Genomic DNA, 72,089 nt, shown 5'->3' on the forward strand with positions numbered 1-72,089 from the left:
TTCATTTCGGGGGGGGGGGGGGGTTGAACCACAAGAACCCCCCCCCCCCTGGCTACGCCCATGAGTGGTGTAAACCATCAATAACAGAACAAAATCGCACCTCCTTTCATAAAAATTTGAAGTGTTCTCATCGAAAGTGTTGCAGAAGTGTTACAGAAGTGTTACAGAAGTGTTACAGAAGTGTTACAGAAGTGTTGCAGAAGTGTTACAGAAGTGTTACAGAAGTGTTGCAGAAGTGTTGCAGAAGTGTTACAGAAGTGTTACAGAAGTGTTACAGAAGTGTTACAGAAGTGTTACAGAAGTGTTGCAGAAGTGTTGCAGAAGTAACTGGTTTATTTGGCTGCTTGGGGCTACCATTACCATTACTTTTGTTAATATTCATAGTATTTAATGAAGAGATTGTTATAAGTATATGGTGATCATAATCTAACCAATATTATTATCACATAAGCCTCCCCTACAGGGCCGTCCCTAAAATTTGCGAGGCCCTATGCGAAATGGATTGCGCGGGGTCCAGTCAGGGTAGGGATAAGGATGTTATGTGAAAATTAAGATTTTGTATTAAAAAGTAAATTCGTCTTACATTCTATTAAATGAAAGCTTACGATGCGGTGTTTTTTTAATCGCGTGTAGTTTTGGCGTTAACTATATTGAATGACACCCCCAAAATGTCTTTTCTTTTTGGTCTATTTTTAAGATTTTTTTTAGTTTTCAGGATATTTTAATAATTTCAGGAGATTTCCATGAATTTTTCTTACATTTTGCAATTTCAGAAGACTTCCAAGATCTTCTGGAAAATTAGGAGCCCGCGGGAACCCTTATTATAAGTTATAATGGTTTAATTTAATAATTTACACATAGAATAAGCGCGGGTTCTATGGAAGTGCTTAGCCCACTGTGGCCGCATAGGTTGCAGTGGCATAAGAATTGCCCTGCTCTCCTGTTTTCTATTTTGTACTATCTGTAATAAATAATTGTAATTTTTTTTTTATGAAATAAAGGATTAATTTTTTAATTTTATAAAAAAAAAACTAAAACTGTTATTTATTTCAGAAGAGGAAAAATTGTCGTTGCATCCAAGCTATGTAAGTTTTATAAAATGTAATTGGAGTTTTAATACCTTTTCTAGTTTCTCGGATCTAAACGTGACGGACGAGTGGACAGAAAGACCTCATAGAACTAATTGTGGATTTTCCCCTTTCCTGGGCCGCTAATATTAATGTCTCTATTACTTTTCGAATTATGCCTTGTAAATCAATGCGAAGCCTAAATAGTTTCATTAAAATGTCATTAAAAAGTCAAGCTAATTAAACTACATCTGAGATAGTACTCTGTTTCAATTTTGGCCGTAGGGCTTTTCAGTAACACGGTAGACGTAGTGAGAAAACAAATAGCTTCAAACGACTTGTAGAATTTTTTTTTTAATTACAAGAACACTGGATCTGTGATCACAGACATTTCCACAGTCTGTCAATGATTGGACACCGTAATGATACCATCACCTTGTACTACTACATGGAAGTAAGAAAATAAAAGCACGGGTCAACGAGAGCAAGAGGAGGAAGGAACGAAATGAATGTTCACGTTAAGTGTAAAATAGTGCACCATTAAGATGATGATAAGTGTAAAATAGTGCACCATTAAGATGATGATAAGTGTAAAATAGTGCACCATTAAGATGATGATAAGTGTAAAATAGTGCACCATTAAGATGATGATAAGTGTAAAATAGTGCACCATTAAGATGGTGATAAGTGTAAAATAGTGAACCATTAAGATGGTGATAAGTGTAAAATAGTGCACCATTAAGATGATGATAAGTGTAAAATAGTGCACCATTAAGATGATAATACGTGTAAAATAGTGCACCATTAAGATGATGATAAGTGTAAAATAGTGAGCCATTAAGATCATGATAAGTGAAAAATAGTGAATCATTAAGATCATGATAAGTGTAAAATAGTGAGCCATTAAGATGATGATAAGTATAAAATAATGAACCACTAAGATTAGGTTAAGTGTAAAATAGTAAATTATTAATATAATGATAAGTGTAAAATAGTAAACCATTAATATAATGATAAGTGTAAAAGAAATTCCTTCGCGCTCCTAGGCCAGCAAGGGACCTGGAGGAGTTTCTAACGAATGTTTAATAAAGCTAATTCTCTTTTTGTCCCCCTAGATAATTGTTAAGTGTTTTGTATGTAAGAAAAACTTATTCCTGGAAATAATATTGGAGATGCAGCAGGCATCAATCAATCAGCAAATAGTTCTGAGGCAGAGATGTAAGCACTTCCAACGGTGAGTGGAGCAGAGCCCCTTTTTTTTATTTTCAGGACCTGGCACACTTTATCTCCCTTGAGAGGACGGCGCGCACCCCTATGAGGACGCGTACTACAGTTTGAGAAACGCATCTTTAAAGGCATCTATGAACCTGTAAATATTACGTTACTTTGATAGATACAAATGTTTCATTAATAGTTAGTGTGAACAACTCAACTCTTACAGAAAACCGTGTCTCTGTGAAATAGAAACTTGTTTGCTAATGTTTTTCTAAAAAAAAAAAGTTTTCTTTAATAGGAAGATTATTAATACTATAAATTATAGTAGCTATTAAATTTCAGAAATGCAATAAAAGTCACGAAACGTTACTTGATAGCTGACCCACTTGGACTGATGGTTCAGTTTCAATTTTTATGAAAATGTAGCTGGATTGAAATCATACTATGAAAGTATCTTTCTTTTTTTTAATCTTTGTATCTCTTGAAGGAAAATAGTCAAAATTAAATCAAAATCTTGAAGAATCATTTCGCCTTTTTCCGTGGCTACTTGTCAAATTTAGAATGGATCAATTCAAAAAGTTTGACACTGTAAAAAAACAAAACAAAAAAAAAATACATTTTGTTGCCCTTTTATTTTAGTTTTTATGTTGCAGTGAAAGCTTTTTTTTTAGCTCTTTTGGGTGTATATTGGAAATTTTGTAACATGTCATTGATAAGAAAGGGATAAGATATTTTTAGCATTAGTGCTTTGACATGAGTCGATAATTATATTTATTATAGCAACTAATTTCTACTTTAAATAAATGTTCGGGGTAATTGTTCTTTCTCTCTCTCACTCCATTCATCCATTCAAACATCTATCCATCCATCCATCCATCCGTCCATCCATCCATTCATTCATTCATGCATCATTTATTCATTAATCTAATTTTAAATTACATTTTTCACAATACAAAAAAAAAAATGGATTGAATAGGGGAAAAGATCAAATACAATAAAATCATTTCATCTCTATATCTTAAAATACTAAAAAAAATCATTTCCATCAAAATATTTCGGGTTAAGTAAACAAAGTTTCAAATGAACAATACTTAAAATGTACTTTTAGAAGAGTTCATTTTAAATTCCCAAGTAACAATATGTTCAAAACAGTCCGTACATTTTAAACAAAAAAGGTCTGGACTAGATCTATTTGAGAAAGGTTTACGTTCATCTTGACAGCATTGTTCGGACCTTGCCCGTTCATCTGTACACTTTGAATTGCTTATTAGTGGACCCACTGGAATGTTTGGTTGTTTATTGGAATTACTAAAGACATCCACGATGTGGTATCGCCCGACTTCGATACACATACAAAAATCAGTCATTAAAAAAAAACAATTTCTCTTAAAATGACCTCATATGTTACTATGTGTAATTCAGACATAGCGAAGCATTAGTATCATCTTGAGTATTAATAGCTGTAGTTCTACATCAGTGGTGCGCAACCTTTTTAACCTGAGGGCCGTTGAAATTTCGTTCTCGCGTGGTCTGGGCCATATCTCCTAAAAAAAAAACTGTCTAGAGCCAACTGTGCTACACCCGTTACATCAGTTTACGATATTTCATTTTCGCCTTATTTATTGAAAACTATTTGACAAGAGACTAACAGATGTCACTAAGGCTGAAGTTCAAGAAGATATCTGGTATTATCATACTAACGTCCAGGCTGTGTAATATAATGTAGAGCAGGGGATGTAACTCCACCCTTGTAATGGTGTATGGGTGTGTGTGTGTGTGTGTGTTTACAGTGACGGTGGGAAGAAGTTAGCGATTGGTTTCGAATGATGTGAGATAGGTGGCATTGTCGTCAGCGGTCTTAGGAGAGATGGCTCTAACTAGAACATGAGATTGAAAAGAAGTGTTTTTGTAGTGAGATTTCGTTCAAAATACTATTTTTATATTATTACTAAAGCCTACTATATTTATTTCATTTCATTATAAGTTGATTTTGATAAATTTCAAAGAGCACTAGTCTTTTAGATTTCAATAGAAGAAAATATTCTATCATAAAAAATAAAATATCCTATTGCATATTAACGATTGTTAAATTACAAAGAGCGCTGGGTCTTTCAGATTTCTGTAAAAGAAATTATTTTATCATGTCGTAGTTCTTATTTATTTTGGAGACACCTCCCGGCCCCCTTCTTCGTTATTTCGTGTTGTCGTACCACACAAGCGTGCCTCTTGTATTTATGACATAATAATCTAAATTATATTGAACTTTGACCCACGTCTATTTTATTGATGACTCGCGGCACGTCCCTGGGCAGAAGACATTTCTCTTCCTACTTCGGAAGTTGTGAAGCAGACAACTGGAACTAATTCCTGTCAAAGAAGTTCAGTCCCTGCTCTGAAAGCCGCCTTTTGTCTCATGGCATCGATCGAACATCAAACGTTTTGGGGCAGAACATGACGGGAAGTCGATCCGAGGGAAAAGTAGAATGTCGCTCGGTAGATATGTCACTCTTCGAGAAAATCTGGGTGGGGGCCGTGGGGGTGACTTTTAATAATCTCTGTACGTATGAAACACTGGAGTCTGAATGCACAATTTAACATCAAAGCCTACCTTTTTATGATCTAGTGCCATTGGAGCATGGAACGGGTTGCCTGATTCAGACAGAAAAAAAAACTAATGACTTAGCAGAGTCTTGATTCTTTAATTAACATTCACTTGTGGATACGAGTAGGGCAGAGTTACTTTCTCTTATGAAAGAACATATTTAATTTATGAGAAATGATAGGATCAAATAGTCTGTCTTGGGAGCATAATTTTTTTTTTTGCATCCATCTGCGAATTTCGCTATTTCGAACAAGATAATGTTAGTTTAATTGGTTTTTTTTATTATGAATTGTCCTTGCCTTTTAAAAAATCTTATCTTATCTTATATATTACAGACGTTACTTCAAAAAAGAAGATAACCACATCCTACTGCATTTCATGTGTCAATCTAGTCATATATGTTAATCAATGGCTTAAACTCAGCTAAGTCATTGTTGTTTTTTTTATCTGTTTTTTTTATCTATTAGAGACGTTACTTCAAAAAAGAAGATGATAACGTCCATTGATTCCTATATTACTAGAACTTAGTATGTTAAAGGTATACGATTCTTGAGAATTCTTGATAATTTTACACAATTGACTGTAAACGAAAGTGTCACGTGGCCAGCACAACGACCAGCCGCCTTTACTTTCCCTAACAAATGTCAGGTACCCATTAAAGCTGGGTGGTTTCACAGGCGCCCAAAGATACCGAAAATCACAGTCTTCTCCAGGATTCGAACCCGGGACCTCGGTTTGGAAGCCAACCTCTTAGACTCCGCAGTTTACTAGGACTTTAAATAAGAGTGTGTGTGTGTGTATTTGTGAGTTTCTGTGTTAGAGGTTATCGATTTAGTTCTGGATGATGCAAGATAGGTGACATTGTCGTCATTGGTCTTAGTTAGGGGAGACGACTCTAGAACATGAGACTGCAATGTTGTGTTATTGTAGTGAATTAGATTTTGTTAAAAAAATATTACTAAAGTCTAGTAATTTTATTTTATCTCATTACCAACTTGATATTGTCTACATTATAATAAAAGTTCTCTATAGTTTTGTTCACAAACGATGTTATTGAAGTTATTTCATGTTTTATTAGTTAAGATATAATACAACTACAGCAGTTTATTTGCCCACCAGCAGTCCGGTGCTTTAAGTCGACCACTGGTCATAACAATCGTATACATTGTAAACGACAAAATCAATTTGACATTGAATTAAATGACGAGATAGAGACAAAGAGAGAAAGAGAGAGAGAGAAAAAGAGAGAGAGAGATGAACAGAAAGAGACGAGAGATGGGTAAAGATTGTAAAGCAGTGGTGAAGCACATCCTCAGACACACACACTCACACACCCACAAAAGAGAGAGAGAAAGACGAAAAGAGAGACAGGAGAAAGTTTTTAAAAAACAAAATTATTCCCAGTGCTGCTCTAGCTGTCAAACTGATGTTGTGGTTTTCAAGTTATGTGGAATGATTGTGTCATGTCTATTGACATTTCCATTGAATCCAATGACACTATGACAGAGTGGCACTCACTGGTGGCATATAAATATAAAAGAAACATTGAGATTGACAGCTCTGACGGTCACTTTTATTTTCCTTCCTTTGTTTTTCGTACTAAGTTTGGGTTTTTTATTTAATAATGAGACGATTTAAGCATTGAAAAACTAGAACAAATACAAAATAGTGCAGTGAGATTTATAAAAAACGAATATTCAAATTCAATCATATTAACACCATTATTAAATCACTAAACCTAGAGACACTTATGGACAGTAGAATAATAAATAAAGTAAAAAAAAACAATATAGCTATAAGACATAAAAACATTGAACCATAATTTTCAAATAGAAAATAAAAAGTAATAAAAAAAATACTCAGACACAAAGATAGAGGCACATATCTTTTTCCATACGCTAGAAATAATTCCTACAAGTGCCCTTTCTCCAACAGTGCCATTAGAGAATGGAAGGGTTACCTAAATCAGCCAGTATAAAACCAAAGACTTAGCAGAGATTAAGTCATTGATCATAATGCATGCCAGATTGACACATGGAATGCGTAGGACATAATAATCTTCTTTTTGAAGTAACGTCTGTGATCTGTAAGATAAGATAAGATAATTATAAAACCTCGGACCTTGCTTACCTCTTAAGTCTTTATTTTGAACGGTTGAAAGAAACTTTCTAACGAATGAACTCACGATGGTATACCAAAGGACCGATGCCACTAAAGTATAACTCGAATGAAGACATGTAGACCAGACTCCTTTCCATGGGCTGTGTAATTAAAGTTTATTGAACTACAGAAATTTTGGAACAAAAGTGTATCTTCAATAGCTAATGGGAATTTAAACTTTTTACAATATTTCTAATCAAGTCGGAGGAAACAGTGTATTTCGGTGGAACCTGGGTGGACTCGGATATCAAAAACGGCTATAACGATTTTCCTATTAATTTTATAGTTGAAAAAAACTAAAACTAGCTCGCTGGCAGTAGCGGAAAAAACGTATTTTAAATTTTACAGTTATTCAAAGTATACAAAATAAATAAATTTCCATATGGCTTTTTGAAGTAGGAAGCTATTAATCTTTCGCAAAGATCTGTGGGAAGAGAGACTTGACTAGTCAGTCATTTTTAAGAGCAAGTGTTTAAGGAACTTTTTGAAATCATCATTCCAATTATCCAACTAGTATTCAACACTATCCAACTAGTATTCCACACTATTCAATAGATCGAGGTCACTAAAGGTTTAAGGCTTAAAGATGCCCCCCCCCCACCGTCATTTACACGCACGCTTAAAAAAAATGTTCCTTCTCTGTCTCTGTCTTCATCCACACACACTCCTTAATGTTCTCTCTCTCTCTCTAGGTGTCAATATTGTTATGAACCTGGCATTGCAGACTGCTACTATAGACGGAATAGTGCACCATAAGAAACAAGAGAGATTGAAGTGAGTGGGGGAAGTGAGACGCAAGGGATCTCGAGGATATAAACAAGGAGTCTTTAGCTGATATCAGCTTCGCTCTACTTACATATTTATTATTAAACTAGTGTTGTTAGTGGGTGTCACAGATTACATTATAGAATTGTTTGTACATTTCACTTTTAAAAGAAAATATAAGCCCTCGACATGAGCCTCGGGATTTAACCCTCAAATTTATACACGTCAGGATTTACCCAAGGGACGTGACTAGTATGTTTGAAATCTATTGGTTGTTTTGAAATTAAACAAAGACATTTTTTGAAAAGAGTTAGCGCCAGAGAATTGGCGGGGAGTAAGAAAGGGGCCAATCGAATAAATAATGTCCTTGTAGACAGTCACGTTTCTAAGAGCTCTGTTTGAAAAGCCTTTGTAATATGTTCCATGCTCATTGATTTGTAATTTGTACATAAACTGTACTTACGTTATATTTACATAAAGTTCCAGAGTTTTGTTTTATCAAAAGAATCGTCAATTGTAATTCTAGATCGTCATTTTTGTTAACTATTGAATTCAAGTAAAATCCCCGGCATCACAACACGTCATACCATCAGCACATGTTGTGATATATTTGGCACTCTCCGACTAATAAAAGTTTATGGACAACTTTTAACGAAATTTATTCAAGATCTAGATCTGGGACCAATTTCTAAACTCTTCAAAGGAACTTCATTCTTATTTAACGGAGGACAGAATTTCTGTGTTTAACAGGTCAGTTGGTTATCGATAATTCTTTTATAAAGATTTTCGTTAGAGTTACGTCTAACTCACGAAATCCATTATTATATGTAATTGGCAAAAGGAATAAGACCAATATACATAATAACTGGCAGTATATAAAAGACCAGTAAATCAAATAACTGGCATTATAAAAAAGACCAGTAAATCAAATAACTGGCATTATAAAAAAGACCAGTAAATCAAATAACTGGCATTATAAAGAAGACCAGTAAATAATCATTTGTGCAGCACAAAGTAAACAGAAGACCAGATTTAACCAACTGTTAAACCAGTAAAAAGTACTCGGCTCAATAGATCTAGACTCTATACATTCAATCATACGACTCCAGTAACTACAAGTCTACTGTCAAGAATTTATTAGCAAATTGAGGCTTCAAGAACTTTGTCACTAGATCTATATTATTATTATATCTGAGATAAAGCCAAAATCCAGATATCGAACATTTTGCTCCAATACAAGAAACTAACAAAAAAAAATAATTAAATATGGCTTCCAGTTCTAGAACACAACGATTCTTCGAATTGATAGAATTAGCCAAAGAAAAGAAAATCCCAAAGCCAGACCTGTGGCAGTGGGCAGAGAAACAAGAAGAAAAAGAATACCAAGAGCAAGAATCTGAAAAACGCATGCAATTAGAAGAAAAAAAATTGCAAGACGCCGAAAAACAAAGGCAAGACGCCGAAAAACAAAGGCAAGACGCCGAAAAGCAAAGACAAGAATCTGAAAAACAAAGACAACATGAAAAGGAAAAAATGGAATTCGAAAGGCAAAATAAAGAAAATAAAGAAAGCATTCCAATTCAAGGTCACTCAAGTATGTTTGACAAATACAGATTAATGAACAAAATATCGGCTTTCAACGAAAACATTGACAATATGGACTCGTATCTCATAAGATTTGAAGAAATAGCTACAACATCCGGTCTACCTGAAGCACATTGGTCGAGCTCACTCCTCACCCTTTTGACTGGCAAAGCTGTCAACATTTGCTCACAACTGTCCATCAATGAACGCAGCACTTACTCTGATATCAAGGAAGCTATACTGCGCCAATACGGAGCAACTTCAGCCAACTATAGAAAGAAATTCTATAATGAAAGGCCACAGCAAAATGATGATCCTCAAATTTTTGTAGCTAATAAGTCAATGTGGTTTGATAGATGGGTATCCATGGCAAAAATAGAAGAAAGTTACCAAGCTCTTCGTCAACATATTATTATCGACAACATCACCCATGCTCACTCAGAAGATATTCAATCCTACATTATAGAGAGAAATCCTACTGATATACAGACATTAACCAAGATCATCAGACAATATAGAGCAGCCTATCCAAACAAGTCAGTCAAACCATCTGTTGAAGAAAATTTTGTCTGCTTTGCTCAAGACAAAAATGCAAGATATAAGTCAGATGACAAAGTCAAATGCAACAAATGTCATAAACTAGGGCATTTCACATCTCAATGCCACAGCAGAACCACAGAATGTTCGTATTGCCATAAAAAGGGTCACCAAACTCATGAATGTTGGAAAAAACAGGCAGTCTCCAAAAATCAAAATTTTGATAGACCCACATCACCAACTCAAAGATACAGCAATAGAGAGCAATACAATCTCAACAAAGCACCTGGAAACAATAAACCAGATAACAACAAACCTCGCTACAGAAGTCATTCACAGGACTCCAGACCACAATATATGCCAAACAGAAGCTCATATAACAGAAGCTATTACAATGAGCACTCAACTATGACAGTCATTGCAAAGTCCAATGGTCTCAAATTTTATCCAGGCTTTGTAGGAGACAAGAAGGTGGAAGTTCTTCGTGGCACCGGAAGCACGTCCACATTAGTACATGAACGCTTCGTACACGCAAACCGTTTCACAGGCAACCACGTCCAAGCCACTGCATTCAACGGAACTGTCAGCAAGTTACCTGAAGCCATCATTTATGTTACCACACCATTCTTCAGTGGTCAAACAAAAGCATTAGTAACACCCAATCTACCAGTGGACCTAATCATTGGAAACATAGAAGGAGTTAAAGAATGCACTCCTCAAGAACTTACTAAATGGACAAATGCCATACAGCAAGGTCAAAAATGTTTGGCAGTAATGACAAGATCCATGTCCCAACAACAAGAACATTTGGCACCTGAACAAGTTAGCCAAAATAATTACATGGCTACCTCAGTTACTCAAGTTATGCAGAATGCAACAGAACCAGTTACTAGTCCAGTAGCCAGCAACAATCAAGAACATTCAACATGGACACCCCCAGTTACATCAAGCCCATCCCTACCGGTCATCAGTCCACCTCCAATTCCCGAATGTCCATTGTTGAACTTTGAAGAACTAGACGACATGCCCAGAGTCTCTAGCAATGATACAAGAACTCTAACTGGTCAAACTGAAGTCAATCAAAACAAGTCTCATGAACCAGAATCAGAAGCAGATAACAAAGAAATTTATATTCAATCAACTTTGGCTATACCAGACAAAAGAAAAACTATGCAACTTGACTCTAACACTCATACAAGTATTCCTCATTTGAAAGAATGTGAGTCAACTCAAGTAGCCATTACAACCATGAACATTGGAAGTCAAAGAATATTACAGGAACACATGAAATCAAGACATTTTGCTCAAGGAGATCAAGTCAATTTACTGTTACCAGATTTCAGTAACAAGCTGTTTTACAAATGGCAAGGTCCATTTACCATCACCAGAAAGATTTCCAACCTGCTTTATGAAATCAATGCCAACAAGTTTACCAGAGTATTTCATGTTCATATGTTTGAACATTACCATGAAACAGATAATGAAGACATCAAAGCAGAAGTTGAACATTTTACAAGCTTAGCAACTATTCCTGAGGAAGAAGAAACATCATCAACACCCATTCCTGAGATAGATGTTTCATTACCAACATCAAATAACATTGACATTCCCAAGGTCATCACTCTGAATGACATAGCACTACAAACAGTGAAGGACACTAAAGTGTTTCCAGACCATGCAGATTTCTTTACCAATGTTTCTGAAACATTTCCAGTACTGCAATTTGAAAGAAACTCAGAAAGCAATAACATTGACAACACCAAGTTTCATCCTCCTTCTACTCAAGGGGCAACTTTTCTTCAGAAAGGAACAAATGAACTTCTTCAACATTGCTGTATTGACCGATTGAACTCAGACATGTTCAGTCATTGCTCTATTGAACATTCTAATGCAAAGCATTCTGCTACCATTGTTCTACAGCGTCAAAGTTCATCAACCAGAAAATTGAGTTTTGGTTTCGGACAGTTCTTATTTTCACCAAACTCAAACGCGGTTCAATCAGACATTATCTGTGAGATCATTATGACATGGAGACAACAGCTTCATAAACTGAAAGACCTTTTCTTCAAGTTTAGAAAACGCACATACACATCCATGTCGGCAATTCAGAAAGGTTCCGAACTTTACATTTCTACTCTACATATGTACTATAGCATATTTAGTGCCACTTGATCCATTATCATTCATACTCGTCAAGGAAGAACAGTATTCAGTTGTACTTAATCAATTAATTTGTCTACACATTTTTTCCACAGGAATTCTATATCAGATGTTGTATTTATTTCAGCACCAAGCAACCCACTGAGGAAAGTCACTCATTCAAGATACTTTGTTTATTATGTTTCAGCATCTTTGCATATGACATGCATCAGACATTTTAATTTTTAAATCATGAGCATTTTATTTCAGGTATTTTATTTCAGGTCGAATATTATTGCATATATCCTATTATAATAGTACAGATACATGACATATAATTGGAATTTTTCATTGCTTCACACATATTGAGATTTATTTCACATTGAGTATTATTTTTTCAGAAGATTGTCATGTATACATCATTTTTTTTCTATGTCAATTTTTCATATGCAATATATTTTTCCATGTACACATTTTCACATTAGTACTAACCAAATGAGTTATAATGTCATATTTTAATATTATCATGAAGCACCATGAAGAGAAATAACTTATTCAATTCAAGATTTTATTTATCCAGGTATTATGCTTTGTACAACTTTTGATATTGTTCATGACAAGCATTGTCTCATTTTCATAAACAGTGAAACAGGTGTCCAAAGTCATCAATAATTTTATTCACTGCATTTACATTTTTTTTATCTCCAAGTTGACTTTATTTTGTCATATGTTACCTCAACCATTTTTCTATAATTTCATGTATGGTATTTTGTGTATATTTAAATAATTTTAATACATATGAGCATTTCCATTACCATACAAATGCTAAATGGAGGGGGGGGGTAATATATCACAGATTACATTATAGAATTGTTTGTACATTTCACTTTTAAAAGAAAATATATGCCCTCGACATGAGCCTCGGGATTTAACCCTCAAATTTAGACACGTCAGGATTTACCCAAGGGACGTGACTAGTATGTTTGAAATCTATTGGTTGTTTTGAAATTAAACAAAGACATTTTTTGAAAAGAGTTAGCGCCAGAGAATTGGCGGGGAGTAAGAAAGGGGCCAGTCGAATAAATAATGTCCTTGTAGACAGTCACGTTTCTAAGAGCTCTGTTTGAAAAGCCTTTGTAATATGTTCCATGCTCATTGATTTGTAATTTGTACATAAACTGTACTTACGTTATATTTAAATAAAGTTCCAGAGTTTTGTTTTATCAAAAGAATCGTCAATTGTAATTCTAGATCGTCATTTTTGTTAACTATTGAATTCAAGTAAAATCCCCGGCATCACAACACGTCATACCATCAGCACATGTTGTGATAGTGGGTAACTGACTTTAGTTGGGGAAATTAAAGGCGGTTGGTCGTTGTTCTGGCCACATGACGCCCTGCTTTTTAACCGTTGGCCAAGAAAAACAGATGACCTTAACATCATCTATCCTATAGATCGCAAGGTCCGAAAAAGGAAATTTACTCTTTTTTTCCAGTGTTTTTATACACTCTTTGCATTGAGGTTCTTTGGGTTCGCTGTTGGCTAAGTTAGATGTTATTGCAGCTGGATGCGTTGAGCTTGAGACATAAAATTACAAACAAACAAAAAAAAAAGAAATATGTAGTGCAACAATGACACGTCTACAAAGAAGCTGAATACACTCTAATTGCTGACAGTTATTCTCTGAGAGAATCCAAACTAGTCAATGTTCATATTTATCTTGTATGAAATAGCTTCAAATCTTTAGAAAACGTACTTTTTTTTTCTATTTCCAATTAAGCATGCTTATTGTATTTACATACATACAAACCATTTTTAAGACAAGGTATATATTTTTATAAGAAGATATTTATAAGCTTTTCGTAATGTTGAAATCGTAGTCACACAAAGTTCAAAAACTTTTACCGCACTGTTATTAAATAGAAAGTTACTATCAGTGGTAAGTTTTCGAACAAAACGATATGAGCCCGGAAAAAGAGTAACGAAGTCTAAAAGGAAGCGGAAATGACGTATGTCATATTAAAATTAAGTAGACTTAAGAAAGAAGAGTAAATAAAATGCTTTAAATATACAATACGGAACTTGTGCTATATTTTTTATGTTTTATATTTCAACTGCGCTTTGTGTGAAAATGAGATACAAAGTTTTGATAGAAAGCTTGCGGTTTTTCGTTTTTTGCAGTTTTTAGGTAGAGAATCTATCAAAACCCGTTATTAGCTAGCGTCTAGGAGGTAAAAGGACCTGTGTTCGAAATTTCATGCGGATCTGTAGGGGAGCTTAAAAGATCAATCAGTAAGCAGTATTTGGCAAATATATAGAAGATCTGTGTGTGTGTGTGTTTGTGAATTCAAGAATTTAATAAACAACAATATATGATTGTGGAAAAAAGACAAATATACAACAACAAACAACAACAAAAAAACAACAACTCAATAGCAATAATTTTTAGTTGTCAGTCGTAAAACCTGGAATCCTTGCAATTTCAAGGAACTATTAAAGGAATCTTTTAATTGACTTATGTGTACTAGATGCCATGGGAGTCATCTTTCAAAATTGAGAAAAGACTAAATGTGGCTCAACAAAAATGGCTGCGATGGATTTTGGGAGTCAGTTACACAGACCGGGTCTCAAACAAGGAAATCCTATGCCGAATTAGGAGTCGAACACTTAGTGAGGTTGTGACAGACCGTCGCATCAGGTTTGCAAGACATGTTCTACGACAAAATGAACTACGCACACCAAGAGTTGCAATGATATGGAGGCCAATACGAGGAAAACGCAAACAGGGACGTCCTCGTATAACTTGGCGCCACTTCTTAATGGAGGACCTCAGAACAGTGGACACTATGTGTGAGGAGGCTTCAGACATTGCCAATGACAGATCTTTATGGAGACAGCTTGCCGCCCAATGTTCCGAACGGCGCGGGAGAACCTAAGTCTAATTCTAAGTACTAGATGGTGAACCAAGCAAAAATCCACTAGTGAAACTTTATGTCACCATCGCTTTCGAGAGCTATTGATTCGAAATGCATTTACCGTTACTCAGTTTCAAATCATGCACATATTTGAGTTGGCAGCAAGTCTGATGTACGTTTTTATCTATCAAACAAACTTTCACAGGTACATTTATCTTACTTTCTTTTTTATCCGTTGATTAATCCAAAAGTAAAACTATTCACAGTCAGCATTACCACCCCCGACCTCAAATCTTAGCACTTCTTCACTAACTAACTCTAAATTCACTTAACTCATTTGAAATTCATTTAACTCATTCTAAATTCACTGAACTCATTCGAAATTCCTTTATCTAATTCAGAATCTATATGCACTATTAAAAATTAATATAACTCATGGAAAATTCACTACACTCATTCAAAGTTCAAATCGTACAGTATTAAGATATATACACATGTGTGTGTGTGTGAACAGTGTATATGTGTTTGTGGATGTGATGTGGGTGTCAATTTGGAGTTCTTCCCCTTTGAAAAAGTGTTTGTTTTTTTAAGTATTTTTTTTTATTTTTACGCACTACCCTAAACGTTATAATTCTGTGTGTCACGTGACCATTTCTACTGCTTCTAAGCGAAAATGGACATTTCTTTATTTAGACTAATTTACATTGTACTTTTTTTTTACTAATCTATATTGTACTTTATTTAGACTAATCTACATTGTACTTTTTTTAGACTAATCAACATTGTACTTTATTTAGACTAATCTACATTGTACTTTATTTAGACTAATCTATATTGTACTTTATTTAGACTAATCTACATTGTACTTTATTTAGACTAATCTAGATTGTACTTTATTTAGACTAATCTACATTGTACTTTATTTAAGACTAATCTACATTGTACTTTATTCAGGCTAATTTACATTGTACTTTATTTAGGCTAATCTACATTGTACTTTATTTAGGCTAATTTACATTGTACTTTATTTAGACTAATATACATTGTACTTTTTTTACTTTTTTTACATGGATTTTTTTTCCTGTACATATCGAGATATATAAATATTTAGACATTTGTATTTCGGTAATTTTCAATCGGGTTGTGTTTAAAAGTCTGTGAACAAACGTGTGAGGTCTGACTAAACACATTTCCACCTGCACATCTCCTCGGACTTCACGAGTACTTTGTCTAAACTATTGACGCGCTACTCGTGGCGTTGTTTACCTAGACCTGTTCTTCAAACGTGTGTTTGTGTCTGAGTCTACTAGGTTGAACCCAGATTGAGTCACAACAAAATAGAATGGCCTCAACTTGCTGACGGGCATTCGCAGTTCTTAGTCGAGTTTCAAGATTGAATTCTTTCATGTACTGAACACAATGTCTGCCACTAGATTTAGATCTCAACTAACTGTCATCGTCAGTGAAGCATTTCCTTACATTGTAAAGTGTAGACTTGAGAATTTCAATTTTAGGCTTTATCTCTTTTCTCTCTCTCTCTCTCTCTCCTCTCTCTTTCTCTCTTTTCTAGCTATTTCTTTCTTCCTTTTTCTCGCACTCTCTTTTCTTTGGCTATTTTTCTCTCTTTCTCTCTCGCTCTCTCTCTCTCTCTCTTTATCTAGCGTTTTCTCTCTTTTTCTCTAGCTATTTATATCTATTTCTCCTTTCCTCTCTTTCTTACTCTTCCTCTCTTTCTTTCTCTTTCTGTCTTTCTTTCTTTCTCTAGGTATTTCTCTCTCCCTCTCTCTGTATATATGCATATCTATTTTTAGCTATTTCTCCCTGTTCTTTGTTCTTCTCTATATATTTACTTGCTCCTTCTCTCTGAGACATGTGACCACCTTGAAGTCTTCCGTCTGATTATGTCTCCAGTTAGGCCCCAAAAGCTTTTAACTAGATGATTGCTATGAAGCCAAAAGAATCGTTTTTAGGTCTTAATTAGCGGTAAGTAGAGCATTGTGTGCATTTTTTCTCTTTCAGCCATCTCATTAGCACTGTCTTGTAAAAGCGCATCGTCTGAACTTTGAGCTCAGTGTGACCACGTTCCAGACGTCAACAGAATGTCTTACTTTATTAAGTCTGATGTATATGCTCCTGGGTCAGAATCTGTGTCGACATGTCATCTATACTTGTGTTTTGTTTAATACTTATTTTGTTTCGGTGTATGTAGAGAGAGCTTATGGATTGGAGACATTTAAATTACTTGATTACAACTTTCAAAAGAAAACATTATAGAATCTCTACACATATTTTTGTGTGTGAGAGTGTGGTGTAGTTTATGTGAGTGTTTTCTTTTTGTTGTCTTTTTTGAAGCAAGAGTACCAGTGATTTTCATGTTTAAAATGTCTTGTATGAAACAGGAGCAGCTGTATACAGACGTCTAAAAGAAATAGGCCCTAGGTAACTGTAATTATTAGTTTTGTACAAACTTCAGACTTCTCTCTATCTCTCTCTATCAGCCTTTCTCTGTCCACTTTCTCTCTCTCTCTCTTTCTCCCTCTCTCTGTCTATCTATCTCTTTGTCTCTTTCTCCGTCTCTCTCTCTCTCTCTCTCTCTGTCTATGCCTGTGCTTCTCTTCCTCTGTGTATTTTAAACCTAGATTAGGCCTACTTTGTAATTAAATCTGGGTACATTTTTTAAATTACTATTTCGGTATGCCATCGATGTTTTTTCTCTATATTGCGTACAGTCCTATAACACATAAGATATTCTGTTCCTTTCGTTAATGTGTCTTACGTTTCCTGTTGCTAATACCACTAAAGTGTCTCTAGCCTGTTAGACAGACAGACAAATACACTTCAACTCAAGCTATCCATGGAAATATAGATAATTATTTAATATCCGATAGAGTACAAATAATGCACAATAAATATTAGTATTAATAAATAACCACCAGTCCAGGAAGTAAACGTCCAACCTTGCTGGACCGGGAACAAGACCTCACTGACGAACACACTCTCTCGCACATTCAAAGAAGACTACACCATTCAGTTCATAACACGTGCAAGATTATTAATATTCATAACCTGGGGGTTATGGGATATAACTATCATACCAAAATATCAAAGTAACATATTCACTGTCGCCATACCCCCCCCTGACAGGGACAAATTGCTATAAGGCTACGTTTTAAGCACGGTGGTGGGAGCTATTCAGCCGAACTAGCCAAAACAACCGTGTACAACCGTGTACAGAAGCGGGGCCCTTGTCCCGTCCACTCTGAACTGTACTGGACAAAGATTTATTTACCGTGACGCCGCTAAGGGAAGTAAGGCAAAATTATGTTTTATGTTCTTTCTGTAAATTTCGGACTTGACTGATCATGTCGTATGCGCTCTGTCGTGTCCATGGTCATGGATTCGAATCCTATCCGTCGCCATCTCCGAGCGTCCTATGGCGGGTTTCGGCCAGGAGATAATACTCTTCAAATCTGAAGGAACATTCAAACGTGTAGATCTCCAAAAAAAACTGTCTCTTTGCAATACGATACAAATAAATACCTGTATACTCTTGGAAAATTCATTTCAAAAAGTTACTTAGAATCTTTTGTGTAGTCCTGGAAATTTCTTTTCTAAACGTTACAATGTAAAATGTGTGTCACCAATTAAGTCTCTTTTCAAAACGTTACAATGTAAAATGTGTGTCGCCAATTAAGTCTCTTTTCAAAACGTTACAATGTAAAATGTGTGTCGCCAATTAAGTCTCTTTTCAAAACGTTACAATGTAAAATGTGTGTCGCCAATTAAGTCTCTTTTCAAAACGTTACAATGTAAAATGTGTGTCGCCAATTAAGTCTCTTTTCAAAACGTTACAATGTAAAATGTGTGTCGCCAATTAAGTCTCTTTTCAAAACGTTACAATGTAAAATGTGTGTCGCCAATTAAGTCTCTTTTCAAAACGTTACAATGTAAAATGTGTGTCGCCAATTAAGTCTCTTTTCAAAACGTTACAATGTAAAATGTGTGTCGCCAATTAAGTCTCTTTTCAAAACGTTACAATGTAAAATTTGTGTCGCCAATTAAGTCTCTTTACAAAACGTTACAATGTAAAATTTGTGTCGCCAATTAAGTCTCTTTACAAAACGTTAAAAAGAAATGTATGTGTATTCTTGGATGTTTCCTTAATGTCAACAAGAATGTTTGGACGTCTAGATTAAGTTACGTCTTGACAGACGTCCTACATTTTCTGTTGCGTTTCTGCTCACAAAATTACCCCCCCCCCCAATTGTTTTCTTGTCGTAGATCACATCCGTTAATTAGTGAAAATCTCAGAGCTGGCCAGATTTTTTGGGGAATCTGAGAAAATGTTGTTGTTTTTTTCTCAACTGCTTCAATGACACATTTACATGCACTTTATATTTAAAAATTAAAAAATAGTCTAGGTCAAGATTTCCAACTTGGCAGGATGGTCAAGCTGTAAACCACTTGGAGGTCAAGCTCAAAATCCTGAGTTCATCTCGCTATGTCTGTAACCACCTTCTGTGAAAATGATTGGCCTATTTAGAGTCTTCCCTGAACGAAAAGTTACAAACTGAGAGCAAACGTTTTTATATACAAATGAAAACATCATTTTGGTAAACATCGAATTCATATTGAAAAACGCTCAATATTCATAGGAGAGCAGCGCATGTATTTGGAAAGTTTATCTCCCAAGCGACGATAATAGCGTCGGTCGTTTTTGTAAAAGCCGATTAATCGTCGATATTGTCGTCGGTGCAGTTAAACATCTTTGTTTCGTTCCTATTCTCGGTTAATAATTTGAAATGCTTATATTCTAAATCTAAGTGATTTCCGCTTGCAGAAGAGTTCACTGTTTACTTCCTTCAACATGGTTTTAATATTACAAAGCGTTTTGAAAGTCGTCTTTTTTTTTTGTTTGTTTATGTTTGGAAATGGAGCCCAGCCCCATCTGGAGGTCGATCTACTAAAACTTGTAGATCTAAATTATATTCGGATCAACATGTAAAAGACCTTATTGATTCAGATAACAGTGATTTTGTTCTATCTGTTCATAGTGATAGTCAGTGATAGTTTTAGTGTCAGTGTTTAGATCTAGATTTTGATCTGAATCTGATAGTTCATAAGCTGATGAACCTGCCACGCCCCCTCCTAAAAAATAGACGTATTAGCATAAAGAATACATCTAGATCTAGGCCTGTTTCAACAAATTTGAAAAATGCAGATATTAGTACTACAACAGAAAGCAATTTTAGATTTATTCCCTCCAATAAGTCTAGATCTACTTCAGCCAACATGAGCTGACTCAATTCTGAGTCAACTGAGCTTTACTCTACTAGATTCCGCAAATATTGATAATCATGTTGATGCAATAAAGAGTTATGCAGTCTACATAATAAAAATAAACACTCCAGCACGCAGGGCATCCATTTTTACAAAATGGAAACCAGTTTCTAACTATGAAATTGATAAATTTCTGGCCACGACTACAAAGATGGGATTAGACTCGTCGTTACGTCCCGCACATCCATATGGATTTATTTTAATACCACAGTTAAAACATGGAAGTTGTTTTTTGTTCAGGCAAACATTATATAAATTACTTTTTGAAATATATCATGTGCACTGTGCAGTGTAATTATTTTCTTACTGGAACTTTATGTTGCAAGTTGTTTGTTTTTTTCTCATAAATTTTCTATGGTGGTGACCTTGGATAATGTGCTCCAGTTTTGTACTCCATTAGTTTTTTATTGTTTTAGTGCCAGTTCTATTTCATGAAAATATAAGGATTATAGAGCATTTAATTCAGTTTGGAATAGAATAGAATAGAAATGATCTTCTTATGTGACGGATTAAATTTTTTGTCGTCCATTGCTAAGTTTTCAGGTTTTCATTTTTACTTTTCATAAATCAAACAAACATTACACTTCAATTTATACACTTGATTTTGTAATATCTAAAGAGAACATTCATTTTCCTTTAATTCAATATCAAAAACATTATTCTATGATTGTAAACAAAAAAGTTATGCCATTCTAATTAAAACATGTTAGTGCACTACAATCGGATTAAATTAATAAGAACGTCAGAACGTGGAAAATAATTACGGAGATAAAGAGTTATATTTTAAAATAGTCTAGGTCAAGATTTCCAACTTGGCAGGATGGTCAAGCTGTAAACCACTTGGAGGTCAAGCTCAAAATCCTGAGTTCATCTCGCTGTTTTGTTTGGTATTTCAAATTTCTGATGTTATGGTGTCCTTGACTTCTTAGATTTTATAGACACTTGTTGGAGATGGTAGCTCAAAGTTAGTTTATACACAAGGGCGGTTTGAACATTTGACGACCTAAAAATGAAAAGTGTAGCTCTCCTTTCAATAAGACTTTATTTCTCTATATAATTTCTCTGTGATCTAACTGTCACGAGTCGAGTCTGTGACCTATTTCGACCAGTTTCTAGAAGCGAGTTCAAACCAGTGCAAGTGTCCAGCGTAAACAAGTTAATTTTAGGTATCCAATCAAAGAAAGAGGTTAAGGGGAAAAAATAGCACACGTCAGCTTCTAGAAGGTCTTAGACTTAGACTTAGGTCCTCCCGCGCCGTTCGGCGCATTGGGCGGCAAGCTGTCTCCATAATGATCTGTCACTGGCAATGTCTGAAGCCTCTTCCCATCTGGTGTCCACTGTTCTGAGGTCCTCCATGAAGGTGTGTCGCCAGGTAATACGAGGACGTCCCTGTTTGCGCTTTCCTCGTTTTGGCTTCCATGTTATCGCAACTCTTGGTGTGCGTAATTCATTTTGACGTAGAACATGTCCCGCAAACCTCATGCGACGCTCAGTCACAACCTCACTAAGTGTTCGACTCCCAGTTCGGCAAAGGATTTCCTTGTTTGAGATCCGGTCTGTGTATCTGACTCTTAAAATCCGTCTCAGCCATCTCTGTTGAGCCACATTTAGTCTTTTCTCAATTTTGACAGATGACTTCCACGTCTCACATGCATATGTAGCAGTTGGAATGACGATTGTGTTGAGAAGGTGTATTTTTGTCTCGAGTCCAATGGCTTGGCTAGTCCAAATAGGCTGCAGCCTTTGGAAAATGCTCCCTGCCTTTCCTATTCGGCACGCTACATCATGGTAAGCGTCTCCATCATTTGTTATGATGCTGCCAAGGTACGTGAACTTGTCCAGCTCTTCAAGCTTTGACTCGCCAAGTCTGACGGGGACACCCTTTGCCTTATATCCCACTCGCATAATTTTAGTCTTATCCAAGTTTATGCGGAGGCCAATTTTGGGTGCCTCTCTGTCTAGGCTCTCCGTCATTTCTTGAATGCATTTATTTGTAGCCCCGAGTAGTGCAACATCATCAGCAAAGTCCAAGTCCGTCAATCGGAGTTGTTCATGCCATGGAATACCAAAGGCAGTCTGGTTCATTGCTCTCCTCATTATGTAGTCGATGGCTAGGAGGAAAAGGAAGGGAGATAAGATGCACCCCTGTCTCACACCTGTCTCGATTGTAAAAAACTCTGTTGTTCCCTCTTCTGTTTTAATGCAGCAACTAGACTGACTGTAAAGGTGTCGTAGGATCTGGACGAATTTTTCTGGTATACCGTATTCTCTAACTATTTTCCATAGTGATTCTCGGTGGACACTATCAAACGCTTTTTTGAAGTCCACGAAACTGATCGTTAGCCGTTGTTGGTACTCAAAACTTTGTTCTATGATATTTCGTAAAACGAAAATCTGCTCTGTACATGATCTGCCTCTTCGGAAACCTGCTTGTTCTTCTCTGAGCCTTTCATCTACAGACTGTTGAAGCCGTCTCAACAAAACAGTGCTGAAAACTTTGCCTGGGACAGAGAGGAGAGTAATGCCCCTCCAGTTGTTACAGTCTGCCAAGTTGCCCTTTTTTGGAAGCTTTACAATCACTCCCTTTTGCCAGTCCTCTGGGACTTTTGAAGTTCTAGAAGGTCAAAGTTACTAAATTAATTATCGGAGAAGTTTCGATGATTCTGGAATGTACGATTTAAAAAAGTATAAATTGGGGGAAAAGACAGTTAGACGGGGTCCTCGCATAGTAGTAGTTCTTGTAGAGCGATAGTCCTCGCTTAGTCCTCGATTAGATATGATTATAAGTTTTGTGATATTAGCGGGTCCATTAATTAAAGTTTTATTAGTTGAAGTTATACTAAGTGAAGTTTCATGTATCTTTAAGTTTTATTTAAGAAGTATCAAGTCAATTGCTATTTAATTGAGAAGTCATTTTATGTGAAAGTTGACGAAGTATTATTAAAGAAGTTTTAAGAAAATACAGAGAGAGATGTTTCTTTCTTCACTTCATTGAATTGTCAAGTTTGATAATATAATCCCCGGCAAGTGTGATCGTCACATTTATGTCTGTAACCACCACTCTATCTGTGAAAATGATTGGCCTATTTAGAGTCTTCCCTGAATGAAAAGTTACAAACTGAGAGCAAACGTTTTTTATATACAAATGAAAACATCATTTTGGTAAACATCGATTTCATATTGAAAAACGCTCAATATTCATAGGAGAGCGGCGCATGTATTTGGAATGAATTGTGTTCCTAGTAGTTATGAAAGGGACTTTCGTCTCTTTAGGAACTCTTCCATCTGGCATGCGAGTGACGTGGTCGTCGTCTGTGTCAAAAGAACATAGAATGACATAGACGTCCTGATTGGAGACACTCTCCCTCCAGATGCACATTATACATCGCAGACATGTGGCGCTTCGCCACAATAGATGATCAGGCGAACAAAAGACACAGTGGAAAAAACTGTATGTCCTGTTGGTTGAATGGCCCCTGTTTACATTATTTATTAGTAACTTATTACACGTGTAACTATTCCCTCCGTTGTGTGCTTGCCCTAAATATACAACAATATTATTTATCTTTCCCAGTCTCGCTTCTTGCCCAACGTTTTTCTCGCCTCTTTCACTGCTTTCTTCTCTATTAACAAAGTTTATATCAACTCCGTCTGTCTGCCTGTCTGTCTGGTAAAAAGGCTGTACACGTTACATCTTCCACACCCACTCTCGGATCAAGCTGAAGATTTGCACAAATATTTCTTGTACCTGACATAACAATAATCAATAAAAAAAAAATAAACAATTATTTAATTAACTATTAATAATTAATGTTTTGTTTGGTTTCGAACAAGGGGAAGAACTTGTACTTGACAGATGTCGTAGTACAAGTTGAATAAGTCCCATTGAGGCGGCTTGAGCCCTGAGTTCAGTTTCAAGTCGTACTTACTTACTTAGACTTAGACTTAGGTCCTCCCGCGCCGTTCGGCACATTGGGCGGCAAGCTGTCTCCATAATGATCTGTCACTGGCAATGTCTGAAGCCTCTTCCCATCTGGTGTCCACTGTTCTGAGGTCCTCCATCAAGTCGTACAATATATTAACAAATCAATTGAAAAAGCGATCACGTTAACATTCACACAGGTTCCCCATTAAACTGCCTTAGAGCTAACGTGTTCGCAAAAATGATAATAACCGAGTTCTTGAAAGACAATAAAACAACAACAGGAAATTAATTGTCTAGCTATAATGACGCCCAAATCAACCGATAACTTATTCAGACCAAAAGAATCAAAACTCTTTGCTTTGTGAATGTTATCGCCACCTCCTAGTTCGCGTTATTTTTTACATAAATCACTTTCTCCAGTACATACTGATATGTACACATATGTACTAATGCTTTAAAGGACTGAAGCTTGTAAAATTTGAAGTGGCGCATCTGAATTAGCAGTGAAAAAATTTGATCCCGGAATAAAAAGGATGGCCACCCCTGGTCTAATTATATTACAAATTTAATTACATGACTAATTGGCACAATTACACCTAAGCTTTATTTTTTATAGTTTTTTTTTTTTTTTGTGGCTTCATATTTATCATTCTTTCTTGCTAAGTCTCTCATTCTATCATTGTTTCTCTGGCTATCAGGTCGCGTGTACGCGCTCTGGACAATGCCCAGCACTCCTGCGGGAAGTTTGGTCTAGGAAGTAATAATCTTCAATTCTAAATTAACATCCGAATTATGTCAAAAAAACAAAAAACAAAAACGGAATGAATATCTCTCCAATTACGATATTCGGTAAATGAAGCAAGCATATTTCTTGTATTTCTTGTTCACACTTTAACATAACCAATTTCGTTATACAATATAAAGTGTATTTCTTCAATACATAATAAATGAAAAAGTAGTTGTTGTGATTTCAATAATTGCCCTAGGGAAACTTCTTTATGGAATTAGTTTTCTAATCGATACAAATTCAAAACGTCTTCTCTGCTGTAAAATGCGGGAATATCTGGGGATAGGGAGGCGGGTTGGGCACATCGTTTGCTAGTAATGCACATGAGCATGTTCTTTTATTTTCTCTATTCCCATAATCGGCAAAAAAAAAATCTCCCTTAATCCCATCTTTCTCTCTGAGTTTCTATCTTTCTATCCCTGCCATTAGCAGACGTCTTGTAAATTTCTCATGTTTTCCATTCCGCCCAAATCTGCCATATTTGTTTAAGGAGAGGGGGGGGGGGGAATGGTTGAAGCGAACGAAAATGTTTGAATCCCATGTGACCTTGACCACTTAAGCGTTTATTATGTCTTATGTTGTCTTCTTCACTGCATGGAATCTGGAAAATACCAGAGAAGGGGGGGAAAAAGCTTCATTCGACCTGGTCGTTGAACGAGAAACCGTAGGAAGTGGGAAAGTCCAGTTATTGTTAAAAAGAAAATGGAACATCTTCGGAAATGCAATGATGCATTAGGTTTCAGGTATAGAGCTTTAATGTGAGTTCTTTCAAGACATTTATAAAGGAAAGACTACATTCTCCAGGCTAATTTAACTTTAATAATGCGAACGCATACACAAGAAGATAGTATTTGTCACAGATTACATTATAGTATTGTTTGTACATTTCACTTTTAAAAGAAAATATAAGCCCTCGACATGAGCCTCGGGATTTAACCCTCAAATTTAGACACGTCAGGATTTACCCAAGGGACGTGATAATGAAGTTTGAAATCTATTGGTTGATTTGAAATTAAACAAAGACATTTTTTGAAAAGAGTTAGCGCCAGAGAATTGGCGGGTATAAGAAAGTAACGCCAGTCGAATAAATAATGTCCTTGTAGACAGTCACGTTTCTAAGAGCTCTGTTTGAAAAGCCTTTGTAATATGTTCCATGCTCATTGATTTGTAATTTGTACATAAACTGTACTTACGTTATATTTAAATAAAGTTCCAGAGTTTTGTTTTATCAAAAGAATCGTCAATTGTAGTTCTAGATCGTCATTTTTGTTAACTATTGAATTCAAGTAAAATCCCCGGCATCACAACACATCGTGACATCATACCATCAGCACATGTTGTGACAGTATTGTATATAAGTACATGAATAAAAAACATATCGATCTGGTAGTGCTCAACGTCCAATAAAGTAAATAAACTGTAAATGTTACACCATGCTCGTTGAGATGATTGCTAGGGTCCCCAGTTTCTGATGAGTTGTAGCACTAGACAGAGGCGGCTTTAGGGAGTGCCAAATGGGAAAACAGTCTCAGGCACCTCGTGATAGGTGTTGGATGGGGCTGCACGATAAAGAGAATCTTTTGTCATAAAAATCATCGTACAAATATTTGTTTCCCTGATGTGTCACTAGTCCAGGACCCCGCTCAATGCTAAGGCCACCTTCGATTTAAGTCCAGTAGGGAATCTGCGCCATGGGCGCCCTTATCCCATTGATCTTTTATTTAACGAAAGGCATGGACCGGGAGCTCTTCACCCCTAGTCCTGTCTAAAGGCTTCCAGCTGTAATGGTCATGAACAGAGTAAGGGGACCGTACCGCCACTCCTTTTGCTCTCATTAAGAAGGCCCCCTATGTGGAACGGCGTGGTGGACTTTTTGAATGATTCTTTATGCAAATTGTTCCATCCCCACCTCGAGTGAGATAAAAAAAAAAAAAAAAACTCATCCAAGGTAGCCCGGAAAGAGGGCCTTGTCTAGTCTATCTCGTTCCACGGTGGCGCCACGCTGAGGCGACGGGGTATCAATCTTACGTCTAAGGTCACCAGACAGCTACACCACCGTATTGATTAATTCAAATTCAAGATACAATCAAAGCTAGAAAATCCACTTTATTATTTTATTAACAAATTACAGGCTTTATCAGGGGCGAAGTGGGTATCAAAATCGCCCCGGGCATTACCATATAAACCGGTTCACAAATAGCATGTCATATGTTGTAGCCAGGATTTCTTTTTCTGTTGGGGGTGGGGGAGTTTTGTTTCCCCCGTATGTAATTAATCTTCATTCTTTCGGACGTTGTTTTTTTTTTGTACCATAGAAAAGGATATTCCTTTAGTTAGTTGAAAGACAGTACACATCGCCATTGACAGCTGGGGGACCGCTGTGAACTCCCACAAGCATTATTAGCGGTATTTTAAACATAAAAAAATGCACATTCTCAGGTATCTACAGTGCATTAGCCTGCTACTCTTCCACTAAAAAATTCAAAAAACCAAATCTGCTATTCAATGCACTAAGTTAATGTAGTCCAGTGACTTGTAAAAATGGTAACTATAGTTTTGCTTTAGCTTTTGTATTGGAGGGGGACGGTAACCACTAAACCCCTTTTGGCTACGCTCATGAAATTTGGTGACTGTAGTTTGCTAATTTTTTTTCTTAGTTATAATGAAGAGGGGAATTTCAGCTTAAAAAATCGCCTTAAGGGGGATTTTAAGCTGAACAATCCTCATTGGCTGCACTGGAGCAGTAAGTAAGGTTTCCATTTCAGGTCTGAGGTAAGTGATGGCTTGAAACCCACCTTCCAACCCCATATAGCCAGTCCGCCCCTGGGCTTTATCAATGTTGTAATAAACAAATACAATTGCTAAAACTTTGCAAACATTGAAGATATTTGCATGAAATTTGAAACCACTTAAAGATATAGGTTAGCGCTTTAAAGTAACAAAAAGTTGTTTTTTTTTTTTTAACTCAAGATGATCATTTGTGACAAGTCAAAAACTCGCTGTCAGAGTCACTCTAAATTATCACAGCATTAATTATTATTTTTCATCATTTATTTATTTTATTTTAATTATTTCCCCGTCCTAACCCCAATTTCTTCACCCGCGCCACCTTTTCCTCTCCAGGCTAGACTTAGTTGACCACATTGGAGATAGCTAAGGCGCGTCCTTTCATTTATCTGCCCTTGATCGGGGAAAGGTAAACACACAATCTCTTTTGTCTTACCCGCCGGATGTCTGAAGGACGATCTCGGTTGACACCACCTTGGTTTGAATGCAAGCCAATCCTTCCCCCCCCCTTCTCTCACGTCTCTCTTTGATCTAAGAGATTACCCTGGTCAACACACCGCGTGATATTCCAAGGTGCGGCTCCCACCTCGAGTCAAATCCACCCACGTGTAAGATAAAACTTAGCCTAGGGCATTTCCTGTGTCCGCCCGCACTTTCCAGGCTTATATAAAGTAAACCAACTCAAGCCAGACCCTTTTCCATTTCTCATTCGAGCTGAGCTATCGAGTCTGGACTATATCACTTATTCTCTTTCCTAGAGGAATACCTGGTGGTAAGCCGAACTTAATCACAAGTTCCATCTTAATTACTTTTGTGCTATTTCCACTGGATATTATCATGTGTAGTTTATTATTTCATTCATATTTAATTAGTGCATTGTGTATTTCTCACTGTCGTAAGTAGAAAACATGAACATGGCTAATGTATATTTTATGTATTGCATTAATCTATTAATGCTACGTTGCTCAATTGATCATTGATGCAACCATGTATATATTTGTACATCTTATTTTATTTTCTTTATCTCGGCTGACAACCGTGATAATTTTACTAGCGCACTGATACTGCGTTTAGAAGAGAAGATATATGAATTATCTCCCCTTTACTCATTTTACTCTAACGAGAGTTGCGCCCTTTGAATGGACACCCTCTCCATTCAAGCGCGTTCCATTGTTCTCGACCGAAGTTCGTATGTAAACAAACCATCTTGGTCACTGACCACCGCCCATTTCACTTCCCCCCCCCTTCTTTCTCTATCCACCTGTGTTGTTTATTTGAGATTATTATTTCCCCTTCTACGTATATTTTTATATTATTACTTTCCCTTTTATGTACATTTTATATTGCTACTATGAGCCATCTATTTTCCAAATCCCATTTGTCATCATCTCCTCATTGTGCTCTAAAGCAATTCCACCAATCTGACGAATGCACCTCAGTCGAGGGCATCGATAAGATGCATGAGATACATGTCCTAACTTGTCTTTATTTATCCGCAGCCTCCCTCAGGTGTCTGCCTTTTATCTATTGGATTAATCACCTATTTATCGGATTACTTACCTGCCTATTTATTTTATATCGAGAATCACCTCCTATTTGTGTGCTTAGTGCTATTCAGCACTGCACTTGCCTACTGAGATCTACTCAACTCTACCACTTGGCGCTATCGGCATTGCCCGCCTATTCGACAGCCCACCTGTCAAGCTATTAGGTGCGACGTCCCTATGGATTCAGATCTGTGTGAGACGTCATAGCTACGCCAACCCTCTGCAACTCACTGGACATATCCTGTCAACTACGCTGCACACGGCAGATCAGCTCTGCCCGCAGTAACCCTGTGCCCACGGTAGCCGGCCACCCGCCCTACTGTGCCCACTACAGATATTAGATTTTGGGGATTGAGACTCCAGAAGAACTATATCACCGGCGTCCCTCTATCCGCTAGAGCACCACCTCCAGCTGCAGAACCTCAAGCCAAGACACAGCCAGCTGCGACTTCAACAGGAATACCAGCTAAGTCAGAGGACAAAGTGACATACTCTTATTAGGTGCAAGAGTGATGATTAAATCTAGTATTCACTAGAGATAGATGCAACCCCCCCCCCCTTTTTTCATTCTCATATGTATATTTATGTAAATAAATATTCTTTTATTTTAACTTTTGTATCTATCTTTCATTGCTTGTCTCGTTGCGTGTCTGCTCCCGATTCATATGCTGATAGGTTGGTGTGTGATAGCTTTAAAAATAATCATCCCCTAGACATTAAACGTGCCAAACACACATCACATTTCCCCACCTGTCACATCATTTTATTGTGTTTGAAATCTCTAGAAAAAAAAGTTGTTTTCTTTCTTTAAAAAAGTTTATCATCTGTTTTACTTCTAAATCGTGGGGGGGGGGGGGCGTGTAATAAATATTGAGCTGTAACCTTACACACTCATACTTACTACTTCAAAAGAAAAAAAAAAGTTTTGGTAATTTTTATTGATTTAAAAATCATATACCAAAGACAAGATGGCTTTCGTTACCATGGCAAACACGATATTACGGCATATGTTTCTTTTTGTTTTTTTTTCAGGGTGAGTTACTGTGTCATCCAACTAGTTTTGTTAAGTTTTTGAACAATATTAAAGAACAAAAATGAGGGTGAACCTCCCCTCAAGCAACAAGATGTTAAAGGATATTAAACACAGTTCTTAGCTGATTTAACTCCCAATCACCGCAATTATTTTTACACATTCTGACAGAATTTTTTCATTTTTCACAGTTCTGCATTCTACCCTGTTATGATCAAACTTCAAAAATAATTTTGTCTGTAATCACACAACGTTACGTTTGGTAAAAAAATAATATAGGAGAATGCATGTTCTTTTTATACAGCACAAATTATAGTTTATAAAACCAATAAATAAATAAATTTAACGGGGTCAAATAAACATAGTTATCGTTATTAATTAGGAGAGAAAGAGTTAAATCTGCGAGTTTTTGTCATTCTGTATTCGCACGTGTCTGTCGTATCATTCGCATTTCCCCCTTATATTCTAAAAAAGCAGCTTAGTCAAAAAAACATGTATTACATTAGGGATTACACACACGCCTGCTCCAAAACACTCGCTCTGATCTTGTCATCCCATGTAGTTTTTTTTTGTCTGCTAAAGATGGAGATCTAGATCTATCTCTGTATGACTTTTAGTTATTTCGCACTTTGTCAATAAACTGATTAATTCAATAAATCTAACCCTGTCGGCGCCTAGAGTAGTCTTGACCTAGTCCTGCTACTGGGTCAATAAGGGGGCGTAATTGGTTTCTTACATGCCACGGCTGCTTCCCATCCCTCGTTGTGATAGATTGTCAAGAACGAATTAGCTGATCCGATAAAGCTGATATACATGAAGCCCTATTGTTTCTCAGATCTTATATTTCATAATATTTGTAAAAAATTAGATTAGTTGATTTTTTAAAAAATCCCATTATGTATTATTTGAAAAGCTAACTTATTTGGATAAAATGTCTATAATGTTACGATGCATCAGGTCAGAGCAGCCTGTGTCACCTACTGCGACAAGGCTCTATCAGGATCCTCAAAACTTGTGATCACAGCTAAAAGATAAAATAGAAGCAGTAGCTTGGTTCGATTCGACTCTACGTTTTTCTCTTTATGTGACTAGGCCCCTAACATGGGTGATTGAAATGTGTGTGTCTCCTAGGTGTAAATAAGTTGCGAACCACTGATCTATGTATTTTATGTAATGAGATCTTGGTCTAAAACAGAGATAAGAGCTTTCTATGTCAGTGCGACAATATTCACTTCTGGATATTACGTCATTCCTCGATATGAAAGGATTGTATCAGGCATGAAGTAATGGACCAAGTAGGGTAGGCAATATGTTGTGCAAAGCTTATATCCACTCACTCTGTCTGTCTGTCTGGTAAAAAATTTGCACACGTTATTTCTCCCACATCTAATCTCGGATTAAGCTGAAATGTTACACAAAAATTTCCTTATCATAAGAATACAAGTGTCCATTTAAAAAAACAATTGAACTATTAGTTAATTAACTATTGGTAATTAATTATTTTGTTTGGTATTTAACAAGGAAAATAAATGTTACTTGACTGATAAAGTGTTTTAAGTGGAATACCACTATCACTTTCACTCATTTCTCTCTCTTGTACACTTTCTCATTCTCTTTCTTATCTTTCTTGTCTCTTTTTTTTTAACTCTTTTTTTTTCACCTCGAAAATACTAACCCAGAGCATTTCAAACTAAGTTCGCGCCCCTTGATAAGAAACTTCGACTTGATAAAAACAAAATTGTGAGTGGAGGCGAAGCAGTTCAATACATTTTCCAAGGGATTCAACAAATGCATTATTATATTTGAGCCTTTTTTTTTAAACATGTTGCTTTTCTTACTTATGGTCAAAGTGCGCTCCAAAAGACAGGAGATGAAACACAGAGCCTCAGACCCCCTTGCTGCCTCTCCAATACTATCCCCAAAAGAACCTTTCCTAGTATACAAAACACTTGCAAGTTATCTACGTAATTTTTTTTTTGGAAAAAAAAATGGACTAAACTACTAGCTTTAAAGAGCATGCAGTAAGTACGTTTTGGATTACAAATATTGTAAATATATAGACCAAAAAAACAACAGGAAAATGTGTTATAATTCTATGCCTTCAATTTTCTGTACACAAGCAAGGCCACCATTACAACACCTGAACCCCAGATCCTCAGTTAGCTAAGTGGAGGCACGAACGAATTGTTTTTTTATTTAGAGGGATGCTATTGATAACATTTGAGAAACACTGTAATAACCAATTTCATTTTCTGTGTCAAATGGAATATTTTTTTGACCGAAAAAATTGTTACATAATTTTATCTCTTGAAATTTTAACCCTGCGGCTTTCATGAGGGCTAGTGTACTAGTTTTATTTTATTTTTTTTTAATGTTGCTCGCTTTTTTTTCTGTTACAGTAAGCTTGAATGTTCTGGGTTAAAAAAGAAAATTTCTTTTTTTTACATATTGATATTTTTCAAATTGTATTAGTTTTAGAAAGCTTCTTCTTACATTCCAATCCCCAAGTAAAAAAAAAAATATTTTTCTAATCTAACTAATCCTCATTGGTTCTTAAGGCAGTCAGTTACCAGGAAATCAAAAGCGTCAATTTGTTAAGTTCACCAGCCTGAAAGAGATTGATTGAAAACGTAGAGAAGTAATCAAGTAACTGTGTCATGAGCCTGGAAGCGATAGAGCACAACTGAATACTCTTCCAACTAAAGGTTTTTATTTAAAGCCTTTCAATTTCAACCCGTTCCAGGCCCTAGAGAAGAAGGAACACTTGTAGTAATTCTGTAATGCAAAACTACAAAATTTTGATGTTTTTTTTTCCATGTTTACTACGTTGGAGCTATTGTCTCAGGTGAAGGAACCAAACTTGAACTACTGGCCAGAGTCGCACTGTCCTCACCAGCACTTGAAAAACTCAAAACTATCTGGAAAGACTAAAGGCATAGCCCTCGACACTGACATGAGATTGGTGCGCTGCATGGTCACGGCCACATTCTTATATGCTTGCAAATCTTGGACGCTGGAGATCTCGAGAAAATGATCCTAGCAATGGAACTAAGACGCTACAAAAAGATCCTAGCAATGGAACTAAGATGCTACAGAAAGATCCTAGCAATCGAACTAAGATGCTACAGAAAGATCCTAGCAATGGAACTAAGATGCTACAGAAAGTTCCTAGCAATGGAACTAAGATGCTACAGAAAGATCCTAGCAATAGAACTAAGATGCTACAAAAAGATCCTAGCAATGGAACTAAGATGCTACAGAAAGATCCTAGCAATGGAACTAAGATGCTACAAAAAGATCCTAGCAATGGAACTAAGATGCTACAAAAAGATCCTAGCAATGGAACTAAGATGCTACAGAAAGATCCTAGCAATGGAACTAAGATGCTACAGAAAGATCCTAGCAATGGAACTAAAATGCTACAAAAAGATCCTAGCAATGGAACTAAGATGCTACAAAAAAATCCTAGCAATGGAACTTAGATGCTACAAAAAGATCCTAGCAATAGAACTAAGAAGCTACAAAAAGATCCTAGCAATGGAACTAAGATGCTACAAAAAGATCCTAGGTAGACCACATCACTAATGAAGAGATCGGTAACAGGATTAATGTCATTGGACCGCACTATCAAGAAATGCAAACATAAACTCTACAGCCATGTCAAAAGTTCCTCAAGGCTCGCATAGGCCTTCCGTCAGAGAACAGTACCAGGAAAAAAAGGAAAGAGAAAGCGATGGGAAGAAAACTAAAAACAAGAAAAACATATTTTTAAAAAATCTATTCCAGACCAACAACAATAAATATGTGCGATTAATAATATTTGTACCAATTGTTTTTGTTTAGTGCTGATTCATGCTTTAGATTGTCTCAATACGCTATAATCCTATCATTTTTTTAGACCAGTTGGTAAATGGGGGTAGGGTGGGGTAAAGAAAGAAAGAGATATCTGGGTGGATTCTAACCGTAATTGGGTTTTTAAAAGCATTACTGAAAAAAAAAAGGAATGACTTGAATTCGAACTCTTGGCTGACGCCTTTTCAGGCCGATATGCTAACCACTCTGCTAGTCAGGTACTTAACAAAGCTTATAATAGACCTACTTATTTTGCCACATCCTGGGCAAGCATAACCATTGTCCGCCGGTGGTCGATTATAATAATACTAGATGCCTGCAAAACTGTATTCATGTTTGGGTTATGTTATTTTATAAATTTAGATACTCATGGCCCAAATTTAAAACTACTGACACAATTTGAATGATCAAACTTTCCTTTCCTCAGTGCGAAGTGTACAAACACAACTCAGCTAAGATTTAATTTAAAGCTACAAATAGTGTCAGTACGTTTTATATAGTGGCTACATTTATGTCAAAGATTTTATTTGTCTCATAGGTTCCATATAAGATGTTGATGATGTCGTGATGATAACAACATCAACAAGCAGAGTCCGCTAGAAAGGGGTCAGTAGGTCAGAGGTCACATTCAATGATATAATCTTAATGAACGCTTCCATTCATCATCTGTTGTTTTTTTGTTTCCTTACTGACAAACTTCGTCTGCCGCTTGTCTCCTTCCAATCGCCTGGTCGTTAATGACATATTAGCTGAACTAGCGGGCCAGGCTAATGGCTTGGGGTCTGGTCAGCTGGTCTTCACGTCTCTGTCCTCATCATAGACGGACGTTGGGAGGGGGGGGAGGTAAAGGGGAACATACTCTGTTTAAGTCGATACAAACCACGGCATGTCCAGCGTCCAACAGAACTAGAGAATGAGTTATGGCCCATCTTACAAGATATAAACGGTAAGTGTCCATCGCGTTGAAAGTGTACACTGATGGTCTAAATGTAGATAGCATTAAATTTAGCATACAATATATGTAACACATCTAGGCAGGGCCGGCCTTAGGCCACTGTAACCTATGCGGCCAGAGTGGTTCTCGTTGCATTTAGTATACAGTATATGTAATACATCTAGGCAAGTCCGGCCTTAGGCCACTGTAACCTATGCGGCCACAGTGGGTCCCGTTACATTTAGCATACAGTATATGTAATACATCTAGGCAAGGCCGGCCTTAGGCCACTATAACCTATGCGGCCACAGTGGGTCTCGTTACATTGAGGATACAGTATGTGTAATACATCTATGCTGGGCCGGCCTTAGGTCACTGTAATCTATGCGGCCACTTTGGGTCTCGTTACATTTAGAATACAGTATATATAATAATCTAGGCAGGACCGCCTTCGGCCACTGTAATCTATGCGGCCACAGTGGGTCCCGTTACATTTAGCATACAGTATATGTAATACATCTAGGCAGGGCCGGCCTTAGGCCACTAACCTATGCGGCCACAGTGGGTCTCGCACTTTTCATAGGCCCCTTTGCTAGGTCTAGGTTTAAATTATTACATTAAAACATTATAACTTTTATTTGATAACACGGTTTCCGTGGCCTCATGATTTTCCAGGACCTCCTTGAAATATCCTGCAATGGCAAAATATACAAAAAGTCCAGGAAATCTGAAATTATTAAAATATCCTGAAAACGTACACAAATCTCCTGAAAAATAAACAACATTGTCATTTTGGGTGCCAATCCTACTTGCGAAAATAAACAAATCGGCATTGTCAGCTTTCATTGCGCCGTCAGTTTGACATAGAGCTCAGCAACTGTTAGGGCCGGCCCTGCATCAAGGCTATAGCTAAATCATTACAAACGTGATCTATCAAGGATAAAAGACTCTTAGCAAATACTGCACTCTTCCTTAATATTCGGAATCAAAGATATACAATTAATAAGGCATAATCAGTAAACGTTTGAGAAGCACTGATCTAACTTAATCACAGGCAATTTTAATTGATTTATTTGGTTCGCCCCCCCCCCTCCCAAATGCATTTGAAAACAACAAAGTCTCATGTGGTATTTAACATTTGTCGCGAAGGTAAACAACAGAGGAAATAAATGCTGTAGTATTTGTTTGTGTTACATGTTCAAATGTCTTCAAAAAGACATTTACCGAGACATAAAAAGGGGGAGGGTAGTTCTAAATAATCTAGTGAAATAAATAAAAATTACCCCCCCCCCCTCGGTTCGCTTTTTTTCCCATGTATTCAGATTGTTACACACACACACACACACACAACTTCACACAGTGTTTCTCTGTGGTGAATGTTTTCTTTTCATTCATGGATTTTTTTTTCCTGCCCTCCATGTTCAAGTTACACAACTGGGAAAGACTCTGTATGTAATAGTTCGAATTGTCTCCCTGGCGGAAATTTACAACGCATTGTGTGTTTTACAGCTTTCCTATTTATTTCAGCTCCATAGATACTCCATTAGTTAGTCTAGGTATCCCTAGGTTTAGCTGTAATAACAAAACACTAACTCGGTCAAGATGAACACTTTTGATAGCATATATCACGTACTGGCCTCTGCCCTTGTCTCAACTTACACACTTCCGGTCATTCGCGCATATATCCCCACTGACATATATATATATATATATATATATATATATATATATATATATATATATATATATATATATATATATATAAGTAAAAATATATTATACACACATACACAGATTCATCTGTGACGGACAGAATAAGTTCTTCACCCTAAGTTGATACATCTATCCTAACCTATACCAGGGGTCGGCAACCTTTTGAGTCGGAAGAGCCAAAAATTAGAATTTACAAAATTTTAAAGCTTTAAAGAGCCACAACATTTTTTTTTCTTACCAACAATAAATAGCATACACACACTTTACTTTTTATTCTTTTATAAATAGTGTTTTTGCAACAAATTAGATTATATATATATATGTGGCATTATTAGATAATTATTTCTAAATTTAGTAACAACTAAAGCAGTTAATTATTTACTTATAACACTAACATGTACTTCAATATCAAACAATTTAGCAAACTAAGTCAATGGGAGCTATGGCTTTGGTTTTAGAAAGTTTGGACACATTTCGGTCATAACTTGTTTTTAGTTCCAAACACGACTCTAAATTTTCATTTGTTAATTGGCTTCTTACTTTACTTTTAATTATATTTATGCAAGAGAATGCTTGCTTGCATGAATATGTCGATTGAGAAATAGCCCTCCAAATACCGTGATCAAAATACCGAAATACAAGTATCGTGAGACTGCTTTAGACATTAAAAATGAAGTGACTTACCGCTCTGAATATCTTCTGCAAAAAAATGTGTTTTTCTTCAAAACAAAACAACTCTTCTACCAAAACATTGGCTGGGTTTTTACTTTTTACTTTCCTTGCAGTTTCAGATTCTGCTCATTCATTTCTTTGTTATATCCAACATAAAGTAGAATGCTTGCAACCATTTGTCGTTCTCTAAGTCAGGGTGATCAATGCCTTTTTTTTTTAATTTAGAAAGGTATTTAATTCATTCAAGCACAAAGAGAAACATTTCAATCTATGCAAAGCCCTCGCACTCTATTGGACAGAATGAAATCGGAATACTGAGTCTACATTTCGTTTAAGAATTCATTAAACTGACGATGGTGCTTTTGACAAGATGCTGTTAAAAATCTTGATTACCAAACTTATAACCTCAACTACTTCTGAATGAATGTTTGGACACAACGCGCTTCCTGATGTATTATTCAGTGAAACGTAAGAATGTTATGGTTTATTTCGTTCCAAAGAAGCGTTGTTGCCCCTTTATTTTTCCCTATCATACTTCCGACTCCATCAGTTGGTATTGAAAAGATTTTATTTAAATTAACCTTAATGTTTTCGAGGTATTTTTGCCCGGCATGCGCTACATCTTCTTCTTTAGTTTGTCATGAGAGCAGTAGCAATCCTAGAAGCTCTTCTCTTGGACCTTTGGGAAGACATATATCTGACAAAAAAGGCAACTTATGCCGTGTCTTTTATGTTGTAAGACTCATCTAAAGCAAGTGATCAGACAGAGAAGAAAGTTGAATTTTCCCACCTGTAAATATGTTACATTTGAAGACAATTGAGCTATTCTATCTTGCACTGTTTTAATGGATAGTGGCAAACCTTTGATTTTTTTTTTCAAGATATCTGGTTTGTTTTTGAAATCACTAAACAGTTTCTCAGATGCATGTAGGAAGCAGTCTTTGACATACTCATCATCTGTAAATGGTTTGCCTTTTTGTGCAATTTCTAGTGGTACCACAAAGCTCGCCATATTAGCATTACTTGTACATTGCTTCTATCTTCGAGAAGATAATCGCTTCCAACTCATTACTTGAAACAACAAACTTTACGTCTCAGCCAAAGCGAGTGGTGAAGATACCAATTCGTCTTGCGTAGAAAGCAAATTAAAACCTACATAGACACATCTGACGAAGGCCGAGAGCTTCCCGGAGACTGACGAAAGTGACGACGCGTGTAAGGGGGGAGGGGTGTGGTGAAAAGAGAGTACAAGTGGCTGAGAGATAGAATCAGTGCTTAATCTTAGTTATAAAAATTAATTTTTCGATAAAATAAATAATATTTGCGTATGGAACTAAAGAGCCGCAGCTTCACATCCAAAGAGCCGCATGTGGCTCGCGAGCCGCAGGTTGCCGACCCCGGACCTATACTCTTTAAGCGAGCAATTCTTGTATATATATATACATTTTATTTCGAAAACGGGTCAAACGATTTTCTTTAAAATTTCAAGGTATGTGCATATTAATGAGAAAAAAAATATCAACTCATTGGCCACATCGGGAAAACTCGAGGTTGACAGTTATATCGGCTTGAATATGTTTCATTATCTAAAAATTAATTTAGGCTAGAATGTTTTATGAATAAAAATTTTCAATATAACGTCGAAGGGAAAAAAACTTGACAACGCTTACGTCACTAGGCTCACATTTCTTCGCAAACAAGAACAAGTTTTAATGAATTCGCGCACCATCTTATTGTAAATTAATCTATTATGAAACTATGGAAGAAGAATAAAATTAAATTTGTGAATCTATGATTAGTTATTGTGTTTAAAGGCTTTATAAATTGTTTACATTTTCATTGCGTACACGCGTAGGTAGCTTTTACTTTTTTATTGTTTCGCTGGTGAATTATTGCAATGTGTTTAAGCTTCGAAGTCTTCTGCCCCATACCAAAACATAGGAAATGGTCATAACACAGCTTATCTACACCTTACTTGCACACACCGAACATGATAAGCAGGGCCGGCCCTAACATTTGCGGGACCCTATGTGAAATGGATTGGGCGTGGCCCAGTCAGGGAAGTGATAAGGATAGTAAGTGAAAATTAAGATATTGTATTACAAATAAATTTTATTAAATGAAAAAAAAAAATTATTACGCGTAGGACTGGCGTTTACCATATTGATTGACACCCCAAAATGACAATTTTGTCTGTTTTAAGGACATTTTTATGAGTTTCAGGAGATTTCCGGTAGCTCCTTGAAAACAAGGAGACCACGGGAACACTATTATAAGTTATAATGTTTTGATTTAATAATTTACACCTAGAATTAGCTCGGGGCTTATTAAAAGTTCGGGGCCCACTGCGGCCGCATAGGTTACAGTGGCCCTAAGGCCGGCCATGATGATATCCAGCTCGCGGTCAACGAATTTTCATGACGCTGCCGTCTCTTTTGGTTTAACTATAGACCTCGGTAAAATGGAAGTCATGTTCCAGAAGTCACCCAATAAAACCTACTCAGCCCAAAGATCAACGCGTATAGACATCCCTTAACACGTGTTAGATAACTTCACATATCTGGGAAGCATAGTATCAAATGACGCATTGCTTTAAAGAGAGGTTGATATGTGATCAGGGATAGTGGTGCTTTTGGACGCCTCCAAGCGAGAGTGTGGCGAAATAAATCGCTCCCCCTATCTACAAATATCAGTGTCTACCAAGCAGTGGTTCTCTCAACCCCTCTTTGTGGATCTGAGACATGAGTACTTTATAGAAAGCAACTAAGACTTCTTGAACGCCTTCACCAAGGATATTGTTACACCATCATGGACATACTGAAAGACCGCACTACAAGCAGCGACATTCTCGCTAAACGGTATAAACTTCTTATAGTCCGACAATCACTCTGGGCAAGGCACTTATCCCGTATGGGGCAATCTTTTTTTTTTAGTGAACTGAAAGGTGGTCGGCGTGACAGTGATGCCCAACAATAACACTTCTTTAGAATACTAATGCGCTTTTTCTAAGTCTCTAGGGAAAAAAATGCGCTATTTCACTTTGGTACAAGGTGTACGTTTTACTCTACAACGTAGAGATTTTGCATCACTTGATGCTTCGTACTAAAGCCATAATGAATATACTAATTGCAATATTGAATGTCAGAACGTAACCATTTTAGAAGTTACACTGCAAAGACTTTCTTCCAAGTAAAAAATAACCCAATAGTTTTACGCAAAAGACGCAATGTAAAACGTTACGACTTGAGCTGTGGTTTTCTATACTGTTGGGGGACTTTCTATTCTAATCGCCATGTACAATTACTTTGAAAACTAACAGAACGAAAAAGCAACTCTTCAGATTGATAGTCTTTACCCGATCGTTCATTTTCGTAATTACAAAAATATTTTCGAAATGACTTCGAGTATATATCCTTCCTTAACAAATTATTCATCCGAGACAGGCTCGGTCACCTGGTACTGTATAAACAATTCGATCTAGAAATGTGATGAGTTAGAATCATAAGCTTTATAATACATATCCTACATCTGTATGTTTCTATACCATTCTTTTCATTATACTAAATACTTTTTTTTAAAGAAAAATTAATAAAGACTTATATATTGAACCTTTTCCGTTTGCACACAGCATTAATGAATGCAAATCTCAGTATCATTTTGTATTGATTTAAACATATTTAAAACATAATGAAAATTGGTTAAGGTAAGGCACGTCATAAGGTGTATGAGTATCGAGACCAAAACAAGACAGAAAGAATTTGAAAGGGGAAGTTAAAGAGAGAGAGAGAGAGAGAGAAAGAGAGAGTGAGTGAGATTGAGGGAGAAAGAGTGAGTGAGAGAGAGTGAGAGAGAGAGAGAGTGAGAGAAAGACAACCAATGAAAGACAGATAGTGAGAGAGATTGAAACAGAAAGTGAGAGGAAGTGAAAGAGAGAAAGTTAAAAGAGAGTAACAAGTGAAGGAGAGAAATGTTGAAACTGTGAGAGAAATCGTGAAAGAGAGAGAGAGAGGGTGAAAGAGAGAAAGAAAAAGAAAGAGTGAGAGATGAAGTGAATAGAGAGAGGGGGTGAAAGTGAGAGAAACACTGAGAGAGTATGTGTAAAATAGAGAACGTTTTAAAGAAAGAGAAAGTGGGTGATTAAAAACATACTTGAGAGAGAGAGAGAGTGTATGAAAATGAATTAGAGAAGGAGAGAGTAAAAAAGAGAGAGAGTGAAAGTGATAGAGAATGACTGTAAGAGAAGGAGGAAGGGGAAAAAGAGGATGTAATGAAAGCAATTTTTTAATTTAGAACAAAACTTTTACTTCAATGAATAATTAATTTCCACGAATTAAATCTAATACCACCAATGAAACCTCCATTGTATAAAGTCAGTGGACGTTTCCATTCATGGTTCTATTTAGCCCAAACCTTCTCTCTAGTAAAACTAAAATGTCAAAGTAATTGAAGACTTTGAACCGGAAGCAATTATCCAGGGTATCAATAGCCTTGGGCAAGCATTAAAAACAAGGATCAATGGACTGCAGGAAACACGAGCCGGTGCAGTATACTTCCGGTACCATCTGTTTTGGTATTTCAAGTCAGTGGTGACATACAAACATACACTCACATACACAAACATAGGACTATACACAGAGACTAAAGTAATCACAGCTTGGAACCACAGTGACCTAACTACATCCTATATTAGACTTATATCAGGTCATAATCAGGTACATTATTACCAGGGCCGGCCTTAGGGCACTGGAACCTATGCGGCCGCAGTAGGCTCAGCACTTGCATAGGCCCAGCACTAACTCTAGTTGTAAATTATTAAATTAAACATTTTAACTTAAAACAGGGTTCCAGTGGCCTTCTGATTTTCCAGGAGCTCCTGGAAATCTCATGAAATTGCAAAGTATACCAATAAGTCATGAAATTATTAAAATGCCCTGAAAACTCGTATAAAATGTCCTGAAAAATAGACGAAATTGTCATTTTGGAGTGTCGTTTAATATGGAAAGACATTTTCCATATTAAATGACAGTCGTCAAAATCCTACTCGTGATTTTTTTTTAAAAAATGGCATTAATAAAAGTATAATCTGGTGGTGAATTTTAACCGAAAGAAGAAGTTCAAATACTTAATTTACTGTAATAGTCACTGGCATATAAATATAGATATAAATCTCAATCTCAATCTTTTTAAAAAATTGAAACGATATTTTACTAGTCGATAATAAATCTAAAAGGCTAATTAGAAAAACCAAACAAATAAAATATTAAAAATTCTTTTTTTTTAAATCAGAGCTTGTCTAAAGGAGAAAGACTCCGCTCTTAAAACTATATTTTTGTATGAACAAGCTATTTCCCTTATTAGATATCAAACTAAATAATTAATTACAATAATTAATTGACTAATTTGGGTATTTTTAAAATTGATTAAAGTTTCATTGTTAATAAATAATCGTTTAAATTATCAAACGGATCGGAGAATGCGTGAGGGAGAAATAGATATTTCAATTATTTAAGGGGACTAAACCCAACACATTTGGCCGTAAATGCGAATACTGAAGGATTAAATTCCCTAGTTTGCATCAAACAAAATAATTAATCACTTGTAGTTAATTGTCTAATTGGTTACTTTTTTTTTTTTATTTATTCACGTTCTGTCTGTAGAATTTAATAACTGTGCGAAGTGTTAATCTGATCCGAGAATGAGTTTGGGAGTAAAAACGTGTACACACTTATTACCACACATACACTCCTAGGCAGACAGAGTGAGTTAATATAAACTTCGTAAAATAACTAAAGCTCAGTAGCAAAATTAAGGATAGAAAGAACTAATACGGAAATGATAGGCTTTAGTTAATGTCATTGCAGCGTTATTTACTAAGCAATATATATGTCTAGTCGTTATAGAGTGGACCACCCAGAACTAAAACTCTGGCTTTGAGATCTATAGCCAATGATCGTGGTGTTTTAATCAAGCGAGACATGTTGACTTGTCTCTCTATCCGACTAGATTAAGGAATAAACAAAAAGATGGCTTCACAAATATTTCGTGCAATTGTTATCAGGACATCTTCATTGCTGTCTGTTGTCTGTAAAATGAAACGAATTATTCTGAGCGTAGAAACAAGGATGACGTATGCAGCGACACGTCTCAAGACCAGTGTCTGCCCCATTTTGGCCAACTTCCACATAAAAAACAATCACGTGTTTTTCTCTTAAATTCAGTTATTCTTTATCTTTTGTTACCAAATTTTCTAAAATGTCCCGAAAGAGAAAAAAAAAAATACATTTGAACTTAGACTTAGATTGTTTTTTTTTTTTCTCTTTTTTTTTTTTACAGTACCTCTTTTTAAGACAGTCCTTCATAAAGGTGGGCCGACAATGATCTGAAAAATGGCTCCAACGATTTTCCTAGAAATTTAACAGTTAATGTAGTCTATATTACTGAGAAAAGAATTACTAGCTCGTTGGCCACATGGGAAAAACTCTAGTTGACCATTATAATTTTTCAAAGTAAAATAAATAAATGTAAATTTGGCTAGAAACTAAATATGGGTCTAGATCTTACATTGGTTTTGAAGAACTATAGCGTTCATGATAGGATTATTGCGTTCGGGAATTTCCGAAAGTGAGGTTATATTGATTCAAGAGTTAATAAACTAATGTTTATGAAAATTTGCGCATCGTCTTCTAAGTCTAGATCTAATGCTTATCATTGGAGCATGGAACTATACTAATGGAACACCATCTTCGAGATTTTATGATCAGAGTGCCGTCGCGCATCATTTTTCGCGCACCATACCAATTTGAAAAATCGATGAGGATGCCAAAGAAGAAATTTACTCCGAGAGCCACTTGGATTGACCTTCATTGAGAGTAAAACTTCCCCACACTATATTTTATTAGATCTGTAAAAACTTTATCCATTTTCTGACTATCTGATAAAATAGATACAATTTCCCTGAATAATGGATCGTCACAAAAGATTTTTTTTTAAGGCCACTTCGTTAAAATAGGTGTTTCCAGTACTTCCTCATTTGGGTATTTTACACAAAATCTGGAATTTTTTTTATGTACATGTCATTTTTATCATCTGTCCCGCGCAACCAAACCATCCACTTTTCCCGGTCACCAATGTTCTTAACAAGATATCAAGAGAGATAGGCTGGTCCATTATTTGCGTAGTCCAGCCAGCTTTTTTTTTTTTCAACCTTTTTTCGTTCTCTCTTATGAAGGATATGTTTTGAAAATTAGTCTTACAAAATACAATTCCAAACCAACTCATGCAGTTATCGTCTTTTCACAGTATTGAGGAGTCATCCTTTTTGCTAGCCAGAGTGTTAATTGGCAAAAGTGAAAAATTCATTTTGTTTAATTTTTTAAAGTAAATATTCATAACTATATCTTTTATATAATAATATATTTTTAAAATAATAATCTTTTATATAGACATGCTTTAATAGATCTAATAAATGATTAACTCGGACCTACCAATATATGAGTATATAAATACTTAAATCTGGGTATTTAAAATTTCGAATGCGATTTTTTTAAAAATCGAACTTATATTGATCTAGATCTCTTGTATAATATCTAGAATAATATACATCTAGATCTAGATCTACAACACCTAGACTAAAGTTAAAGACTAAGGTCTAGATTTATTTAACGTTTTAAAAAAAAATCAATAGATCTAATATAGACAGTCATGAGATCCACTCTATTTTATCTACATCTAGACCATACATGAGATCAATAATTGTCAATATGAATATTTATAGATCTAGAATCTAGATCTAGTGACAATCTAGTCTAGAGTACTCTAGAGTCTAGATCTATCGATCATCCATGATCTAGTCACTAGTCTAGTCTGTCTATAGCTATACTTACTATTATACACTTATACAGTATATGAGTATACTCATACGAGTCATACTGGCCAAACTATAGTTAGTATAGACACTATAGTTAGTATAGTTAATACTTTTTAATAGTAGATCTATAATCTATCAATTCTATCTAAATCTAGACTTCACTTTCACATCACATTCACATGATTATTAATACAGACAGTGAATGAAATGAATGCAGTGGTTATACTGATTATACTTAAAGTGACGATACTACTTATAGATCTACCAGTTGATAAACATCATCATCATAGATAATAATCTACATCTATAATCATAGTGCCCTTTATTTAGTCAATATAGTCAAGTCAAGGTAGTGGAACGTAAACTCGAAGGTTTAATGTTTAATACAATACGGTATGAGTCTATGAGTTAGTATAAGATCTAATTATTTTGTTACTTTGTATGTGACAGTATGTCAATGTCTCAATTAAAATAATTAATATCATCAGCCATATCATTTTAAATATTTAAAAAGTAGACATAGATTTTTATTATATTATAAATAGATAGATTAGATCTACATATAATTTTACAAACTTTAGAAATGATTGATTTTATTTTTTATTGATAAGCCTAGATAGATAGACTAGATCTAGCATCTCTAGCTAGACTCTAACATGTAGATTGTAGATCTTTGAATTGGATGGATATTCACCTTCCTAAATTGTCTCTAAAGTCTGTAGCTGATTTTAGAGGCCCAACGAGGCAAGACGAGTCTATTAGTACTCTGTCTCTTGATCTATCTAGTAGGCCTACTAAGCTAGTACATTAGCCATAGTGTAGTCAAATCTTGACAACTAGTCTTCTAGATCTAAGCTTCTAGAAAAATTAGATCTAGATCCAGTTTAGATTTAGAATATAAAAGTTTTTACTACCTAAAATACTAAATCTACTTGATCTAAATTCTAGATATATAGATCCAGTTCAGATTAGGATATAAAAATATTCCACTAGCTAAAATTCTAAATGTACTGATCTATACTTAATATGTTAGATATTATATGACATCTACAAAAATTATTATTAAGATATAATTATAGATTCTAGACTAGTTATATATGTACATAAAATATATAAATAAAAGATAAAAATTTATGCAGGCATAGGTCCCATAAATTTATAATTGATCCAGATCTATCAGTAAAAGTTACCTTCGATTGGCAGTTTTACCCAATCTAATCTATACAAGACAATTTATAATCCATGCCTTGCCTACACCCCATATATATTAAATAATAGTTTCCATTCAATGCCATACCCAGACCCATGAGTTCATGAAATAATAAATGATGTGGTGTCAAGTTGGATCTATCCCCTGAAATTCAGTACTTTAATATAAAACTCACATATCTAGTTAATTATTTGCTATGACACTTTGATAAACTTGGACTTGTGTGATACATATATAAAAAAATGTTTCTTATCAGATTTAATTAATGAAGTTTTGGTGCATTTTAACCAGTAATAAGGCTACAAAAGTAGCATCAGGTGTATTCTAACCATTGGTATTTTTCCTGGCAACATTTCTATTCTAGTCTGTGATAAATTATAAATAAAAAAAAATGTTTGTAATGTTTCAGTTATTAACAAGTAGAACCATGGCAACCAGTTCTGATGATGTACCAGAATGGCTCAAGGATCATACTTATACTATTTCTACTCTCTGGGCATTCATTCAATATTTAATGTAAGTACTACTATACAATTTTTATTTTAGTTATCTAATAGATGTTTTATGAATTGTGTGATTTTCATGGTCCAGCAACATCCAAATATCTGGGATGGAATTTAACATTTTTCTCTAGTTTTTTTTTTTATTTATAACACTCTTAAGCACATTCATCTTTCATGAATGCCTAATATACCTTGGCTGCTGTGCAGGCCATTCCTTTAAAATAAAGTGTTAGATGAAATTAGGCAAAATTGTCTGATAATTGGTATGTTTTATACAACAACGTTTTCAATTTAATAATATTATTTTTTAATTTTAATGTTTTCAAAAGAAATTAACCAATATGCCTAATTGTATAATTACAGTTATGTTTGGAAATGCAAGAAAAAGGCATGCATTCCTGAAAAGTCAATGATTGGTTGCACCTCTTAAAGGTAAGGTACTGCAATTTTTCCCTATGTACTTTTCTCATAAGCTGAAGTACTTGTATTTTTGAAAAACTAGTTTTCCATGAAAATGTAAATCATAATATATATTATAGTTGCTTTTAGATTAGTTCAATGTGCATCAAATTAACTGAACATCTGCCTTCACCTATAGTAATAATTCATAACTATTAAGGTCAGGGCCATGTCTACACATTAACGCAGTAGCTCCTTTTAGGTACAGACTATTTTTAGAATGGCAAAATTATATAACTATAATTAATAACATATATACGTTTAGCATGGTCAACACATATGTCTCACATATTTTTTAATTTTTTTAAAAATCCTTTTATTTATTTTTATAACTAGATAACTTTCTGTTATGAGAAAAGATGAGATTCTTGGACTCCTGCATAGCACCACCAGAAAGGAAAATCCCATCATGTTGCAAAATAAAAGTCTTGGACCAATTTTAATTTAAGATATATATATTATACTGTAAGCTGTATACATATTTATGTATATCCTGTCATTCAGCCAACAGGTTTGGATTTAGTATTTCTTTAAATCTGTTTGATACTGTACTTCAAAACTATTAATCTGAGCCCCATTAAAACAAGAGGGAGTGCAGTGGATGAGTGGTAAGGGAAATTTTACTTTTTTAAAATTAAAATAAGAATCTAACAAAAGTAAACATATAAAATATGGTGCATTCTCCTTAAAACTAAAACCTGGTGCAAAAATTAAAATAAAATGTTGGCAAAAAAAAAAAGCAACATCAATTAAATATTCTTAATTCCCTTTGCAAAACTTACTGAGAAGAACATGCATGTTGTTCCCTCATAAGTTTCTTGACAGAGGAAATCTTGTTTATATTAGATTTGAATTAAGCAAATTAAGAAAAAAATTATAATCATTATTTCAAATGGTTGTATCTAAACCTTATGAATTATTTTTCAGTTATAAGTATATTGAAATGAATGGATAATCATGAAATTGTTAAATAATTGCTGCTATCATTCCATTGACTAAAGAACCATAATTTTTTTTTTTAATTAATTTCAAAATTAATTAATTAATTAATTTTCAAGCAGAGTTCACATAGATCTTGAGTGAAATTTTTCTTTTTTTGACTAATGCTTCAATTTTATTGTATCATTAGTTTTTTATTTTTATTACCCAGAATATTTAAAAAATGAGTACACTATTTTCATGTAATAATGTAACTTGGTATTCACACATCAAAATACGCTATAATCTTTAGGCCATATAGATTTGTATAAATATATATTAACTTGCTTTAATACATTGTAAATGTATATTGTTTGGATAAGAATTAAGTTTTTCTGTAGAAAATTATTGTTCAAGATTTGTTGATGCTCCTGCTTAATAAATTATATATACAGGTCATTAGTTTTAACACACAACTGACACAAGAAAAACTGGTCGCCCCCACTTCCATTACATAGATGTAATAAAACGTGACCTCAAATCAGTGAACATCAATACTGACAATTGGGAAGACATAGCTTTAGACCGCAACAGATGGAGAGACAGTGACCAAGAAAGCTATGGACAGTGAAAGTACATAGGTCTCAGCTCAGGAAGAAAAACGTACTATCCGAAAAACGACCAGCTCCTCTACCACCGAAGCAAAAACCACCTTAACCTGTGCTATCTGTGGATGGGAGTGTCTCTCCGAAATAAGGCTCCACAGCCACATGAGGAAGTGTGCTCTGAGATGAAACCTTAGTCTTTCTACGACTGAAGGAGACCAATGATGATGATACAGGTCATTAGTTTTAACACGTCTGATAATAAATGACAGTACAAGTTATTGAATGAAAATTTGTCATTATTTCAGGTGCTTTAGGCCTACATCAATGTGAGGTACCAGTACTTTGATTGTGTCATATAACAATTTAAAGCAACATTTTGAAATGAATAGTGTGTAGAATTGACAGTAAATACATTTAAGTGATGGGCTGTGATCTGCATGAATTGAGAGCTGATCATGTATAGAATTTGTGTTTTTGATCTTTACTTCAAGTAAATGTTAATGAACAATTAATTTTTAATGAATAAATAATTTAAAAATAAATACAAAGAAACCATAAACATCTTCTTTATTTTAATAATTTTTTTTCATCAGAACAGAATTTCCAACTTTGCATTCTTAAAATAAAATATTTATAATTTATTTAGAGTAGAGTCAGAACACAAAATCATAGTTTTGAAATTAAGTAAATTAAGCTAAGCTGTGATCTCTTATAAACATTTGTATATAGACTACACACAATTTAATTATTATTTTTCATCAAATTGCAGGAACTAGTACATGTACTTATGCATATTTGACAATAAAAAACCTTAGTCAATGAAATAGTAATACTAGTAAATGAGATAAAAGTAAACTAAATATTATAAATGCTATTGAAGCCACACTTGTTTCTTTTTATCTTGTTTGGTGGACTGCAATTAAAGTTGCTATTAATTTTACTGATTGTCTTAGCTGAAATGCCAGTGTCGTCTCTTTGAATCCTAAGCTTATTTTCTTGGTTACTGGAAGTCCAGATGTTTGGAGTTTCATTTTAAACACCTATATATTCCGAAATGGCCTTCCGATAGGCAAAACCTATTTGCCTAACATGTCATATGCACATAAAGAGGTACCACAGAAATGCTTTAAAGACAAGCTTAGGCGCCAACTTGCTTTAACTGACATAGAATAAGAGAGCACCTGGTTGCATACAGCTTCAGAACGACACAGCTGGAGGTCACTTACAAAGGTGTGGTATACACCAATGAAAATTAATTGCCGAGGGTAGACGGCAAAAAGAAAAAAAAAACTGATTCTACCACAGGTGGACAATGGTTATGCCTGTGCTCAGTGTGGCATAATATGTAGGTCACAGCTGGGGCTGAGTAGCCACTGGAAACATAGCATTCCTCATAAGTCTTCGGAATCAAAGACAAGCCTATCATTTTTGTAGAATAGTTTGTAGCTTCTGTAAATGCATGAAATGCCGTCACAAATGACACAAGTCCTCTGTGAGTTTGATCATAGTTTGATGGATTATAAACATCTTACTTCTTTGCCTTATATTAAATATTAAATGGTCCTTCTGTCTGTTCCACTAGGTTTATCTAAATATCATTGATATATCGTAACATGTCATCAAAATAAAAACTAGAATCTCTGCAACTGGTTTACAAGTCAGAAGTCATCAATAACACTTGCCATTTAAAAAAAACAACAACAATTTAGATTACTGATTAGTCAAATTAGTGACTGATTATTCGATTCATTTAGGCCTATAATTTTTTTTGATGTGAATATATAATGATCCTTTACACTTTGTGACTACTAGTAGATCTATACTTTGGAGTAGACTTTGTTTGTTGAGCTAAAGTCGGAAGTACACATGTATTGAATTTTACTGTGATCTAGTAATCATCTATCATCCGAGTCAAATGTAGTGATCTACTAGTACTAGATCTAGATGTAGAGTCGTGATCAGTAGGTGGGTGAAGTTTTATAAATCTATTCCATGACAAAAACCCTGGCTAGATTTAGATCTACTGGTCTAGACATCTAGATCTAACTAGAATTAAACTAGAAAACTGAATTAGAGAAGTAGCTTTCTGGATCTAGAACTAGAATCTAGATCTATATATTACTAATATTAGATCTAGTTGCGTCAAACGCTTAATTTTTGGTTGTTGTTTTTAATAAATGCACATAAAATACATTGTATTTTGGCAATAAAAATACCCAGTTGGTAGTCAAGTAATTCTAATAATTAATTAATTAATGACTCTATCAGTATTTGTTTTAGATCTATCAGATTCATATGACTTATTATTTATACTTATTTTATATCATTCGTCCAAGAAAATCTAGCTCTAGATCTATTTCATTTTAGATTAGGCTATAGTTTTTTTGTGTGTTTTTTTTGTCATTTTATTTAGGCTACAATATTATCAAGATTAACTTTTTCTTTGTTTCCCACGAGACGTGTATGCCTATAGCCTAGTCCTTTCGATAATAATAAAAAAACGATTAGAAATGCGTAGCTTGGAGTGTCAAAACTGTATTAGGCCTCCTATTTTTATTTCGTGCAATTTAGTATATCGTAACAAATACGCATTTAGCGGAACGGTAGACAGGTCTTCATCCAGACTTAGTGTAAATAAACCAAACACAGAAACACTAAAAGATTGTATTTTCGGAATTTAGATTCTATTTTTTGGAAAATAAGTGGCATTTTATAGGGTGATCGAAAAAAACAAACTTTTGTGACGATCTCTTATTCAGGGAAATTGTATCTATTTTATCAGATAGTCAGAAAATGGATAAAGTTTTTACAGATCTAATAAAATATAGTGTGGGGAAGTTTTACTCTCAATGAAGGTCAATCCAAGTGGCTCTCGAGTAAATTTCTTCTTTGGCATACTCATCGATTTTTCAAAATGGTATGGTGCGCGAAAAAAGATGCGCAACGGCACTTCGACTCTCTTTGTCTTTGTAAAAAACTCGAAGCTGGTGTTCCATTAGTATAGTTCCATGATTGGAGTATTAAAATGTGTACTAGATCTATACATTGGCGTAGTGTCGCTTCTTTCTCTGGGAGAAGGGGGAGGGTATAAGAACGTTTTAAAATGTAACATTCATTTAGTTTTAAGTGATTAACAACCACTAAATAAGCTGCAAAAAGGACGTATTGATTTTTATTGAGAGTATTTGTATTGTTTTTCTTGTTATCCTAATTGGAAATGTGTTACAATTACATGGGCTCATTAAGAATTTAAAAAAAAACAACACGAGATGCCATTAAAACATACACTCACATTCAAAACACAGACATGTTTATCTTTTTTAAATTCCTCCAGACCACGAGCTGCTCTGATACAGTTTTATAGAGTAGGGAATAAATTCATATAACGAATTTTAGAGTTTTTACACTAATTGACCAAAGTTAAGAATTCAAGAGAACATAACTTTGCTATGGAAGATCTTGTAAGTTTTGTCATCTAGAAGTATTCTTTTCGACTTGGTGTGTCTGTCAGGCTGAACATAGGGGCCATACTTTAATTAAACTATTAAGACTTCAAGTGAAACAAGTATACAAGAATCATATATCAAAGGAGAAACATCACAATTCCATTCAACTATATATTAGAATATTTAATAATAAGGTTAATTAGAAAAGTCTTGACAGGGGCCGCTACTGAGTTTTGTATGGTAACACAAATTTCTTTGTAATCTTGTTTTTATTTTATAAGACTATACAGGCGATGCATTAAAATGGATGCCATATTTCCTTAGCAAAAACTTATTAGCGCTGTTATTACGTAACAAACATAAACACGACAGCTAAAATGACAAACTAATCTAAAAATTTTGAACAGAAAGGTCTTGTGTTCTTCTTGAATGTATTGAAGCATGTTGTCTGTCTGGGATCAATATGGAGTGAGTTTCAAACCCTTCGCCCGTATAGACAGCAAAAGTTAAGACATAATTTTAAATTAAAAAAAAACAACTTCTTCTATACCTACCTATCTATTCTATATATATATATAATTATTGTCATGGCTCAAGAGTTTGGACAAGAAATAAAGGAAAGATCACTCTTTTATTTCTGCAAGTCGGACTAGAGTTATCCTACGGGAAAAAAAAGTGAGGGGGAGAACAAGTAGTATTCACCCGTCACAAAATAGCAGGGCTGGACTTAACCGTTGTGACCAAGAAGTCATGGAGAGATCACTCTTTTTATTTCTACCCCACGTAGTTTTAGCGGCGAAAAAAGAGGGAGGGGGGTGGAGGAGAACAAGTAATCAACTCTGTATGAACCCGTCACTAAATAGCAGGGATGTACTCAACCGTTGTGAGGCTTTATGCGAAACAGATTTCGCGGGGTCAAGTTTGGGTAGGGATACGGATAATAAGTGAAAATTAAGAGTTTGTATTAGAAAATAAATTCGTCTTTGCATTTTATTCATTCTTTACTTCGCACAGAATTACTACAGGAGCCTTGCGTGTAGCGAAGACATACAGTATATCATAAGAATTCTGTTACCTACATAGATCACGCTCCATAGCAAGAATTACAAAATGTTTCAATCTATCTTTGCGAATTGTTGAACTCAAGTAATTCTTCATAAGTTTGAGGCGCGAGAAGATTCTTTCACTAGATTTCACAATTACAGGTATTGCATAACGCCTTTTTTTTTTATCGCGCGTAGGATTGGCGCTTTCCATATTGAAGAAAACCCCGAAAAGACAATTTTTGTTTATATATTTCAGTAGATATGTATGAGTTTTCTAAAGGTTTTAATAATTTCCGTAGATTTCCATGACTTTTTCGTATATTTTGCAATTTCAGGAGATTTCAAGGAGCTCCTGGTAAATCAGGAGGCTGCTGGAATTCTGTTATAAGTTACAAAATGGTTTAATTTAATAATTTAAAATTAGAAATAGCCCGGGTCCTTTGAAAGTCGCATAGGTTGCATTGGCCTAAGGTCGCCCCTGGAAAATAACGGCGTATGCTACGCCGTGAGTCGACTAGTATAATCAGTTTTGGAAATGATGGTATTGCGTCCTATCCCAAATCGTATGTAATCGACAAGGTATTCGACAAGGTATGGCCAGTGGACAGGTTTCGAACACGGGACTATCGTGATGACATTTGGAAGTGCATTCCACAGGCCAGGAAATATGCAAGTTCTGAAGTGTGTGTCATGAAAATTCGAATAGAAAATTTAAGATTATGTTTTGTACCCATGTACAAGTTTTCTGATTGTCTGTTCTCTTATTCATAGAAAAAAACTTTGGACCAAATTAAAATGAGATTGTGTGTCATTATGTAATAACATGCCATTTTTCGGAGGGTCCAGATTAGAGGTACAAAAAAATCATCATCTGAGAAATATAAAAACATGTCAACGACATACTCAACGTTTTTCATTTCCATGTGTCTCACAGTTTCCTTCTCTCTCTCTCTCTCTCTCTCTCTCAGTGTTTCTCTGTCTTTCGCCCTCTCTCTCTCTCTCTCTGTCTTCTAACGTACTGTAGTGAATGCTAACATAACCAGCACCGTTTTCTTCTTTCACAATTCATTAGGGAAATCCCAAATTGTAGTCATGAAAATTGTTGTGTGAATTGGAGGCCATAGTTTGTCTCAAATTTCATTGCACAAATGACATTTTAAAAAAGACACTTCCTCTTTAAGACACCTTTTTTTCCTCCTCTGTCTATAAAGTGTGTTTTTTTTTTTAGTTACAATGATGACACAATATTCGCGTTGCTTTGATTTGAAATTCTAAATTTCATAATAGAAAAAATAGTCGATGGAAACCAAGGGAAACAACCGAGCTAGAACGTTGCTTAAGTGTAAGCCTCTAGTACAGCTAGGGCCGGATCTAGGATCGCTCTCTGAGGCTTCCAAATGGCTAAGCGCACATCTACAAAGTAATAATATAAACAAACTTTGGAGAGTATGATGTAAATTATAATAATACTAACAATAATAAAGGAGAAATATAATAATAAATTTACAAGTACTCTTCTAAGGCGACCTACGCTTGCGACATGGAAATCATCTATTTATGTCGAAAAGAGGCTAAGAATTAGCCAAACTGCAATGACTGAGACGGAACGAAGGAATAGCATACCGAAATCATGTTACCAGCTGATACTCGCCCCTAGTTAGAGATACACGGAAAACAAGGCCGATTTAAGTGAAGCCACAGTCCTGCGTTTTCCACTCAAAAATAAAGAATAGTATAGCAATAATACATGTCATCTTGTTGTTGTTTTCTTTGTATAAATGCTGTTTCTAGAACAAGAAGCTGTTTGTCAAGAAATCACTAAACAAACTCTACACGAAGATTTTAGAACAAGTAAAATATAAAAACGACTTTTTAAAATCCTCGCTGGAATGAAGTGAAATTACATCAATCAATTTGAATCAATCATAACTGTATACAGTTGCGTGAGCTACTCTCCTGGTCTTGCGACTTGTATGCATCTGCAATCTTGCAAGTTGACAAGAATCCCATTCACACTTCAGTATGGAGGAGAATGGAGACCACCGTTCAATCGCTGCTTTATCTCTTATTATTGTAACACTTATCTATAATTACCGGACAGAAAGACAGAGTGAACTACTAGAAGCTTGGCTATTATACATGGTATGTGTCCCTTGTTGTTGCCCTTGTATAAATGATGCCCCTCCAACAAGAGGCCGTGTGCCTGTATGTCACTCAAGAAACAGTACACGAAGATTTAAAACAAACAACCGATGAGCATGACCAGTGTCAAGGTCGCCATGTCGAGCTTCAGCCTCATCATCGTCGTTAACAAGCCTGTTATTTGCCGTCTGCCCCTGGTCTCAGCCTTAATGAGTTGACATTAGCCGCTGACGGTCAAAATGAATAATAAAAACAAAATGATCAGAAATCAAGTGAAAATTGTTGATGCAGAAATAAGATGTTTTCCATCGTAATTTGTCAACAAACGTATACCCCCCTCCCTACCCCCCACAGCCACCCTTGTTGTAATTCATTTCTCTGATCAAATTGGACGCTATTTGTTTATGGTGTTAAATTATTTCCATTGTATTTTTCTGCATATAATGCTTTCAATGACACGAGTCTCCAATAGATTGTGATGACCAGTCCAGCTCCTGGCCGAAACGTGTGGCTTAGATATTTAGCCTGGCCATATAGTTAAGAACTAACAAGAGAAAAAGGCAAGGCGAGTAACTGGCACATAAACCAGTAAGCTTCGGGAACTCCTTAGCCTTTGCTGGCTACCCACATATGAGAAGGAAATCTCTGAATTTAAACCTCAGCTGCCCAAGAGGCGCGATAGCTGAGTGGTTAAGCGCTTTTCTACTGAACGGGGGGGGGGGGAAGGTTCGAATACTAGTGAAGACTGAGATTTTTAATTTCGGGATATTTGACGCCTTTGAGTCGTAATGGGTACCTGGCAATTGTTGGGTAAAATAAAGGCGATTGGTCATTGTGCTGGCCACATGACACCCTCGTTATCCGTGGGCCACAAAAAACAGATCAGATGACCTTTTCATCACTGTCCCATAGGTCTGAAAGGGGAACTTTAATTTACTTTTTTACTGCCTTGCAGCTTTGGGAAACACCCTTGGGAAAAATCGTGAGCCGACTACCCTCAGACAGCCTACAGCTCACAATGTTAGACCCTGGCGGAACCTGCGATACAGATGGCCCCAAACTGTATCGGCACCTATCGTTTCTTTGGACACATCAAGATCTGGATCTAGACTAGATGTCATGAGTTCTAAATCAGAAGGCTACACCTGGAATGAGAGTACCAATAAATAATTTCACAAATTTGCATAGCCTGCTGGCCGAATAGGTAACCTCGTTCACTCAAGCAGCTGACGTTGTCATATCATGGGTTCCATTACCGGTGTGACGTTGTCATATCATGGGTTCCATTACCTGTGTGACGTTGTCATAACATGGGTTCCATTACCGGTGTGACGTTGTCATAACATGGGTTCCATACCCTGTGTGACGTTGTCATATCATGGGTTCCATTACCGGTGTGACGTTGTCATATCATGGGTTCCATTACCGGTGTGACGTTGTCATAACATGGGTTCCATACCCTGTGTGACGTTGTCATAACATGGGTTCCATACCCTGTGTGACGTTGTCATATCATGGGTTCCATTACCGGTGTGACGTTGTCATATCATGGGTTCCATTACCGGTGTGACGTTGTCATAACATGGGTTCCATTACCGGTGTGACGTTGTCATAACATGGGTTCCATACCCTGTGTGACGTTGTCATATCATGGGTTCCATTACCGGTGTGACGTTGTCATATCATGGGTTCCATTACCGGTGTGACGTTGTCATAACATGGGTTCCATACCCTGTGTGACGTTGTCATAACATGGGTTCCATACCCTGTGTGACGTTGTCATATCATGGGTTCCATACCCGATGTGACGTTGTCATAACATGGGTTCCATACCCTGTGTGACGTTTTCATAACATGGGTTCCATACTAGATTGAACTAAAATATTTTATTATAGCTGAAGTTGTATAATGGTGGTATTTTATTTTTTTAAAACTTATTTTTTCTTAAATGTTCTTGATAATATTTGTTTTCCAGTTTACTGATTAGCTTTTATTTAAATTACAAAATTACATCTACATCTAGATCTAGAATTAAAGATATGGAGATTCGTTCATAGTCTAATTGACTTCGGACGATGAAAGAACACGACCTAATAGATCTAAAATGAGATCTACATATCCATAAATCGAGTTCTAGAGATGATTGATAACATAGCAACATCAAATCAAGTCTCCGACACGATTAATCTCAAAATTTTTCTAATGTTTATTACTGAATAATTTTATTTTAATTTTTCAATTACTAATTAAATTAGATCTAGATATCAAAACCTTTAGTATTTACCTCTGGTGCAAATGGACACCTCGGGACTGAGTGATTAAAAGGTATTCCCTTTTAGAGAATTAAAATTAAAGCGAATGTTTGCATCATACTTTTTAAAAAATTGAATGTGTTTTTTTGATTTATAAGTTTACTAATTAATAAAAAAAATGGGCCATACATATATGTTTTTTTTCGATTTTGACCTAAGATGCAAATTATTTTGTAGCAACGCGCGGATCCATCAACAAAGTCTGTGACATTTTATAAAGACTTACCTCTCCTTAAGTATTTTATGTAGTAAAATCGGTGAATTGTAATGAAAAAAAAAAGAGGCTTACATATTACATTTTTTTAAATTAAATGTTTCGCTTTCAGAAAACAAAAAAAAAAACTTTGCAACTTCAAATTATAATGAAATCGGATTTTCAATACCTTTTATTGTTTTTAGGATCTAAGCCTGACAGACACCAACAATTAATAGCGGCTTTTCCACTTTCAGGGGTCGCTAAAAAGAAAATTCTGTATTTCACTTAATTTTTTAAAGACCGTGAGAACTCTTCTTATAAGCCGCAACTGGATATCTATAAGTTTAACTACCCGGGTAAAGTTGAGATAAGATGTCCACTGGAATACACGGAAGAAGATTATGAGAGCTATTGAGATGGAGGGTTCAATATTTACCCCGCGTTACGTCACCACAGAAACGAAAGCTTCCTGTCTGCCGGTGACTGAAGAAGATAAAGGGAAATGTCAAACACCAGTGTCTAGACGGTCATCAGAGGACGATGGGTAACGATGGTCAATAGTTACTTAGTCCGAACCTTTTTTTTTTACCCGTAACAAGTTGGGGCTCGATGAATATAGATCTATCTATCTATCTATCTATCTATCTATCTATCTATCTATCTATCTATCTATCTATCTATCTATCTATCTATCTATCTATCTATCTATCTATCTATCTATCTATCTATCTATCTATCTATCTATCTATCTATCTATTTATCTATCTATCTGTCTATCTGTCTATCTATCTATCATCTGTATCTATGGCATCCTTGACCACCAAGTTTTGCACTTATATATAGAGTCGCTTTTCTTGCTTGACAACCAAACTTTGCACTTTGTATATAGATACGCTTCTCTTGTTTGACCACAAAGCTTTGTACTTTGTATATAGATATGCTTCTCTTGTTTGACCACAAAGCTTTGCACTTTGTTTATAGGGACTATTTTCTTGCTCGACCACCAAGCTTTTCACTTTGTATATAGAGATTCTTCTTTTGGTTGACCACAAAGCTTTGCACTTTGTTTATAGAGAAGCTTTCTTGCTTGACCTCCAAGCTTTGCACTTTGTACACAGAGACGCCTACTTGATTGGCCACAAAGCTTTGCACGCAGTATACAGAGACAATATAGAAGCGAATGTATAGCTCTATTAGACTTTATAATATTCCAATGATAGGCCTCTAGATGTAGACTTAGAAGACGATGCGCAAAATGTTCCTGAACATTAATCTATTAAATTCTGGATTGAATAATTCCTATGATAGACTTACAGGACGATGTCCACAATTTTGCTGAAAATTAAATTATTATACTCTTGAATCAATAATGCCATACATTCGGAAATGCCCGAACGCGATAGTCCTTTGAAAGCCAAGGAAAAATCTGACCTAGATATAGCCTCTAGCTAAATTTACATTTATTAATTTTTTACTTTGAAAAATGATAACGGTCACACTAGAGTTTTTCCTTATTTGGCCATACATCAAGTGTTGTTGATACTCCTTTCTTCCTAGTGCTATTAGAGCATGGAATGGGTTACATTAGTCAGCCAGGGAAACCAATGACTTGGCAGAGTTTAAGTCATTTATTAACATGCATAACTAGATTGACCTAGGAACAGGCGTAGGACGTTATCATCTATTTTTTTTTTAAATAAGTAACGTCTGTATTTCATAAAATAACTGTTAAATTTCTAAGTAAATCGTTAAAGCCGGTTTTGTTATAGATCAGGTGTCCAGGCTTCTGGATTCACATTCCATGAAGTTGTGACTTGAATGAAGGTAATTTAAAAATAAATGATAAGTACACGACCAGATAAAACTATTATGTTTTAGTTGTGTGTTTTTTTTTTCTTTGTTTAACTCTTTCTCACCTAACTTACGATACCAACGTGGATTCCATCGGAACCTGTTAAATAATAAAGGAGAGAGAGAGAGTTAATATTAAGACAAAGGTTTCTTGTTTCAATACATGAACTAATATTGTCAATGTAAATTAAGACACTTATAGTGGTGTATACTCATAGAGCGTAACTCTAATTTAGGAATGAATTTTTGGAAACTTTTTCTTCATGTCACTTATATAAGTGTATAATTTTACAGATGCAATATGTCTCGATTTGATAATCATACTATTCTTGATCCCCGGCCCACGGGGCACTTGCCATGCCACTGTATAGATACAATCTATATCAAAATAAGTGTCTAAGGCAGCCTACGCTTATATGGCATATAACCAAATTATTCTCAAGATGCTAAGTCTTTTTTTTTTTAGTTTATGTGTTTAAATTTTATTTTCTCAGTCTATCGATTTTTTTGCAAAGTCCACTATGAAACAAACTGTGCCGCAATCTCCATAGACATGGGAAGTAATTCATCATCATTCATCTCATTGCGTCTTTTGATCCTGGATTATGTTCTCCTTATCTCGCGAGACACTCAAGAAAGTCAACTCTTTGTTTTTCATCGGACCGTCTGATTTGTCTGCCCTTGTGTGCCTGTAGAGTCTCTGCAATCAAAATATTTACAACATAGCATCTGCAACTTGAACTGATTGTTACCTGGCTCAATGACTTTATATAAATATCTAGAAATATTTACAACACACACTTTGTTAATGGGGTGTATAAGTAATAATGCATCTTCGTTCAACTTCAAAAGAGAAGATATTATGGGAAAAAAACTACCTCTATTTAAAGCTAGTCTAAATGTCTAAATGTTTAGTGATATATTTTTTTTTACTTAGCCAAATACTGAGAAAGATGCAGAGATAAAAACAGATTTTTCGCTCTATATTCTATAACTAGCTGCTTTTATCCGTCTTTGCTCGGGACGTTTGTATTGAGTTTGTTATATAATAAAAGGCAGCTATGTTGTTTTTACCAGTTAAAATCTATGTCAAGATGCCTCAGTGGCCTAAATCTAGTAAACTCTCATGTTTAGGACAACTTGACATATCATAAGATCACCGCTGTCATTTAAGGAACATTCATGCAAAGTCTCATTAAAAGATTGGTCAAACGGTTTTGATTCTATAAAGGAGATACATACATACATACATTCATACATACATACATACATACATACATACATACATACATATCTTATCTTATCTTATATAATACAGACGTTACTTCAAAAAAGAAGACATGCATGCATACATACTCCTTACATTGTACTTTATATATTTGATGGTTTTGTTCTATATTCTAAAATGTAGATGATTGTAACAGGGTGGCCTTTGGCAAAGGCAAACTAGGCAGCCGCCCAGGACCACCAATTGGTAGGGTCCTAGTACAGGACTCATAGCGAAACTTGTCAGCAATTTTAATTGTTGGAGTGCACTAAGTTTTTAATTAAATGCGAAATTTAGGTTTTGTGGCTGTTTATTTTTTTAAATTCATGTGGGGCCATTAAATTCACTCCAATTATCTAAGGCCGGCCCTGTTAGTGGGAATAATGTTTTAGTTTCCCGATGTTGAATGTTCTATAGGTATTTCACATACTAATGCTAAGTCCAAAAACAATGCGAGCCAATAACGAACATAACAGATTTGAATATACTCGAGAAACTGCGTTGAAAACATATTTTAAATCATGTCTGTTTAATATTACAGACATGTCTCAAATGCCATATTAATGGAGATCGCTTAGATACTAACATGAAGTCCGGCTACTCTATCTATAAAACGATATGAACAGTACAGAAGAGCATACTGACTTTAATGCGTACCAAGTACCACCCTATACGTATCATATGCAATTATGCGTCATGTCACTGTTTCTAAACACAAGTACGCATTATTATATAGAGACCCCTTTAAAAGAAGTCACTTAATCCTTACACTAATTTCTTTTTATGGACCATTACATCATGGGCTAGGTTGATTCAGTCATTAAGGAAAATCAAAGACTCAATGCTGTTTAAGTTACTTATTAACATGAACGACTGGATTAGCACATCGAGAAGCTTTAATCTTTAATGAGTAATCTTTTTTTTTTTTAAACAGAAAAAGTAAAATAGCAATAATACATAAACCACAGAATCATAATTTACAAATAAAAAAAAAATAATAAAATACTCAGACACAAAGATAAAGATAGATTTCTTATTCCATATGCTTGGACGATATCCTATAAGTTCCCATTCTTTCATAGTTCCATTAGAGTGAGAGAATGGAATGGGTTGACATTATCAGCTAGTAAAACCATTCAGTAGTATTTAGATAATACTAATGCATAAGCTGTGTCTAGTGTGACGGAAGTTACAATTTACATACGCTCACCTAATGTAAAATGTACAGAGCAAAAAAAAATACTTCCAGAATGAGACTGTGGTAAAGTAAAGTTTGCTCAGCAGACCTTGCGATCTATAGAGCAGACGATCTTAAGGTCATTTGTCTCTATTACCCACGGTTAACGAACAGGGTGTTATAAGGCTACCACAACGACAAACCACCTTTATTTTCCCCCAACTTAAGTCAGGGGCACCCTAAATATCCCGAAATTCAAAACCCCAATCTTCACCAAGATTCGAACTCAGGAACCCAGGATCGGAAGCGAAGCGCTTAACCACTCAGCCACCGCGGCCCCTAAGATTAGACTAGCAAATATTTTAATATCTTTCATCGACATTAACAAGCCTAATTATGAGATCTAATCGGTAACCCAAATATTTTGAATGCAAACAAAAAAAAAAGTCCTAGGACCAAAGGCAACTAGTTAAACGTTCTTTTTCATTGTGATTATCTTCCATTCAGCTCGAAAGATTTATCACAACAGTCAGGTCTCAACGGTGAAGTCAAAGCTATATAGTGCCAGGGATTCAAAACTCTAAGTCTTTAGCTTCTTTAATGGAGCTACAGAAAGTCATGTTGTGAACAATAGTTCCTTTGTACTTTAGAACAAATTCAGACACGTTAATACCACATCAGTGACATGGAAAGTACACTTCATTAACTCCCTTTTTTACTTTGCTCGTTAAAGGGAAATGGTATTTTTTATTTTTTTTTATCTTGTGCGTCTGTTGGAATCTATAACAATACAAGACCAGACCGGTCAAGTGTATTGACTATTTTAAAAATTCAATAGTGACTCTTAAAAAAAGTGTCGGACATGTAAAATATTGTTTTTATTGATAGTATAATTCTCTTTGAATTTTAAGAATAGAAGGATAAAAGTTAAAAAAAAAAAAAGAAAGCTGAATTTTTAAAAGTTCTAAAGAAAAAAATAGAACGATAAAGGTCAAATATGTAAAAAATGAATAAGTTAAAAAAAAACAACTACATTACCAAAGAAAAAAAAAGATCAATTAAATAAGTGTTAAACTCAATAACAAGGGAAAAGTTGTTTTGAAAAAAAAATAAGATAAGATAACTTTTATTGATCCAATCAAATAGAAATTCGGTTTGACTATAATTGACAACCTCAGCGTAACTACTGTACAATAACAGTATTGATGTACAATATAGATTCACATAAGAACGACATTCACACACGAGAAATACATACACACAATGATTCGAACAAAAGATGACCAATACCTCTATGTTGGCGATATGTTGGCGATATGTTGGTGATACTGTCAACAATGTTATCTGTGCTCAATTTTACCTAAAGATCATGTTTTAAAACAAAATATCTTAAATTATTTTATGCTTTTAAAGACAATACCTCCTTTATAGAACTTACAGAGCGATTGTTTTTCTCCTAATAACTAATGAATTTATAAAAAATAAACATTTTTGACCCTCGCCATTCCCCCTACTTAACACTCGAGAAAGAATCCTGGTTAAGTGAATGCATAGTTCTACTACACTTTATAATATTCCAACGATAGGCTTTTACATCTAGACGAACGTTATGCAAATTATACCGAAACATTAATTTATTGAACTCTTGAATGAATGCGGAAATACCCGAAGATGTATAGCCCGTTGAAGATAATTATTTTCTAGTTCTCTAGTCGAATTTAAATGTATTTCTTTTAATACTTCGAAAAACTATAACAGTCAAACTAGAGTTATCCCAGTGTGGTTAACAAGATAGTAATTCTTTTCCCAACGATATACATCAACTGTTCAATTTCTAGGTAAATCGTTAGAGCCGTTTTCGAGATCCGTGTCCAGATAGGTTTTTGAGCCCCTCTTTCCCAAGAAGCCTCTAGGAAGGTATAAGTTAAATAGAGATGTTGTAAATATAAATTTGTGAAATAATTGAATTTATAAAGAATGTGCATATCAATTATGAAATAATAGCAACTAAGAGTTTCAGGTTACTTCAAATGAAGCTACCCAGAGTGGGCCAACCTAGACTTGAAAAACCTAAACTAGTTCGACCTTACCTGGACATAGTCCTAGACTGAACCTAAACTGGAGCTACCTAGACTGGAGCTACCTTTACTGGGTCAAAATATACGGAAGCGCACTAGACTGTATCGCAATAGACTGGACCGAACTAGACCGAGACCAATCATCATGGTAGGCCAAAACACACACACCTATGGAGATCAAAAGCTGAAAGATCAACTGACCACAGGTTGTCACGTCACATGTCTGTGTTCAGCCCTACTATGATGATTGGTCTCGACTTAACTATAAAAAAGATCTCTTGTCACTAGTCAGTTCTCAAAACCCAGGGGGTTAATATCCAACAGAATTGTTTGTCACGATTGATGTACTGTGCTGTCTCTAGCACCCTTTGCAAGCCCAAGTTTGAGACGCATTTAAAGTTAAATTTAAACAAATTAAGACAAGAAAATATAAACACATTTTATTGCTGGTGACCCTGTCGATAAACATTTTCTATATATCTTTGTAATAAGAAATAAAGGAACACTGAAGAGTAGCCTAAAACAAGGCTTTATTAAACTAGAACGACACATGAACTGACGAAAGAGACTTGGACAGTAGCACACTAGATCAATGTTGTGAACACATTCTCACGACGTTACACAAACATAAACAAATAGTAACTATTTCACCACATTCACCCCGCCTAGAATTAAAATAGCAAGTATAGTAATATAGTAGGCCAATAGCATAAATAAAAAGAGAATGCCAGTGCATGTAATACAATAGATCAATAAACAGTGTCGAAATATTAATTTCTCTTGTAAACATTAATAAATGGTGATACAAAGAAACCTAAAAACCAGTATCTGTTGTATGACTTATAAACAATTACTAGTTTCTGTTTTAAGTATTAACGAATAGTGTAGTAAGTAAACATGTACGTAAGTAAGTGAAAAGTAAACTCTAGTATCAGTAGCAAGAAATAAACAATGCCAGTTTATGTAGAACATAGGTAGTGCAATAAAGAAACAACTCTAGACTCTATAGTTCGGTCTGGTTCTTCTTTCTCTTAAGTTGTAACGGGGTTGACTATCCTGTTCTACAGTTTGGGAGTTACTAGTTAGTTCCTGAGCGTCAAGTGGGGTATTTTCAAGAGGAAGCGCTCGGAGGTCCTCAGAGCCTACCAGGGGTTCTTTCCTTTCTTGTATCACCGTAGGGGTGTTGGCTGGTACTTCCGTGTTTTGAGTTTCTGGAGGATATTCATTATCCTCACTCTGAGGGAAGAACGAAGGTTCACTTGTTGTTGTCGATGGGGAGGGGGTGGGAGCCAAGCGTCTTAGAGAGACCGTCTCCTCTTTACCGCTGGGCAACCGTACGACGGCATATTGGGGGTTACACATCAGCAATTCGACTTCCTCCGAGAGAGGATCATACTTTGAAGATCGGTTCTCTCTTCTCAGCAACACTCGACCTGGGCTAGATAGCCAAGTGGGGATAGATATCCCGAAGGAGGATTTCCGGTTGAATCGGGAAACTCTCTCATGTGGAGTTTCGTTTGTTGCCGTAGATAGTAATGATCTAATCGAGTATAGGGCCTGGTTCAAGACAAGCTCCCATCTCGAGATCGGGAGATCGAGGTCTTTCAGTGCTAAAGTAACAGCGTTCCATAGAGTTTTGTTTAGTCGTTCAATTTGTCCGTTGCCTGAAGGATTAAAAGCTGTTGTTCTACTTGTAGCTATTTCCCCTCTCGTGCAGAAAGGATTGCACCTCCCTCGACATAAAGGACGTACCTCTGTCAGAATGGACGTACTCTGGCATCCCAACTAAGGAAAACAGCTGATTTAAACACTTTATGACAGTAGATGAGGACATATCGGGACATGGGTAGGCAAATGGGAAGCGTGAGTACTCATCCACCATTGTTAATAAGTATTTGTTGTGAGTAGCAGATGGGAGTGGCCCCTTAAAATCAATGCTTACTCTCTGAAATGGTTGGGTAGCCTTGATGAGGGTGCCTGAAAACTGTTTGAAAAATCTATGCTTCAGTTCAGCGCAAGTTTTACATTGGTTTACCACTTTGCGGACGTCCTCGCAGGAAAAAGGTAAGTTCTTAGTCCGAACGAAATGGAGGAGTCTCGTGACCCCTGGGTGACAGAGGTTGTTGTGTAACAGTTTGAGGTCTTCTCCAGTCATTGCTGACGCAAAGTGGTTCCTTGAAAAGGTATCCGCCGCAGCGTTTTGTTTCCCGGGTCGATATACGACGTCATATTGGAAACAACTAAGCTCCAGTCGCCATCTTTGAATCTTTTCGTTTTTGATCTTGCCCTTGTTCTGCTGGTCAAACATAAAAGACACTGAGCGTTGATCTGTAACCAATGTGAAGGGTCTACTGATAAGGTAATGTTGCCTTTTTCTCAGGGCTTCTACGATAGCGTATGCTTCCTTTTCCACTGCTGAGTGTCTGCGTTCACTATTAGTGAGTGTTCTTGAAAAGAAGGCGACAGGACGGCCGTCTTGATTAAGAGTGGCGGCAATCACGATGTCAGAGGCATCTGTTTCGACTGTTAGTGGTCGATTGTAGTCTATCGTCGACACAGCAGCGTTTTCAAGTTCGTGTTTAGCTGTTTAAAAGCTTGTTGTACTTGTTCAGGGGGAGGAAAGGCTTTGTTGTTCACCAATAAATGGATCTTGTTGGAGAAATTTGGGATCCATTGAGAATAATAGGACAGTAGTCCAATCACCCGCTTTTGTGATTTCATGTCTTGTGGTGGAGGTAGGTTTCTCAATGCTTGAAATCTTTCGGGGTCTGGTCTTAATTGCCCTTGTGAGATTTCGTAGCCTAGGAGGCATACTTTATTAGTCGCAATAGCACTTTTATCATTGTTGAAGGTGATACCGTACTTTTTAGCGGCATTGAGAAATCTCTGTAGATTCTGGTCGTGGCTAATGGAGTCAAGTCCGCAGATGGTAACGTTATCCACGTAAGCGAACGTGTCCTGTAGCCCTGCCTCCTCAATTATTGTGTTGATCGTCCTTTGAAATGCGGCGACTCCGTTTGTCACTCCAAAAGGAATGCGGCAAAACTGATAAAGCTTTCCGCCAGCCTTGAACGCCGTGTACTGCTTTTCATCATCCCTGATAGGTATCTGGTGGTAAGCGCTTTTGAGGTCAAATGTACTGTACATTGAGTATTTAGATATTTCCTGCACCAGTTCATCAACTTTTGGCACGGGATACGCGTCGAGGTAAGTGAATCGATTGATGGTTTGGCTATAGTCGATAACCATTCTCTTTTTGTGCCTTTCATTCGTTGTTACAATTATCTGGGCTCGCCACGGGGACGTGGAAGGCTCAATAATTTTGTCAGATAGAAGTCTCTTGATTTCAGTTTGAATGAATTTGGAGTCAGGCATAGAATATTTTCTAGATTTAGTGGCTATGGGATGGCAGTTAGGAGCCAGATTAGCGAAGAGGCGAGGGGCTTCAACTTGTGCAGCTTTCAGCGTACAGACCTGGAGAGTGCTTCGTTTTCCTTCAAATGGGATCATCAGTTATTCGTGCTGGCTGATGAAATCTAGCCCTAAGATTACATCAGATACTAGTCCATCTAGTAGTGAGAGCTTAACACTTTCATATTGTTCATCTTTGTACTTTATTTTAGCGAAAATATGGCCGTGAGTAGTGCGAGAAAGATGTGTAGAGGCCATGTAGATTCTGTTTCTGGACGTTTCTAATTTCCATTTGTACCTTTTAGCAATTGAAGAAGATATATAGCTTTCACTGCTCCCCGTATCTACGAGAGCCTTCAATGGTACTCCATTGACGAGTATTGAAATAGTAGATTTAGTAAGACCGGACGCTGGTGTCGATGCCCAGGAAGATCCAACGGTTGTAGTCCGAGACGTCTCATCATCTGCTTTCACTATGGCTGAGGTTATTATAGATTTGAGTGTCTGTCTGGTCGATCTACAGACTTTCTGGAAATGCCCCCTCTTACCGCACAGGTTGCATGTAGCGTCACGGGCCGGACATCTAAAGCGTTGATGTGGGCTGTTTCCACAAAAGAAACATCTTTTACTAGTCGCCGCACTCACCTCGTGTTCTACTTTTGTCGTTGGAGAAAGGCTCTCCTCGTCGGCGCTAGCTCCACAGGGAGTTTCAGAGTGGATGTTATACGCCATGGCATGGTTATGGGCATATTCGAGTTGTCTTGCCTCTTCAAAGGCGCACTGTAGAGTTAGAGTAGATTTCTCTAAGAGTCGCAGCCTTATGCTGTTTGAAGCCAGTCCAGTAATGAAGGCGTCTCTTACGAAGATATCTCTGTGTTCTTCAGCGGTGACAGCTTTGAAGTCACAGTCTTTGGCCATACTTTTAAGCTTAAGTAGGAAGGAGTCAACGGTTTGTCCGTTCTCTTGTCGACAAAGAGTTATCATGTGCCGTGCAAAAATTTCGCTTTTAGGCTTCACGTAGACATTTTTAGAACTTTGATTGATTCATCGAACGTGGTACACTAACTTATGTACTGAAATACGCTCGAAGAAACGTAGTTTTCCAGTAATTTCTTTTTGTCAATCTCGCAGTGAGAGACTGAGGAGATGAAATTCTCAAATGTTCTGAGCCAGTGCAGCCACTTCTCTTCAGCCGATGGCGAGCTAGGCTCTATGTCCAGCTCTTTTGGCCTAAATAGACGTTCCATTTGTATTACTACTTTTACTTACAGACTGAGAATAGTGTTGAACGAAAATCCAAAAAAAAGATACGTGAGGCACATAGATCCATGGAATTGAACATTTTTAGTTTAATAAATTGTAATAAGAAATAAAGGAACACTGAAGATTAACCTAAAACAAGGCTTTATTAAACTAGAACGACACATGAACTGACGAAAGAGACTTGGACAGTAGCACACTAGATCAATGTTGTGAACACATTCTCACGACGTTACACAAACATAAACAAATAGTAACTATTTCACCACAATCTTCTTTATAATGTATTTCTAAGTTACCACTGACTGACTGACTCATTCATTGATCAAAAGATCTCTTACACTGTCTATCAAACCTTTGTATATTTTCGGTAATTCCCGAAAAGATCGCAGTCTATATAGAAAGCATTAAAAATAATCACACATACTTCATATTTTTAAAGCAATGGACCTCATTCACCAATTGTAAACAAACAACATTTAGCCACGTGATAATATTGATAAAACAATGAAAAAAAACTATCAGGTGACAGTCTATATGGATTACGTAATTTGTATAGAAGAGATAGAGAATCACGTGGCTGAATGTTGTTTGTTTACAATTGGTGAATGAAGTCCATTGATTTCCCTAAGTCTACTTATTTTTAAAATGACTTACGTCCATTTCCTCTTCCTTTTAGAAGCGTCTTAAAAAAAAATAAATAACAAAACCATTCCTAATAGCATTAATGAGATAGATCTAGAATCTTATCTTTTTTTTTTGTGAGAGAGAGAGAGAAAGAGTGCTAAAGAGAGAGAGAGAGAGAGAGAGAGAGAGAGCAAGTTATAGTACTTTGTAACACTGTTAAAAAAAACAACAACTAATTCTAATAGCATTGAAAAGATAAATCTAGTTCTATTGTCTTTTCGCTACATACAAAAGAGGTCAAATAAACGATTATAGTTGAATGAACCAAATTGATATCTTTTTTTTTATTTTGAGAACCAAACATCAAAGGGATATGTAGAAATGGGAAGCGGGAATGTTTATGATAGACTCTTTTTTTGTTGGGGGGAGGGGGGGGAATAAGTCATAGCGCTACTAAAATTAACGGGCCCAAAATATGAGAGCGTGTATGTGTCGGGGACGCATTATGAAGCGGGTTTTTCCACAAGTCAAAAGTCTATGTGGGAGAAATTACGATGCGGAGGTAAAAAACAAAACAAAATTTGGGTTCCAGATAATGAAAGAGAGCGAGAGAAAGAGAGCGAGAAAGAGAGAGCGGGCTTTAAGATTTCATTGTTAGGTTTATTATTATAAGGAGGCCCGTTTATAAAACATGACAAAGCCTGGGACTAAATCAACCAGCATAGCCGGTGCGTACTGCTAGCATGTACATAATTACATTGTCACCTTTTTTATTATACCAATCACATAGAATTTGTAATTGGTTTTATTGTATTTATTCATAAGTTTTCTTTCCCTTTGCTAATCTAAACATTCCTTTATGGAACAGAAAAAAGAAAAGGAAAAAAAAAAGAAATTATTTTGTGTTGACGCCTCAGCATGAGCTTTGTTTGTTAACTGAATGGAGGAGAACAGTCCTGAGTAGTTAGATGCATTAAAGTTGCCATGTGTCCCTCTTCACAGTGTTATTACGGTTTCGTTCTTTTACTCTGGCCATCTTCCAATCGATATTTCTACAAATAGTGATTTTTTTTTCTCGACTCGTTCACTTACCGTTGGACTTTTTTTTTTAAACGAATTTACAGTTTTATGCATTTGTTTTTTTATAATTATTTCCTTTCGGGGGTGTGTATGTGGGGGGGGGGGGCGGTGTTCGTGTCAGGACTGACTTTATGTTTACTTAAAAACGTATTCTTGCTTCTGACAAAATGCTGTGTATGGCGAAAACAAACAAAAAAAAGTTAAAATAGAACGTCAGTGTCACAAAGTGGCCGAGTTGTTCAATATTTCGTTTCCAAACCAGACGCCTTGAAACGTTAAAGATGTTTAATTTAAATATTGAATTGTGGGACGTTCTTTTGTCTACTTAGTTTTAAGCTACATGTAAAAACAAAATATGTGTTTTTAAAAAAAAAAGCTTTACGTAGGGGAACAACGTATATTTACAGCCATATATATAAGACTAGCACTACCCACCGGCTGCACCGTTGTATTGGGTGCCAGGCTATTTATTATTTTTACATGGACTCCTCCCTTTTTTTTTTAACTTGGACCGGTCCGTAAATTCAAGTTTCACTTTTCTCCTCCCCCCCCCCCCACTCACCGCCTGTGACATTTTGGGGGCCTGGTCGTTTGTTTTTACATCCACTTTTCTTTTACTTTCATCCTTAACACACAGAATAATAAAATAAGAATTAAATTAAATTTTGTTTTAAAACAAGTTTACACACAAAAAAACCCACGTATTTAATTTAGGCTTTATATTAGAAAAAGTAATATTTTATACATTTCTATAAAAATGAAGTTTCGCGCTAAGGAGAAATGTACGTTAAAAAATTTAAACTAAATTTAAAACAAAAGAAAGTTGAATTTCTGCTTTTTTGATAATGTTGGCTTTAAAAACCATTTTGGGTCTAAATCGCGAATTAAAAATTGTTTTCGGAAAATTTAACCGCTGCGGTTTCGATCGTAAAAGGTGTTTAGTAGGCACACAGAAAGTAGTAACTGGTTAAATTTTTCGTATTTTTTTTTGTCAATGCCCAGCGGGAGAATTATACATGTCAGTCAGTACATCAGTGCATAACTAAATTAGGGTCCTTA

At 35.7% G+C, this 72,089-nt stretch overlaps 1 long non-coding RNA gene across 2 annotated transcripts; it reads left to right on the plus strand.

The window, feature by feature from the left end:
- Positions 1-45,506: 45,506 nt before the first annotated feature.
- On the plus strand, positions 45,507-49,663 carry LOC129923506 (uncharacterized). 2 transcript variants are annotated; one of them, XR_008775470.1, is made up of 4 exons: positions 45,507-45,832; positions 47,059-47,165; positions 47,516-47,589; positions 47,948-49,663. It is a non-coding gene; the product is annotated as an uncharacterized LOC129923506 (long non-coding RNA). The 2 variants fall into 2 exon arrangements; XR_008775469.1 differs by having other exon boundaries at positions 45,509-45,832; positions 47,516-47,584; positions 47,948-49,657.
- The last annotated feature ends 22,426 nt before the right edge of the window (positions 49,664-72,089 follow it).

The sequence above is a fragment of the Biomphalaria glabrata genome, chromosome 16 (genome assembly GCF_947242115.1).
Source record: "Biomphalaria glabrata chromosome 16, xgBioGlab47.1, whole genome shotgun sequence".
Classification (NCBI taxonomy): Eukaryota; Metazoa; Mollusca; class Gastropoda; family Planorbidae; genus Biomphalaria; species Biomphalaria glabrata.